Source organism: Lepidochelys kempii, chromosome 25 (genome assembly GCF_965140265.1).
Source record: "Lepidochelys kempii isolate rLepKem1 chromosome 25, rLepKem1.hap2, whole genome shotgun sequence".
NCBI lineage: Eukaryota > Metazoa > Chordata > Testudines > Cheloniidae > Lepidochelys > Lepidochelys kempii.
In genome coordinates this window covers 11,106,305-11,158,705 of record NC_133280.1, presented here as the reverse complement: position 1 = coordinate 11,158,705, position 52,401 = coordinate 11,106,305, and the positions used below count along the sequence as shown (strand labels likewise).

Here is a 52,401-nt window from a genome sequence, read left to right as displayed (position 1 = left end):
TCCGCAAAGCAGGAGAGCTATTGCATAGCCTACAGGTCCGAGCTCGCAGTTCCTATCTTGATCCAAAATCCAGCTTCAGGGACTTTGGGCCAGGTTTTTAGGCGCCTAATGATGGCGTTAGGCATCTTTAAAAACCCCATTAGGGGCCTGTGACACGTTCCTCCTCTGCCTTGGTGGGTCCTGCACTTATTGGCGGATTTTCTCGCCTCAGAGGTTCACGGCAGCCCTCAGTTTGGCCACTTTCGTGGCTCAAACCTGCCGTTCACTCAGCCTCATCACTGTCCAGCATGGGGAAAAGAAGAACAATCCCCGCAGTCTCTGCTGATCCACCTAGTGGATCGGGGAACGGGCCAGAGACCTTCCCGTCTGGTGGAACCCACAGTCCAGTTCAACTATCAAGTATGGAGTTGGGGGGAACCTGGGCCCACCCTCTACTCCAGGTTCTAGCCCACGGCCCTGTGGATTGCAGATGTCTACAGTGGCTTCTGTAACAGCTTTGCGTGACAGCTACAACTCCCTGGCTACTTCCCCATGGCCTCCTCCCAACACCACCTTTATTCTCACCACAGGACCTTCCTCCTGATGTCTGATAATGCTTGGTTTCAGAGTAGCAGCCGTGTTAGTCTGTATTCGCAAAAAGAAAAGTGGCACCTTAGAGACTAACAAATTTATTTGAGCGTAAGCTTCCAGCAGTACACCTTCTCACTCTCAGCTTCTTGCACCTCTTGCTCCCAGCTCCTCGCACGCACACCACAAACTGAAGTGAGCTTCTTTTTAAACCCAGGTGCCCTGATTAGCCTGTCTTAATTGATTCTAGCAGCTTCTTGATTGGCTGCAGGTATTCTAATCAACCTGCTTGCCTTAATTGTTTCCAGAAAGTTCCTAATTGGTTCTGGAACCTTCCCTGTTTCCTCACCTCACTACAAATAAGGCCGACAGGCGTGCCTCTTAAATTACGGGAAGAACAAATCTGCATTCTCCCAGCCAGCTCTGAACCTCTTGCGGCTTGGCGTACACTGAAAGTTATAGCAGCATAGCTCCACCAGTCAGAGGTGTGCAAAACCCACCCCCCAACCAAATTGTGAAGCTGGCAAAAAAGCCCATGTCGACACAGCTCTGTTGATGGAAGATTGCTTACGTCGTTTGGGCTGGTGGTGTTCCTACACCAACCGCCTATGCCCTTCTGTCGGTGTAGGTGGCATCTACACTAGCTATGCCATATAGTCTCAGTAGCGTACACATACCCGGTGAGTTCGAGGGTCTTTCAAATAGCCTCTTCTGTCCATCTGACCCACCCAGTTCAAAGGGATCTCAGCTGGAGCCATTGAGAAGGCTACGGTCTCTGACAGTGTCTCATAAAGCCTCATTCAGTTTCAGTGGCTCGTAATCGCTCCTCTCAGGACTATGGTTTTGTCTTCACTGCCCAAGAAAGGTGTGTTTTTACTGTCTAATGTGTATTAGCTCCTCTGCTGCAAAATCCTAGTGTAGACAAGGCCCTGTCGTGTTTACCACAAAGTAGCAAGCTGAGGGCAACCACGCGCAGGGTGGGCCCCTCATGGCAAAAACCACAGGTGCCTTGTTTCCACTAGGATTTTACTGCTAGAGCGTGAATGCACGTGAGTTATACCGTGTAACCCCTCCCTGCATCCACCTCTTATGCAGTGAAGTCCTTGCCTGTCTCTGCCTGTGGGATCAGGTGTTGCAACTGTCTGCTCCCCTCTGCTAGTCTAACATGCTGTCTTAGAAGTCAAATCCATCAATCACAGGTTGGGGTACAGGTCAGTAATCCTCACTGAGGAAGCCCACAGTTGTCCCACCGTCGCTATAGAAACAGCCGTGTCCCCTGGGAAAATATCCAAGATCTTGTCTACACGCACAAATTGCACCCCTTTAGTAGAGTGATAGAGTTAAAGCACAACTCCCCTGAGTGTGGACACACTACTAGCAGAACTAGTTGGACTGGTGTAAAATCTGAGTGTAGACCAGGCCCAACTCAATTACTCTCCCACCCTCCCTTCCACAGAATATGGGAAGCAGCAAGGCGGTTTAAAGCCACTCCCATCCAGCTCCCCGCCATGCCCTGGAACAGGGGTACTGAGAATCAGGTCCCAAGTGTCTCAAATTACACTGCCTATATCTACCTGGGTCTGAGTGAAATCTCTCCCCAAATCTATCATAATTAATTAGGATAAAAAGTTCAGAAGGGATATTAAACCTCAGGCTTCAGGGCTTAAGCCAGTTTCTAACTATTAGGGGACAGGATAAGATCCAATGAGGGGGCCAGATTATCCCAGATCTGCTACTGTGGGGTTCTTACACCTTCCTCTACAGCAGTGGCTCTCAATCTTTCCAGACTACTATACCCCCTTCAGGAGTCTGATTTGTCTTGCTTACCCCAAGTTTCACCTCACTTAAAATGGCTTGCTGACAAAATCAGACATAAAAATACAAAAGTGTCACAGCCCACTAGTAGTGAAAACTTGCTGACTTCCTCATTTTTACCATATAATTATATGATACATCAATTGGAATATAAATACTGAACTTATATTTCAGCATATAGTGTAGAGAGCTGTATAAACAAGTGATTGTCTGTATGAAATTTTTTAGTTTGTCCTGACTTCACTAGTGCTTTTTATGTAGCCTGTTGTAAAATTAGGCAGATATCTAGATGAGTTGACGTACGCCCTGGAAGACCTCTGCGTATCACCTGGAGGTACGTATCCTCCGGTTGAGAACCATTACTCTATGGCATCTGGGGCTGGTCACTGTCAGAGATGGGATACTGAACCAGATGGACCTTGGGTCTGATCCAGCCTGGCAATTCCTGTGTGCGCACTCTGTCTGGCTCTGTCCCCTTAGGATCTCCAGGATTTGATCTGCTGGGAATTCCTCAGCCAGTAAACCCATGCCAAGCTTATCGATTATTTCCAGAGATAATTCACACCTAGACACTGATCATTTTCATGCATTTGCTAAACGCTGGAGCTGTTTTTCTCAGCCTTCTGTATTTTATGCAGCCAGCCCCCTGAATGATTAGACTTTAGCTGTGAAATACAGCTCTCAGCTCCCCTTGTTACCTAGCAGTTCCATGGTACCAGCTGTACTATTCACCCTGGCTTTATAGGGATGTTCAAAGTCTACTCTGCATCCCACGCAGCCCCCCTACTGATGTGCGGCTGGCGAAGTTCGCTAGTCATGTGTGGTTGGAAATTAGCAGAGTGTCAACTTCCGGGCATGGCAGTTCGTGTGGCTGCCTCTGTCACCTGCCAGCCTTTCTTCTGATAGAAGTTCTAGGTAAAGCGGGGCACCAATACACAACTAATTCTAGAGGCCCAAAGCTCGCGTTGGGAGAGCAGCCGTCTGGACAGAACCATGGGCCACTGTTAAGGCTCAGGAAACTCTGCAAAGTAAAGTCTAGCTGAGCCTTTCCCTTTTGTGGTCCGAGTGCCTACAAAATGTTGGGATCTGTCCATAAACTCTACATCAGGTGGGAAATGCTTAAGAATCTCTTCTCACCTGTCTGTTTTCTCTGCTCTGCCTTTACAGCCCATGCAGAACAGGTCCCACCCCTCTCGGGTTCCAGTCAGAAGTGGTAGATGTGGGACGGGGATTGTTTCTGCAGTGGGTATCTTCATCCCTGCAGAACACAGTGGAGTCCAAGGGAATTAACTGTTGTTGAGTTGCCCATGTGGTGGAAGGAGGGGACACTGGATCGTGGACAACAGACCCTAACTTGAGAGGAATTGCCCTAAAAGTGGGCTGGAGGCCCAGCATGGCTGGGACTTAGGAGAGCCTGAGTTGTTAGCACCAGGCAGTACAACCCAGGAGCCAGGGAGCAATCTGGCGTCAGTCTGTGTCCAGCAGCCTCTGTAAAGAATCCTTTGTCACAGGGCTGGTCCTTTAAGAGGAGATGGGGCTCAACCCCACCTGTGACATTCTAAATCTGCCTCTCTGGATCATGTGACTCAATCAGCCCTCTGGGATAGATAAGGGAGCAGACTGGGGAGTGCAATAGAGACTTTAGCAGAGAGCAGGCAGGCTCCTGCTGTGGGAGACCCTTTGGATAAGTTTACACTGCATTAAACCTGGATCTGTTGGAGCTGGGTTCGTAGAGCTGGTATTTCCAAGCCTGTGCTTGAGCATTCACACTGCATTGTAAACCTGGGCTTACCGCTGCTGGACCCGTCTCTCACAGCCGTGCCAAGGCATCCACTCTGCACTGCATGGCCCTTCTGACTCAGGTCTGTGGCTTGAGCTGTAGCCACACTGCAAAATGACAGGGCTTGGACACAGCAAGACACAGCAAGACTCGGGCTCTGACCCCTGCCCCCAAGCAGGGTCCTAGGACCCAGGTCCTGAGTGCTTGCTGACCCAAGTCAGACTGAGTTGTGTGTGGATGGAAGCGGGGGGGCTTGGGCTCAAATCTGAGTCTAACCCGAGCTTAGTGTGCAGTGTAGACACAGCCAGGCGGACAGGACTCGCTGAATAGTGGGGAAGGACGAAGGGCTGAATGCTGAGGGCTTTGTTTTGAAGGGCTGTGATAACCCAGGGCTTTATTGGCCAAGCGGGTGGCATTTATGGAGGAGCTTTGAGGAGAGGGAACTGCAGGTGGGGCACCAGCTGGGCTGCCCCATACCAGGAGGGAGGTGCTCTGGAAGTGGCTTGGCTACCCCCTGTATAATCACTACAGCTGAGACCCAGGGACCAGGCGCGCTCTGTGGATAGATGGGGCGAAGGCCGTGAGGGTGGAAACAGCTTTGCACACTGCACTGGGACCACTTCCCCCACCTCGGAGGCAGAGGGGGGAACAGCTGTTTAAGGCCCTGAATTGAACACTAGGGGTCGGCCGGTCATCCCCAAACTCTGGGCAAGGTCAGATCCAAATCCAACCTTTGCAGCTGAACCCTCGTCATCCCAGAATGGGCTGACCCAAAGCCTGGGACAAAGACAGCGCTGATCTGCACAGGGGGTTGGATATGGAGCCCAGTGACGTGCTTGTCCCGAACGGCTTAGGCCAGGAAGGGAAGGAAACTCCTGTGTCCAGCTCAGCCCCCTGGGAGCAATTCAGGAGAGGTCGGGGTAATGAGGCCGTTGGGAGTCTGGCCAGGATGCAGCTCTGGTTCCCTGGGAAGTGGGATCAGAGCCTGTAAGAGGGAGCTAACTACCTGCCCTTCTGTGGTGTTCGCAGGACAGACGAGAGGAAAAAGCACCTGGCGGCTGCAGAGCACAACTCCGGAGCGTGGGCGGCTCTCCCCCAACCTGGGCTGTGCCCGGGTTGCGCAAACCCAGGAAGCTGCTCGGTGATGCTCAGCAGAAGAAATTGCTCATCCCTGGTAGTCTCCTCCTCTTTATATTGATTGGTCGGGGCCGAGATTTACTCCCCACCCTCGCACCCAGCCCTGCTGCTTTAAACCTATAGTCTGAGAAGCCCCCTCCTCACTGTCCCCTGTGGGCTGCATGTGGGGGTATTTATAGAGGGAGCCCGGCAGCCCCAGCTCAGGGGCTGCAATCTCCTCTGTTGGGGGGACACTGACAACTCTACCCAGAGAGCAGCAAAGGTAAGTGCTGCCTTTAAACCGACACTGTCCACAGAAGAAAGTGTTGGCAGATCCAGGGTGTGAGGGATGCAGAGCTCGGGGCTAGGAGCTCTGGGCTGCACCTGCCAGGAGAGTGTGCAAATGTCTTGGTGGCTGCTAGAAAACGGAATGAATGTAGCAAAGTCTGTGAATGGGTGAGGAGGAGAAGTGAGGGAGAGAGTGTGTGTGTGTGTGTGAGAGAGAGAATATGGGTCTCTGTTAGGCACAGACATCCATTTCTCTTATTAGAAGTGTGGGTTACACTTAAGTTAAGGCTAAACCTCCATTCCTAAAAGGGTTGTTAAGGGATTCATCGCTCTTATAAATATGTAGCCAACAGAAGTCGGCTGTGGTCTAGCTGCTTATTGCCACATCAATAGAAAGTGTTATAGGCAGTTCTAAGCTGCGGTTATAAACAACAGGCTGGACTCCAGAACAGTTGAATTTATTAACCCTTCATGAACTATTTGTAAATGGCATGTCAATATCCAGTGTGACTGAGAGGGGGGTGTATTTTGGGAGCTGTAGGTGTGTATTAGGTGGAATGTGTGTCTCTAGTAGGAGAAGTATGGGGGGGTGTTAGAAGAGGAGGAAATGATCTGAAACTTAGTGGTTTGGAGTTTAATTAGAAAGAAAGAAAGAAAGAAAGAAAGAAAGAAAGAAAGAAAGAAAGAAAGAAACCCACCGTTGAATCTGGCCGCCTCCCTGCCCCTCCCAAGTGCCCGTGGCCCTTCAATCTCTGATGTTTGCTAAAATGTGACTTTTGCTGGTTTGTTTCTCTGATTTCCTTCTGGCTGCGATCAGGGCTGCTGGGAGGTTTTCCTAGCACCGCATCCCATCCAGGCAAAGAGCACCAGACTCTCCCGAGGAATCTGTGCCCATCAGCCCCCATCTCCTTCCCAAAGAGCTCTGCCTCACTTAGAGACGCATTTGAATCAGCCCCCTCTGAATCTGCCCAATTCACCCACCCTTGTATACGCCCAACTCCAAGCTACGTCTTCCCCAGATTGCCATGCCCCCAGGACCCCCATCCTCTGGATCCCCAAAGCTGATGGCCAGGGTCATTCTGCCATTAAGAATTACATTAGGTGCGGTTTATTGAGTAGGCACAGTAAGTCCCACCCTCTGGGGTAGTTATCTGACCCCCCCCCCACCATAGTACCTGAGCGTCTCACAATATTTATCCTCCCAATATCCCTGTGAGGTAGGGCAGTGATCTCCCCATCATGGTACAGATGGGGAAACTGAAGCACAGAAAGGCTAAGTGGCCTGCCCAAGGTCACACGGAGTGTCTGTGCTGTTGAAGGACAGGGTTGTGGACAGCTGCTGCCCGTCGACTGCTAGGGTGGGTCTAGGTCGGATTTCTCAATGGCTGATCATTGCTGTGAAGTGGGTGATGGTGTTTAAGGCTGCATCCCAAGGTTGAACTGCAGCCCCTGCCACCCCAACGGGGTTACCCAGGTATAACTGTGGGCAGAATTTGGCCCTGGCAATTCACCTATCTTGGGGTCTTACTCTGGCACCCATCACCGTGGTATCTGAGCGCCTTTCATGTAAAATCAATAGGGGGAGTTAGCATAGTGCAGCAGTTTCCTGCCACCTCTGAATCCCAGGGGGGCACCTAATGCTTCTGCTCATCTCAATGGGAATCCCAGGGGCTCAGCTCCTGTACACATTAGTCCTCAGCCGACACAAACTTCTGCGGGAGGAATAACATTAGGACAGAAACATCTCTCCATTCTCCTGCATAATATCCCTGTAATGTGCCTTCCCGGGCTCCGTAACCCCAGTCCCCGCCACCAGCGCTCCACATCTGCCCCCAGCCCACAGAAGTTTTAAACAGGGAGCATCGTTACCAGCCACGATTATCCGTTTGTCACAAAGCTGCGGATCCCAGCAGAGTGACTGAGCCGCCTTGTGCTTCTCATCAAGCTGCTGCCTTTGTAGCTTTATGGCTTCCGCTGAAGACTTAATCTTTGATTGGGGACTAGGTAATATCCTGCCCCAATCCTTGGTGGATGTTTAAAATTCGCTCCTCGCGCCGCCGCGTTTTAATTGACGGGGCTTTGTTATTGCCTGTCGTTCTAATTGTAAGTGATTTGTCTCTCCCCCCCCCCTCCCCGGGCGGGATAGAAATATCAGAGTAGTTATTTCCTGGGGTTTGTATTGTTCTTTGTTGTGTGCTTTTCTTTCCCCCATAAAGAGGGAGGTTTGCTCATAAAAATGTAAGAAGCGAAATAAAGGGCAGAAAAGTAGCTTTAAAATCATCAGCAGTAGAATTGCTTCCACTGGACCTGGGGGCGAGAGCTCAGCTGTGTCACTGGACCAGATTCAGAGGGGATGTGAAGTAGCTCTTGGTGTGCTAACAGGCTGGTCTTGTGGTTAGGGCCCTGGGATGGGCTTCAGCCTGCTGGGGTTCAGTTCCCAGCTGTGCTACTGACGATGTGCCAGACCTTGGGCAAGTCATTTGATCTCTCGGGGGTGGGGGCTCAGTCCTCTATCTGCAAAATGAGGGACACCAATCTGTGCCTTCTGTTTTGACCATAAACTCTTCAGGGCAGGAGCTGTGTCTATACGGTGCCTAGTGCAATGGGGTTCGGCACTTGGCCTGGAACCTTGAGATGCTGGTATAATTCAAATAATGATCAGCTATGAGCTGTCCCTTGCATTAGGACTAGCTTGGCCATACTGACACCTGTCTGCCCATCCCCTCTGAATTCGTCCCTTTGTGTCTCCAGTGTAAGGCTCATCTGTGCAGCGCCTTTCTTTCCAAAGGATCCCAAAGCACTTTACCGAGCTGGTTCTGAGCAGCCTTTGATTGAGGGCTGGTCTCTTTGCACAGGGGCAAGGGCACACCCCTCGCTGGTAATGTCTGGCCGGTGAGGCCGCTCATTTGACATTTAATTTGTCTATGTCTAACTCTGGGGCCCGGCCAAGATGATATGTGCGTGGATTAGCCAGTTCTCATGTTACATGGCGTGTGCATCCCATTTCTTTTAATTTCCAGCAGCAAACCAGAGGGAAAAGTGCATTTGGTACCTGATGCTGTAGGATAATGATGGGAAAGCACCGGTTTTAGGAAGAACCCCTCCTCTCACTGATCCTGACTGTTCCTAGCAGGTAACCCCATTGGAATGGGCTATGGGAGAGATCCCACTTCTCAAAAATCAACCTTCCCCCAGTGGGAGGTCGGTGCAGGGAAAGATGCAAGAGCATTGGCTGGGGGGAGGGGGGGAGGCAGATATTCTGGTGCCATAAGGAGGGGCAGTAAGGAATGGCCTGGGAGTGCTAGCTATGGGGGAGCAACCAGCTGCTCCAACCCCAGCTTTACCCACCAGGTGGTGGTGTAGGAGGTGGGGCAGGATGCTGGCTGTGGGAGCGGTTAGAGCTTTTCCAGGCCCAACCCTAGGGAGGCTCGCTGGCGGGAAGGGAGCGGGAGCAGTGCTGTGGGGGTGAGGTAAGAGCGCTGGCTGCATCGGAGGGTGGGAGAGCACAGGGCGTTGCTGCTCCTCTCGGGACCGGTGAGTGAGCCTGTTGCAGAGCTGAGCGGCTGGGTCACGTCGCCGTGATGCGGAGGGGACGGCAGAGGGGCCTGGTGACCTGCAGTCATCTGGACAAACAGAATGAACCCAGGGCTTCCCCCTCCCTGGGGCTGCTCACTTGGGGCCTGATTCAAAACCCACTGAAGCCAGCTGGGGTCTCGTCTGCACTGGAATTTTCCTCTTTGAACCTCAGACAACGGCAGAAACGTTCCGGTTTGGGTCCCCCAAGGAAAGCCCCTCGCTCTGTGTTTAAATCGTCTCCGTTTTCCCTGGGTTCCTAAATCGCGTTTAGGAGCCTGATGTGGGGCTGAAAAGGCTGGCGAATGTTCTTAAGCATCCTGGAAGGGATACAAGGTGGTCTGGGGCTGTGGAGCGGCTGGGGCTGGGCTCCAGGGGCTTTGGGGTTTTATTCCTACCTCTGCCACTGACTCAACAAGCATCCTTGGACAAGTCACTTCCCCCTACTCTGGGCTTCCGCTTCCTTGTCTAAGAATGGAGTAATAATATTTCCCTAGTTCCCAGGGTGTGCGGGGGTGGGCAGTGAGTCTGTAATTAGTGTCTGAAGTGCTCTCCTTGGCAGAAAGGAGCCATGTGAGTGCAAACTATTATCATGACTACAGCTTCAATAGACGTCTGGGCTTAGTTGCCCATAAAACTCTCCTCTGTAATCACTCTTAAAATCATTGAAGAGCTAGTAACTTGCTGTACTAACTGGAGTTTGCCATTCAGTCAAATCTCCCATCTTCACAGAGCTTCCTTCTAATTAGAATTTAATTCCTGCAAGGAGCAGGAGAGCTCTTGCTTTTGGACTTGGATTTTAATCCCCTTCCCCCCCCCCCAGCTTTAGCACCCAAGGGCCAGTGCATTTCCTCTGCTTCCTGTTGGAGTCTGAAACTGAGTTTTATTACCGGCGGAGGGGAAAGAATCGACCCCAAATACCTCTCTGGGAAGAGACGCGTGAGCAGATCTTGTAGTGCAAAGAGACCAGAAGCCCAACGACGAGGCTCTCATCCCGAGCGTAGATCTGGTTTTCTGACGTCCCAGCTCTTGGTGGGATCTAGTCCCCGTGCAAGCTGCTGGAAGACCAAAGGCACTGAAGCGCCCAGGGGCTTGCTAAGCTAAGGGTGGCTTCAGTCCAGCCTTTGGTCTGTCAGTGCCAGTAGGAGAGACGCAGCCGCAGCATTTCATCTCCTCGGGCAGTGCTTGGAAGAGGCTAAGGGTGTTTCCAGCACTCCAGCCACGTTCTGCAGCTGCCTGCTATTCAGTGAAGGGAGGTTTAAACCCGTTGCTGTCTGAGCTGGGGATGTTAGTGATTCATTTAATTACAATAGGGATCCTGAAGGCATATGCACATCCCGGTGCAGGGTGTCAGGAGACCCGCTCCAGGCTTCGTTAGCCTGAGGGGAGCCGTCCCAGCACCATGGAAATGCCTCCTTGGCTGGCACCCAATTCCACGTGGCTGGTGGATCGAGGCAGCTGTGAAATCACTGTCCCTGCTTCCCCAACCCCCAAGCCCACCCTGCGAGACGGTGAGCAAGGAGCATCCCATGGGCCTGCGCTCCCCACTGCTGAGGAGTTCTGTATACTCCAGGGATCTCAAACTCGAATCACCACAAGGGCCACATGAGGACTAGTACATTGGCCCCAGGGCCACATCACTGAACCCGCCCGCCCCCGCTCTGCCCCCGGCCCTGCCCCCACTTCACCCCTTCCATGAGGCCCTGCCCCTGCCCTGCCTCTTCCCACCCCTTCCCCAAATCCCCGCCCCTTCCCTGCCTCTTCTCCGCCTCCTCCTCTGGGTGCACGGCTCCCTGCTCCTCCCCACTCCCTCCTGGAAAGCACTAAGTGCGTCCAAACAGCTGTTTGGCGGCGGAAAGCGCCTGCAGGTAGGCAGAGGAATGGGGACATGGCATGCTGGTGGGAGGGGGAGCAGGGGGAGGGGAGCCTGGCGGGCCACAGGAAATAACTCTGGGGGCGCGGGGAGCTTGGCAGGCCACAGGAAATAACAGCCGCGTGTTTGAGACCCCTGGTATACTCTAGATGTATTCCGGTAACACCCAGAGGCCCTAGTCAAGATCAGGGCCCCTTTGTACAAACACACAGTGAGAGACAGTCCCTGCCCCTAAGCACTTACAATCGAAACAGCCCAGAGAGACACAGGGTGTGAGAGAGGGAGGATTAGCCCCATTTTACAGGGGAAGAACTGAGGCAGACAGAAAGTGGCTATTGGATTTATTTAGGCTTATACCATGCCCATCATAATGGTATCTGGGTGATCCCTACAGGTTCGTGGCATTAAAGCTGCTTCTGTGTGTAACTTTCTAGCCCAGCTTATCCCAGAGCTGGGAGGCAATTCTTGCTGAAACCTGTTGCCTTGCTGATACGTCTGAAGCTTTCTGAGGGCCAAGGTCTCCTCTTACACTGGTGTGAAAGGGCGATAAGTTAACTGGCTTCCGTGGTGTTACTCCTGATTCACACTGGGCTAAGGGAGATCAGGATCAGACCCCCCAGGTCTCCTTTATCCTCTTTCTCTGCCCGACCCCCATTTATTTTTTTTTAAAGGTTTTCCACCAAAGCTGTAATTCACAAGAATGTGGCTGAATCTGATGCTGTCCTGGATCTTCTCACTTGGCATCTCCAGGTCCGGTAAGAAAGAGAGAAGGGAGGAGGCAAGTGGGGGGGAGGGGAAAATGGGAAGCAGAGTGTAAATTAAAGCAGCCCAGAGGTTGCTCTAACTCACACCGGCGGCCAAGCAACAAGCCCAAGGATACAGTAGGTGCAAAGGTGGCTTAAGGTTGTGTTTCTAGTGCCCTGGCAGTACGCAGAGGTCTTCCGGGGGTCCATCAACTCATCTACACATTTGCCTAGTTTTACAATAGCGTATATAAAAAGCACTAGCAAAGTTAGTACAAACTACAATTTCATACAGACGATCACTTGTTTATACAGCTCTATGTACTATACACTGAAATGTAAGTACAATATTTATATTCCAACTCATTTATTTTACAATTATATGGTAAAGATGAGAAAGTCAGCAATCTTTCAGAGTAACAGTGTGCTGTGTCACTTTTGTATTTCTATGTCTGATTTTTGTAAGCACGTAGTTTTTAAGTGGGGTGAAACTTGGAGTATGCCAGACAAATCAGGCTCCTGAAAGGGGGACAGTCATCTGGAAAAGTTGAGAGCCACTGGCTTAAGGCCACCTTATCTTTTGCATCCCCATCCCTTTCCCAAGTGCAGGAGTGGAGTCACTGAGACTCACATCCAAAGCATGGCTCAGGGAGACTGAGAAATACTCAGAGGAGCGCAAATATCTTGAACACAGGGAGCAATGAAGGAGGCTGAACCGGATGGACCAGGTCACCTCTGGCCCTAACACCTACTGACAGCCCCGTGAAGCTTGTTTTTCCTAGCTCAAGATACTTTAGTAATGTGATGGCTATTCTTCCACAGATCACTGCTATTTCCAGGACCTCCCTTTGCTGCTGATGTGTTGTTTCTCTTGGCCAATTCTGCTGTTTTGTTACATATTTTAAGCCCCCCCCTCCCCCCATGTCTTTCTGAACAAGAAGGTACATTGTGTACGTTACTGGCCTAGGGCCAGCCCTGCTCTATGGCTCTACAGGGATTTGCTTTTGATTAGCGCTGAAAGGTTTCTTCTTTTGTGGAAAAAATATGCTGGGATTATCATGCGGACCGGAGGTGGCATCCCAATGGCACCAGATTGGCCCTGACGGTGGGCAAATGAAGTCTGCCTTACCACAGAAGTCAGTTCTTCCCCATTAGGCCATATTGACATGTTTCCTGGGGGAAGGAATGCCATTCCCACCTACCCAGCAACGCATGGGATTTGTTTAAGCAATCACAATATTTCAGGAGATTTAAGTTCATGGTTCCATGCTCCATTGAAAGGAGGGGGGCAAATCCTGAGAGGGTGGAAATTGGTCTAGTTTGGATGTACCCAGGCTGAGAGTCCATGTGTCACTTGCAGAAGGTGGCCCACACCCTGTGCAGATGGCCATCACCAAGCTTCTGCCCCTCGTAAGTCCCGCAGGAGGGACGTAGATGATGCTGGAGCTTATGCCGGCCCTCTGCACAGGGTGAATATCGCCCCATAGTGCTTTACCTCTTCCAAGGCCAATCTCACAGTGCCCTTGTGAGTTAGACAAGTGGCCCTTGTACCTCACTTGTATAACGAAAAGTGTGCCTCATTCCAAATCCCATGAATGCTGAAGTGTCTGATGCGATCTGTTTTATGACTTCTTCATAATGTTAGGGCAGGTGCTGCTGTTACAGAGTCTTCCAAGTTCTTCACGTGCGAGCAAGGTTTTAGTCTTGGAAGAAATGTTTGTGCTGTTTTGATTACACACAGTGGAAGTGGAAGGAGCTGAGTGGGAGTTTGCTTTCAGCCGTGGGCTCTGGTTAACAGTCAACGCTTGAGGCAGAGTTACTCCCCGGGAACCTGTCCCTGGGGTTGGGCTAAGATGCCTGGAAGAATCTAAGCTGGGCTGGAGATCTCCACAGAAAACATGGGTGGTGCTTTTCTTTGGCGTTGGTACTGAACCCTGGGAGGATGCCATAGGAGGCTCTGTGCAGCCGGAGGGCTCTCTCAGACGAGAGGTAAAAGTACGGCCTGGACCATTTGTGCTCATTACAGATCCTGCAGGTCTTTTTGCAGCAGAGGGCAAATCTTCCCTCGTGTTGTGTCTTGTCCCTGCAGCCTCTTGATGTCAAAGGCAAAGCGCATGTCAGAACCTCCTCCTTCCTGTTCCTGGTCAGTGCTTGGGATGTTCCCACCTGCACTAGGAGTTCCTGGCTTCCTCCACCTCTGCAGGAGGCTGTGGTGAGTCCCTGATCCCGCTCTGGAGTCGTGTGGCGCTTTGGGGAACAGGCTCCTACCCCCATCGCTACCCATCCCTGGCAGCAGGTTGTCTCCAGTCTGTTGCTGTTACCCCTGCTCATTGTTGATGGCTGTTTCCCATTCCAATCCTACCCTCGTAGAGCTCACAGAACATCCTGCACTGCTGTGAAATTCTCTCATCCAGGTGAGATGATGAGCCTTGAATCCAGCCGGCTGTCTGCGCCCAGGCAGGCTCGGCCTACCGAGGAGCAGGGATGTGCGTGGCAGGACCTGGCATCCTCTCTCCATGCTGAGATCAGCCCCACTCCCACACGGCCGGCTAATCCTTTCTCCTACCCGCTTGAGAGGCCGGGCACTCGCTGGGAGCCACAGGCAGCTGCCGTGAAGATGGACGGCAGCCTGGCTGTCATGGACACTGACGCCTGCTCTTGCTGGAGACAGGGTAGGGGAGCTGGCTGTCTCTGCCCCTTTGTGCCGCCAGGTGCAGTGGGGTCCCTTTGCCTTCTCTCCGCGTGACACCGTGGGAGCTGCCACTGTTCTCGATTCCCTACTGAAGGCTGGAGCGGATTGGCTGAAGTGAACAGTGCAGAGAGAGGAAAGAACGCCATTGTTGTTTCAGGGCCAGGGAACGCATCCAAACCACTCGGGCGCCGGGGATGTGTCTGGCTGAGGGTTACATTGCTCTGGCAGGCTGCGGGAATAGTCTATTTGTAGGCTCTGAAGGCCAGAAGGGACCATTATGACCATCTAATCTGAGCTCCTCTTCGAGCTAGATTCTTACACCATCCCCATCACTGCAGAGTCTGAGCGCCTTCCAGTCATGTCGTAAGCGACATCAATAATGGGGTTTGTTGTCTCTCTCATCCGCTCCCCAGGGGTGGATTGTGTGTGGGGGGCAGGGTTTTGTTTTGAGAGGCAGGGAAGCTTTTACACACCATCTATATCCCTTTGTACTATTACACACTCAAAAAAATTACAGTCAGGGAGTGTTATGAAGGTTACAGAGCCAAGCACGCAGAAATCAGGAAACACCAGAATTCAGGCTGCCTTAATTCAGCCCCCCGTGTGTGCGCTTTATTGGCCACACTTGGAAGGCCCGTCCACTCAACTGGATGACGTTGCTGTGTCGGTTTGGACGCGACCCAATAACTTTTCCACAACGCAGCTGATCAATTCCAAAGTTTCAGAGAATGAGCAGAATTCTGTTTATTTTGGGGGAAATGAGAAAAACCAAAAGAGGGAAGTGGGGGGACACTGGGAGCCCCTTGCATCTGGTTAACAGAGCCACAGCGTCAAACACCTCCGTAATTCCCTGTAGGCCAAAGAATGGGGTCGTGGCAGAAATGGACGCATTCCAGAATAACAGTAGCTCGGACCAGGCCACAGTTGAGCCGTTCTCTGGCCTATCCCTCACTGCTGCACACCTTCCAACTTCCTCAACAAATGAGACCGGCTCCTGCAGACAACAGCCTCTTTCACAATCCTGTGCACTGCATCCTGGGGCCTGCTGGGGGGGAAATATGATTGTTTAATTAAAGACTGTATCATATTACACGCAAGGGGGGCAAACTAAGGTTGCATTGGGTTAATGCTCTATTCTTGTATGACCTGCTTGGGATCTTTAATAAGGGCACGTGGTCACCCCCTTGGTTCTCCATGTCATCCAAACACTGGTTGCTTGTGAAACGGATGACTGCGCAAAAGAGAGCTGGGTGACTGTCGGCTGGGGTGAACAGACTAGCTCCATGGACTTCAACAGAGCTGTGCCATTTACAGCCGCTCGGGATCTGGCCCTGCTGACTTGAGTGGAGCCAGGCTATTGACACCAGTTTGCCCCCGGAAACTTTTTTCACGTGGTACACGCATGAGTCGGGGAGATCCCGGGCTTCGCCGCCAAGTGGTCCCATCCCAGCACTTCGCCCTCCACGTCCGCACCTCACTCAGCCCCGGCTGGGTTGGAGAGCGAGCCCACCCCGCGCTGACCCCGCTGTGGTGACTCCTGTCCTGTGGGGCTGAGCCTGGCTCCCCACTCTGGGCTCTGCAACTTGGCGAACTGGGTCACAGCACCACTCAGGTTCAGCTCGTCTGCTCCTCTGGGCAGGCCAAAGCGGAGTGGCGCTGCGACCCCCATGCTCCAGGTTGCAATGCCGCTCCCTTTGGGGGCCCTCTCAAATGGGAAAAAATTGTCCCTCCCCTGCCCCACAGTGCGCCTATTAGACATATGGCTGCAAGTGCCACTGGCTGGGGATCTGGCCCTCAATCTTGTTTCTTTTTCCTCAATTCAATTCACCCCCCTCCTGCCTCTCCCTCTCCCAGACGGCCTTGGTTGGAAAGATGGCACGCGTTAGCGGTTTGATATTGGACTTTGCTGAGCATCCTTTTGTGACGTGCTCCAAGACAGATGTTTTGGTAGCTCCGTGGCAGCACTGTTATTAAAGGCTTGACCGTGTGTCCTCTGTCCAGCCTTCTGCTCTCTGCCTTCCCCAGGCTAGGCGCATGCAAAGCAGGATGCAAATTTGCCTGACTCTTTGCTCTTGTAAATGGGTGGCTGATGCTTGGTGCAGGGGAGCTGGAACAATTTGCATAGCGGGGGTGCTGCTAAGAGCCATTGAACCAAACTGTAAACCCTGCATATGATGGAAACCGCTTCCAGCCAGGGGGGCAGCAGTACCCCTAGTTCCAGCGCCTATAGAATGATCAAAGCAAATATGTAGCATTCTTGAGCAAGGGTGTAGACATGATTTCACCAGCTTTTAGGCCAGTGGTTCTCAACCAGGGATCTGGGGGCCACAAGCAGGTTTCAGGGGGGCTGCCAAACAAGACCAGCGTTAGACTCTCTGGGGCCCAGGGCGGAAAGTTGAAGTCCTGAGCCCTGCCACCTGGGGCTGAAGCAGAAGCCTGAGAAACTTAGCTTCTTGGTGCCCCCTGTGGTTTGGGGCCCCGGGCAATTGCCCTGCTTGCTACCTCTTAACGCCAGCCCTGGCTTTTATATGCAGAAAACAAGATGTGGCACAGGGGAGCTGTGGAGTTTTTATAGCATGTCGGGGCAGGGGGCCCTTCAGAAAGAAGAAGGTTGAGAACCCCTGTTACAGGCCATAAACTGCCTCCATTTGGACAAATGCCCTCTTGAAAGTGAAAAGTTTCAGAGTAACAGCCGTGTTAGTCTGTATTCGCAAAAAGAAAAGGAGGACTTGTGGCACCTTAGAGACTAACCAATTTATTAGAGCATAAGCTTTCGTGAGCTACAGCTCACTTCTTCAGATGCATATCGTGGAAACTGCAGCAGGCTTTATATATACACAGAGAATATGAAACAATACCTATTCCCACCCCACTGTCCTGCTGGTAATAGCTTATCTAAAGTGATTTCCAGCACAAATCCAGGTTTTCTCACCCTCCACCCCCCCACACAAATTCACTCTCCTGCTGGTGATAGCCCATCCAAAGTGATAACTCTTTACACAATGTGCATGACAATTAAGCTGGGCTATTTCCTGCATAAATCCAGGTTCTCAAAGCAGGTCCTTGTACTTTGATTGGAGTAAGCAGCTGCTAGGATTTAATGAGAGCCTCAATGAAGCAAATTCACAAAAAAAGCTTATTGAGGCCTCTCTGGATTCTTCCCCCTGGCCCCACCTAGTGCCCACAAGCGGGTTCTGCATCTAGTAACTTCTGCTCTGTCCACACTGTTTAATAGAGTTGGCCGGATACTTCTCAGTGGAGCAGTTTTCACTCGGAAATGCCATTTTATTGAAATGTTTTGCAATGTGATTTCAAGGAAGTTTTCGAAGAACAAGGTAAAAAATCACTGATTGGAAACAAGCTTTTGACACTTGCAGACCGTCAGCTTCTGAGCAGTGAACAGACTGTTTCAGATCAGCAGGGAGGACGGTTTCAGTGGGCAGTCCTAGAGATGAGTATTTTATAATGTGAACTTTAAAGAGGGGGGAAACTGTGGCACCGATTCCCTATGCTGGAAACCTGTTGCAGGGAGCAGAATATACCCTGTCAGTTTCACCTCCTGTCCCAGTACAGTTTTGGTCCTAGCTTAACTCAACTATGGTAATCGGGGAAACCGACCGGCTTATCTGGTTTTAGGTTTAATAAGGGGTGGTGATTGCATTGGTCAGGGCAAGCACTGAGCATATCCCCACTGTTTTGGAGCTCCAGGCAGCCAGCCACTGCAGGTTCAGCATCCTAGAAACGGGGAGGAGGCTAAACTTAGCCAAGAACAAAGCCCAAGACAGGCACATTCTGGCTCCTCGGGGTCAGAGGACCCCCAGACAAAGTGCGTCTGCATGAGAGAGACCCCAGCTCCCCCCTTTTGAGCTGTTCTGCGTCTCTCCCCAGGAGCGAACAGCCCGAGGCCTGGCCCTGGCAGCAGAGTCCCTACACCGCAGCCCAGCTGTGGCATGCTAAGCCTGCACCCCACAGTGGCCTGTCTTGGCACCCCGTTGAGGGCCTCCTGCACCCTCAACCCCAGCTGCCTGCAGATCGGCCAGGCCCACCCGGGCGATATTGTCTGGAGACTGAATGGAGAGACTAGGCAGCTGCCACTGAACCAGAGCATTGTGGGAAACGGCACGGTCACTGTTGTCACCGTTCTCCAGGCAGAGCGGCCCCATGGGGAGCTGAGCTGTTACCTGTCTCACCGGAGCAATCTGCGCCTGCTGGGTATGGCTGAATACCAGGCTGGAGGTGGGTGCAGTTCCCTTACCTCCCTGGCTAGGGAAGGAGGTGCACTAGGCTTGACATTCACGAGGACTGGGTAGGGGCCCATCCTGGAAAGCCCGGAGGGTGCTCGGCTCCCATTGGGGGCAGTGGGAGGGAGGGGGGCACTGAGCCCCTGCCAAGCCCATTGGATCGTGCTGCAGTTGTGGGCTGGGCTGGTTGGATTTTTTCCATCCAAACGTTTTTTCCGCTGATGGGTCGTCAAAAGCAAAATGTTCCGGGGCAATGTCGGGGGGGGGGGGGGGGAGAGGAATGCTCTGTTCCGGTGCCTTTTCAGGATGTGATGTTTCAATTTGTCATCTCAAAACCACGCTGAGTTTCAAGTTTTCAGTGTTACATTTAAGTTGAAATCCGAGTGAAATGTTTTGATCGACCCAAAACTCGCTTTTTCTGGGATTTCATTAGAGGTGTCAAGTTTTGCTTTGTTTTTATTCTGTTTTGGGATGGGGGTGGGGCGGGAATGGAAGCCACGGAGCTTCCCATGAAACGAAAAATCCAGTTTGCGCCCAGCTCTGAGGGTGCTCTGGGATCAGCACCGTCCCCTCCAGCACTGAACTCTGGTTCTATTGGCTGTTTCTCTTCTCGTTCTGAAGTCCCACCAACAAATCTGCAGGTGAAACATTGCGTCAGCTTCTGGGGCGGGAACATCACCTGCTACTGGGACCCCGGGCCGGAGACCTACCTTCCAACCACCTACACCCTCCACGTCACCGAGTGAGTTCTCCACCTGGCCGTAAGCGTGAGGGGGCAGGGGCGGGAGCGGGAGAGGATTGACTTCCCAACACCTGACAATTAAAAGGGACTGTCCCTATAGATGTAGCAATTGATTTTCTCCCTCCTCCCCCTGATGTCCCCGCTTAGAGCTGTCCAATGCTGGCAGGTGCGAGGGTGGGGTTTGATCTCCGCCACTCGTGTTCCTAGACCCGGCAGCTGCTAACCTGGGCTCTCTCCCTCTCAGAGAAGCAGGCCGCTGCCTCTGGAAGTTCAGAGACGCCGGGACGTGCGTCTCCAGCCGGGAGAGCCGTTCCTGCACCATCCCTGTGGAGAACCTCTTTTCCTCTTTCCAAGTCAGGCTAACGGCCGTGAATCTGCTGGGCCAGGCCAGCGCCACAGACAAGTGCCTGCATGGGATGAGCGTTGGTAAGACCCGCTCGCCAGGGGAGGGGAACAGTGGCACTGACATAAACTGAGCCTGAGCAGGTGTGTCTGCTGGACCAGGACCACAGGTGGGGGGGTTCTCAGGTCCGACTGGGTTCCAAGCTCGTCGGGCCAGCCAAACTGAGCTCGCCCAGCTTTGCCCAGGTGGATTTCCGGGCTGAGCTGGAGGTATCACGAGACTGACCTTCCCTGCGACGTGGCCTGGTGGCTCGCACTGGGCTCTCCTTCAGAAGATCTGGGAGCTAGTTCTGGCTCTTTCCCTGACTCTCCATGTGCCCCTAGGCCTATTGCCTCCTGCTCTGTGCTTCTGAGAGGGGGCTGAGTGAGGCTGCTTGTCTCTGGGCTTTGCAGGAGGGGCATGCAGAAATGCTGCCCACGCTTGTAGCTTTCCTTTCCCAGTGAAGCTGAGCCCGCCCGAGGTCAGTGCCACGGCGGACAGGAGCGACTGCTTCCACATGGCGTGGCGACAGCCCAACGAGGAGCTGCTGCGTGTGACGGACGCGCGGTATGAGATCCGGTACCGTGAGGTGGACGGGGCATCCTGGACGCAGGTGGGTGGCTGTTGGTGGGAGGAGTTAGTAACAGGACTGACACCTGCTTCATAGGTGTATCCCCTCCCGCCCCCCTTCTGGGGATGTGGAGGGTGTTAGGGATGCTGGCTGGCTTTGCCGTCTCTCTCTCCATCCTAACCACGCAGTTATGCAGTTATCTGTTCGTCCATCTAATCTGTGCACCTGGCCCAGAGCTCTTGGGCACGCGTGTGACACTTCCTGAGAACAGATCCATATGCTTGAAGCAGTTGGCCCAATGGCCAAAACGTGACCTCTTTAGTTCTACCCCGTACCCCTAGTGAAGGTCCCCCCCACCCCCCCGCACCTTCTGCTCAGCTCTCCCCACCCAGAAGAAACCTGGCTCATCCTCTGCTCTCCATCAGCAGCGGAGCAAGGCTAACGTACACCAGCAAAGGGGCTGGCCCAGAAGTCTCAGGCTCAGTAAGTCTGGGCTCAGAGAGATCAAGAGAGGGGAGGCAAGTTCCAACGGCAAGGAGACCCTGGCTGAAATACCCCTGTATTTCGCCACCTCCTGCTTAAGCTGGGGGGGCTAGTGTAACTCACTGGTGCTTGTTTCACAAATCCCAGCCCCATGGCTGACCCACAGAGGGATGAGCCTGTTACAGGCCTGCTTAGGGAGGCTTGACTCTTTAGCTCAAGCTATAGCAGCTCCTCCATTTAGCTTTGGAGGTCCCTGGTTCAGTCCCCAATGTGTCAGACAGGATGGCGGCCATCACATTGGCTCAGGTCAGCTTCTCTCAAGTGTCCTGTGAGAACAGAGCTGGTTTCTGCTGAACCCGGTTCCTGTGTCAGGGGGAAGCAGTCTCCTGTCATGCCCCTTGGCTGGGGTTACTGGGGAGGAGAGAGCCCAGCTTGAAGAGCCTCTAGCTGGTTTGAGCTGAGGTGGAGAGCCCCTGAGCCGCCCGCTCGGCTCAGCAAATCGGTGCTTTAAGGCAGAATCGGGGCGAGCTGCCAAGACAAGAGCTAAAAGGGACCCCGTCCCGCCCCCCATGAAGGTGAATGTTACAGCCGCGGAGGACGTGCCCGCGTCGAAGGACATCTGTGGCGTCTCGCCGTTCACCAACTACTCCATCCAGGTGCGAGCGCTATACCAGAGCGACGCCTCCCGCTGGAGCGACGGGGACCCCTCCTGGAGCGCCTGGAGCCACGAGAGATTTGTGAAGACTCTGCCTGCGGGTAGGGAGCCATGCTCACCTGTCCAGCCCCCTCCTGCCTTCACCCCAAGGCTGCTGCCCACCCTGCCATGGCAGGTCCTGTCCTCCTCCTCCCTCCTGTCTCCAGTAGACTGGCCATGAGCTGGGGAAGCATGGACAGGGAGGGAGACAGAACAGGATGGCAGGACCATCCACCACACCCACCTCAGACCCAAATTTCAGGAGCAGCAGCCCCACTCTGCCCTGAGGTCTCTCCCATGGGCCTCCTCCTCGTCCCCTGTGCACGTGCATAAATGTGAGTAACCCTGATTGTGCCATCTGCCTGCTGTCACCCCAATCTCTCCCAGCTTGTATGTTGCCCCTCTTCCCGCCACCCTGTGGGTGCCATCAGCCGTCCGCTCTTCAAGGCAGGGAGTGTGTGTCTCTGTGGGGCTGTGCAGGTCCAAGCTGAGCGCTCCTGTAATACGAATGGTATTCACCACGAAGGGTTAAACAAACTCCTCTGGCGCTGATGGCTGTGAGAGTAGCAGCGGTGGGTCTGGTACGGTCTCCCCCAGGTAGCGGCACAGAGCAATCGACACCCTCTTGTGAGGGGCTGGATCACAGAAACCCCCTGGGAGCTGCCACCTGATGTGCCAAGACTGCTTCTGCTCCTGCTTTCCTGCCCTGCCAGCTTAGGACTCCAGCACCCTGCCTGGCTTGAGCCAGACCCACTAGCCTGCTGCAAACCCAGACCCAGGTCTGAACCACATCCCCTAACAGCCGTAGGCTCAACTGAAAGCAGCTTACAGAAGTGTTCCCATCTTTAACACTCAGATGCCCAACTTCCAATGGGGTCCAAACCCCAAATAAATCTGTTTTACCCTGTATAAAGCTTATACAAGGTAAACTCATAAATTGTTCACCATCTATAACACTGACAGAGAGATATGTACAGCTGTTTGCCCCCCCCCCAAGTATTAATACATACTCTGGGTTAATTAATAAGTAAAAAGTGATTTGTATTAAGTACAGAAAGTAGAATTTAAGTGGTTCCAAGTAGTAACAGACAGAACAAAGTGAATTACCAAGCAAAATAAAACCCACAAATCTATGCTAATACAGTAAAAAGCTGAATACAGATAAAATCTCACCCTCAGAGATGTTTCAATAAATTTCTTTACAGCCTGGACGCCTTCCTAGTCTGGGCACCATCCTTTCTCCTGGTACAGTCCTTGTTCCAGCTCAGGTGGTAGCGAGGGGATTCCTCATGAGGGCTCCCCCCTTGTTCTGTTCCACCCACTGATATCTCTTTTGCATAAGGCAGGAATCCTTTGTCCCTCTGGGTTCCCACCCCTCCTTCTCAGTGGAAAAGCACCAGGTTAAAGATGGGTTCCAGTTCAGGTGACATGATCACAGGTCACTGTGAGACCCCAAGCCTTCATTCCTCCCGGCCTGACGCACAGGAAGGCCTGTCTGCTAACCAAGCCATCCACAGTCAATTGTCCTGGCTGATGGGAGCCAGCAAGATTCCAAACCACCATGAAAGACCCACACTTTGCATAACTACAGTAGGTCCTCAGAGTTATATTTCATATTTCTAGTTTCAGATACAAGAGTGATACATTTATACAAATAGGATGACCACACTCAGTAGATTATAAACTTTGTAATGATACCTTACAAGAGACCTTTTGCATGAAGCATATTTTAGTTACATTATATTCACACTCTATGTATAGGTGTGTCACACTTCTGCTGTCAGCTCCCTCCCTGCAGGACCCTCTCTCAATGACTTCATTTTCTCTCCTTTGCATCTCCCGCATTGCCCTTGCCTGCCCACGGCCACCTCCTAGCCCCATCCAGAGGGCCGGCTCTTTGGAGGCGAATAGCCACGTCCAACTCTGACGAGAGGAATGAGATCATTCTGATGTGGAAGGTAAGGGGCCAAGCAAGGATCCAGCGCAGACACACCACCTGGGAAGGGGTTGCGATAAAGAGTTGGGTTATAGTCCTTCATTGCACGTGTCATGGGTGACTCCAGGCCTGACTCCTTGTGGTTGCCCCTGCAGCAGTTAATGATCAAAAAAAAAAAGAACAAGAAGTACAATTAACAAGAACCATCTGCCGGAGAGTCCCTGACTGAGAATCCCCAGCTTTTAGGGCTCGGTCTAAGGCTTAATTCTGCTGGCAAAGCCATATTGACATCAATGGGCCTGACTTCTCCCCATTACTTGTTTCACTCTGATTTTAAGCAGAGCTGCTCCTGATTCATGCCGGCATGAGCTATTCATGCCAGACATGAGTAGCATCGGAACCAGGGACAAGCCCCAAGGGATAGACAAAGTTCTGCAAATACGATCAGGCCAGCCCCAAGAGAGATTGGATGATGCAGGGCACATTTGGCCTTTTCATTCTCAGATCGTTACTTGTTTGCCTGGGAAGGGTTGGGAAAGGATTTAGGAGCTGGGCTGTATGTGGGTTTGTGTCCCAGCTAGGGCTGGGTGGAAAACAAGATTTCCGGTTTTTGGTAAAACAAAAAAAATTTGAGGGTTTGAAGTTTGTTTTCATTCCACATCAGGAGTAAGCCACGACCTTTTGAAACTTTTCAAGAGAGACCCCCACCCACGATAGCCCCTGCTCTGCCTGAGTTAGGACGTGGGTCACACCTCCCAGCTGAGGGCCCTAATCAATTAGCTATTCTGGAGTGGGCACCCAACAACCCCATTGGTGAGGGGGACCAGGCACTTGTTACCTAGAGACGTCTCATAGGGCAACTCTCCCTGCCCCTAGTGGAAGCCCGAACAACCAGTCCATTGACTAGTCACTCGCATTCTCTCTCTCTCTCTCTGGTTTTGACTGAAGGGTTCATTGAACCATCCCACTGAAAAGTTTCGTTTTCAACAAATTGACATTTTCCGACTGGAGGAAAAAAGTTTCAGCAGCTATTTCTCCACCAGCAGTAGCCCCAGCCTGGACGCGTGGATATCTCCTGTCTCTTCAAGCATTATGCAAACAGGCACATTGGTGACACAGTACTGAAGCAGCATGGTGTGTAACTGCGGGGGTGTCGACACTGCACACTAAGCCTGCATCTCTCTGTCACCCAAGCGTGTGGACTTCAGTGTCCACGCTGCGTTGTAAACCTGGCTTTACGGTTACTGGATCCAGGTCTCACAGCTGTGCTTAACCTGTCCACACTCCACTACGCAGCCCTTCTGACTCAGGTCAGTGGGTTGAGTGGTGTGTCCACACTGCAAAATGACAGGGCTTGAACCTGAGTGACAGCAGGACTTGTGCTCTCACCCAACCTGTCCCCAGCAGGGTTCTAGGACCCAGATCCTGAGTTGCTTGTGGACTCAAGTTAGACTGATTTTGTGTGTGAACAGAGGGGAGCTTGGGCTCAAACCTGAGTCAGACTGTGGGCTTAGTGGGCAGTGTAGACGTACTGAGAGGGGCCATTGCCCTGATGCAGACTGCTCCATAGGAACAGGGACATCAGCATAGCTGATTCTCTCTCTGAGTCACTCGGACTTTCCATCTCCTCCTCAATCACGCTTTCTGTTGGCCTGTCTTGGTCCCTTGTTCTCTCCTGAACTTGCTCACATTCTTTCACTCACACTTTCTGGTTCTCTCTCTTTAACACTCACCTGTTCTTTCTCTCCTGTGTTTTCTGTGTATCCGATGCTTAGATTCCAAGGGCAGCAGGGACCGTTGTGATCACCTAGTCTGACCTCCTGCATGGCCCAGGCCACAGAACTGCCCCCAAATAATTCCTGTTTGAACTAGAGCCCACCTTTTTTTTTAAAAAAAAATCCACCTTTGATTTAAAAATTGTCACTGATGGAGAATGCCCCATGACCCTTGGTAATTGTTCCAGTGCTTAATTAACCTCATTGTTAAAAATTTACACCTTATGTTCAGTCTGAATCTGTCCAGTTTCAACGTGGAGCCATTGGATCTGGTTACACTTGTATCTGCGAGACTGATAATGGGCTCGTCAAATATCTGTTCCGCGTGTAGATATTTATAGCCTGTGGTCAAGTCACCCCTTCACCTTCTCTTTGTTAAGCTAACTAGATAGACTCAAGGAGCTCAGTCGCTATCAGGCGGGTTTTCTAATCCTTTAATCATTTTTGTGGTTCTTTGCTGAACCTGCTTGGATTTATCATTATCCTTCTTCAGTTGTGGACTCCGGAACTGGACACACTGTTCCTGGAGCAGTCACACCAGTGCCAGTAGAGGTAAATCTGACTCTCTGCTCCCTTTCTAGGTTCCCCTGTTTATGCGTCCAAGGGTCTCATTAGCCCTTCTGGGCACAGCATCAACCGGGAGCGCAGGTTCAGTCGGTTATCAGCCATGACCTCTAAATCTCTTTCAGAGTCCCTGCTCCCTGGGATAGAGCCTGTTGTAAGTTGGGCCGACATCCTTTGTTCCTAGGTGTAGACGTTTACATGTAGCCGTATTAAAACGCATATTGTTTGCTTGCGTCCTGCTTACCAACCTATCTAGATTGCTCAATATCAGTGATCTGCTCTCTTCATTATTGACCACTCCCGCAGTCTTATAGTCAGCTGCAAACTTCATCAGTGATGATTTTATGTTCTTGTCCAGGTCATCGACAAAAGTGTTTAAAGAGCATCGGGCCAAGGACCGATCCCTGCAGGACCCCACTAGAAACACACCCACTTGGTGGTGATTTCCTGTTTGCAATGGTGTTGGAACTGCTAGGAAATTAAACATCAGAGTGTTTTGTTTGGGACTGGTTTGTTTGTTCTCTCCAGAAAAAAGGGTTTGTCTTGATAAAATTTCCATTTTTGTCCAAAAAAATAATAATGGCGGCTTTTCATGGAGACTCTGAGAAGCAAGAGGGTTATTTAATGAAAACGTGTTTCATGGGGAAAGTCATTTCTCAGTCAGTTCTACTGCGTCCTTCCTTCAGTCCAGTCCTAGCAGGAGAGCTCAGCCATCCACCTAACTCCTGCACCGCCGTGAGGCTCGGCCTGATGCGGCTTTTTCCTCCCAGCCCCTGCAGCCAAAGGAAGCCAACGGCAGGATCCTGACCTACACCCTCCGCTGGCAGCGAATTGGGCAGCCGGCTGTCGTGGCATGCCTCACCCTCTCCCTGCAGTGCGCACTGGAGCTGCCGGCCTCCGAGGAACACACCTTCTTCCTCACCGCCAGCAACTCAGTGGGCCAGTCCCCCGCGACCAAGCTGTCGATCCCGGCGGGGCAGGCCCCAGCAGGTGACGCCCAGCCTGATCTCCGCGCTCCAGGCCTGGGTCTCGCTCCCGAGGCAGCGTTCAGCAGGGTGGGGTGGTGGCCGGCCCGGCCCTTGGTTGTGCTGTTGAGCTCATCCTGCAGGGGAATGTGGGAGGGGTTCTGTGCCTGGCGGGGTGAGGGGGGGTCAGGCACTTATCACTATGTGGGGGTGGCTCCCACCAGACGGGCCAGGAGCCCTGGGGCGTTGGGCTCCCATGGGGAGGGGAGGTGAAGCCCATAATGGGACCCCAGCTGGGGAAGTCTCAGCTGCACCCCCGGCAGGGGCTGATACAATGGGGAGCCCCACTAGTGCACTGCCCTCTTGGAGCACGTGTGGACAGCGCGGGGCCCTCAGCGCAACGGATGCTTGGGAGCCCCCAGGGACCCTGTCGGCTCCATCTCTCCCCGCCCAGGCAGAGGGACCACCGGGGGGGACATTGCACCACCTGACCTGAGTTCCCCTTCAGCACCGGGTCTGGGGGGAGACAGGCAAATGGTCCTTCCCCCCGCAGAAACGTGAGCACCTGAAGCCCAGCCCTGGGCATGCCTCCCTCTCTGCTATCCATGTGTTCCTTTCAGTGCCGCGGCTGCCCGTCCTAGTCTCTCCGGCGAGCGACTGCAGCCTCCTTCTGCGGTGGGATCCCCCTGGCTTTGCTGCAGTGGCCTATGTCGTCGAGTGGGGCCGGGCGTCGGAGAACCGGGGGCAGAGCAGCAGCTGGCGCTATGAGCCGACGAACATCAGCAGGGTGGTCCTGGCAGGTGACTGGCGGGTGGGGGAGTGATTCCAGAAGTGACAGAGCAGGGGGAGGGAGAGGGGGAAACAGAGGCAGGACCCTCCTCCACATCCTAGCTAGGACTTCACATCAGAGGTAGTGTCATGAATAAGCCCCTGCAGAGCACTGTCAATGCCCGCAGCACCGAGCCAGTGAGAGGCGGGTCTTTGTCCTCCTCTAGTAACAGACGAGGAGAAGAACCCACTCCTGCTCCTAGCTTGCAGAGTTACTCCTCTAGCTCCGGTGTTACGGCCTCAGGCTTTTAGTACTACTGCAGGTCCCAAGTTCAAACCCTGTCGTCAGCCCACGTCCCCCAGGCTGGGTGTGAAGTTGGATAGCCAGGCAAGGCAGGAGTATAGGAATTACCAGCGGGGAACAAGCAAGTCCAACAATAGGTGATGCTGACAGCTTCATGGGGCGGGGGGTGGATTCCTTCCTGATCCAGTATGGTGATCAGTGGATACCCTGAAGCATGTGGGCTGAGTCTTCTTGTCAGATGTGCTCCAGCTTAGAGAAGTGTCCATTCGTTTGTTTGGACCCACTTTGCCCCAAAGCTCTCCTGCAGCCTCCCACCCCATGGGGGACTGAAGCGGGAAGCAGGGAGGCTATGCTCTGGGGTGCACGTCCCCTGGGGCTATGATGTGGAAGAGACGGGAGGTTTCACCATCGCTTGTCGTTGTCATGTCCCCGCAGAGGCAATTGAGCCGGGGTATCTCTACAGCCTGACAATCTTTGCCCTGAGCGATGGAGCCGTCCAGGCTGCAGGCTCTACAAGTGCTTACTCAAAGCAGATGGGTAGGTGCTGAGTGTTCGGGGCAGACGCGGCCAGATCCCTTCCACCCCTAAGAGAAACCCAGCAGCACTCCAGCCAGTGATGTGGGAAAAGGTGCAGGGGCCACTGGGGAAGCATTAGTCTTGTGTCTCCTGCTGAGCTCATATCTTCCCCTCCCTCCCGGCAGCCAGAGGATGGTTTGGGGAGCTCCTAGGAGACATGGAGTTGGTTTCTGTAAGTCTGGAACCCCTCATTCCTGCAAGGAGGAGGGAGCGGTGTCTAGTGGTTAGGGTGGGACTCCTGGGCTCTATTCCCAGTTCTGCTACTGACCTGCTGCATGGCCTTGGACAAGTCACATAGTTGCTCTATGCCTCCATTTCCCCATCTGTAAAATGGGCATTAATGGAGTTGTGGGGAGGGGATGGAAAGAGTTAATATTTGTGGCAGGCTTTGAGATCCTGCTGATGAAAAGCCTGAAATACCACAGCTGGGAATGAAGGGAGAGGGGATCTCGGCTTTGGGTGCCTGGGATGGGGCTGGTTAACCCTTTCCTCGCCACCCCCTATGTGGTTGCAGCTCCATTCCGTGCCCCAACTCTGCATCCCACCCGGGTCTGGCCATCCCAGGTGGAGGTGCAGTGGGAGGAGGTCCCACTGGAGGAGCAAGGTGGCTTCATCCGGAACTACACCATCTCCTACGAGGAGCAGGGGAAAGACGCCCAGGGTAAGGCACCAACCGGCTTTGTGACCCATGCTGGCTGGGCCTGGGCTCACCAGCTGGGACTGAGCAGCGGCATCTCCTGTCTTACAGCCGTGGTGGTGAACGGCTCCGTCCGTCGCTATCTCATCGTGGGCCTGGCTCCCAACTCCGTGGTGAGGGTGGGCATCTCCGCCAGCACCGACGGGGGAAGCACCCAGGGCTCTGTCCTCTCTATCCGTACCAGCAGCTTTGGTGAGGAAAGTGGAGAACCGGGTGCTATGCCCTAGACTGGGGGTGCTGGGAGGGGTCAGCAGGCACTGAAATGAGGTGGCAGAGACCTGCTTGGGCACATGTAGCTTGTCCCTTGGCCAAGGTAGGATGGATTCCTACCAGCATCTGCTCCAACCAAGCTATGGGGCTTCCACCGCTTCCCTGGGGCAGATGATTCCTTCGCTGGATCGCTCTCGATTCTGCACTTCCGCCTACATTTTCCCCTTTGCCCAGCTCCATCCCATTGCTCCTGTTTCCATCCCCGTACTGGTCCTCTCCCCCTTGGGGTGAGCATCTCCCCTGGAGCCCCTCCCCATAAGCTAGAGTTTCCAGGCTTCCTAAGGCTTGAGATTGGTCACTCCATTTTGCATCAGGTACATTCACAAGGCCTTTGTCCCCACTGCCGCCAAGTGTCCCCCAGCCAGAATGTTCACATCTTACACCCACCTTGCATGGGTGCAAAGGATCATGCGGGGCAGCAGAGAATGGGAGACAGTCTCTGTGGACTGCCGTTGGTCTTGGGCTTTGTGCTGTCCCTGGGCAAATCCCTAGCATGTCAGCTCATGCACCGTGGGGGGGGGGGCTGCAATGCAGGCTCCCAAGGGCTCTTGCTCGTTGGTCCCCAGTGGCTTTACACCTAAAGCTTTTCCCTGCTTTCTTTACAGACAATGGGAAGGTTGAACTGTTGCTGTCCTCTTTGTGCATGGGGCTAGTTGTCCTGCTCATCACGGCTGCTCTGGCCTGCGTCCTCAAGCACCCCCTGTACGTATGTTTGTGAGTCCCATCCGGCCACCCGTCTGAGTGTCTGTGGGTGAGGGTGATTTCCCTCCCCCAACCCTCCCGTTGGATCCTGTAAGCTAAGGAGGGTCAGGCCTGGTTAGTGCTTGGTTGGGGGACCACCAAGGAACAGCCAGGTACTATGCTGCAAGGAAGTGGCGTTCGAGAAGTGAGTGCCCTCTACCACGTTGCTGAGTCAGCGTGGGGCTGGGGAGGGTGGTGGGTAACTCAGCGGAGGATGCTCTTCATGCTGAGACGGCACTAAGCCCCGTACCCCAGCATGGTGCTAGGGCAGGGGTCGGCAACCTTTGGCACGTGGCCGCGGGGGCTGCGGGAAGCGGCGCGGGCCAAGGGAGATGCTGGCCGCCACTTCCAGCAGCCCCCAGTGGCCTGGAACGGTGAACCACAGCCAGTGGGAGCTGCGATTGGCCGAACCTGCAGATGCAGCAGGTAAACAAACTGGGCCAGCCCGCCAGGGACTTTCCCTGGCATGCCACGAGCCAAAGGTTGCTGATCCCTGTGCGAGGGAATGCTGTGCTGCCACAGGATCCGTCCTGTAGCTGAGAACTTACACTCCACCCGCAGAGGGCTTTTGGCCATGAACGATCTCGTGGCACTTCCTGCCAAGGAGATTTTAGCCCTGGTGTCCTACGTGCCCTTCCACCTCCTTAATTGTTCCTGAAGTTCTAGGTGGACACAACGTTCCCCTCCACTCCTTGTCCTGAGCGGCAGGATAGGGGTGCCGGGTGCTGTTAAAAAGCCGCCACGTTCCCCTAGCAGGGACTCGCAGAATCCTAGAAGTCAGAGCTGGAAGAGACCTACGAGGTCCCACCCCGTCCATCCCCCAGCCAGGGCAGGATTCGTCCCCTCAGGGCAGGTTGCCAAGCCCCGGGATCTGCAACTCCGTGGTGGGTCCAAGAATCCCTGTGCAGAGTTTGCCGAGCCCTCTGGGATGGGAAGTGCTCCGATAGGAATGTGGGCTCTCATCGTTATTTTCCTATCTACAAAAGGGCCTTCATCTTTCCCTTTAAAACATTTAGTGTTCCTGTGATCTTAGCGTTCCCTTCAGGACTCTTGTCAGAGCTTTGGAGCAGCCAAAGAGAGTCCGTTCCCAGAATCCTTCACCCTGAGCCTGGTGCATCCTGGGACAGGACTTCGGGAGGTTAGTCAATGCCGTAGGCATCCCTAGGCAATGCAGACATAATCAGCAAAGCTCAGAGGGCCTGCTCCAAAGCCCACTCAAGCCTGTCGTTGATTTCAGTGAGTGCTGGACCAGCCCCCTAGTCTGGTACCTCTGGATCCAGTGTCAGGGCCCTAGCTAATGGAGCCTCCAATCCCTGGGGAGACCATGCTAGTCACAAGAATGTAGAGAGGCCTTTCCCTCCTCGACGTGGTCATCTCCCTACCAATGCAGGGTGTTGTCCTCCACAGAATACAGGGCTGCCTGTGGCCGCACGTCCCTGACCCCGCTAAAAGCCACCTGGCCAGCTGGCTGCCACCGAAGCTGTGGCTGGTGAGTACACGTTTTTCTGCAGAGATGTGGTGGGTGCTGTTCGGTTCGCTGCCTCTCTGCTCCTCTCTGCTCTGCAGGAAGTTGCTAATTAACCAAAAGTTGCCAGTAAGAGGAAGGCCCCTGCAGTGTGGGGCAGTCCTGGGGAGTTGCGGTGCCGTACAGCAGCAAGGAGAGGGTTTACCGCTGGACGCCAGGCTTTTCCCCAGGGAGCCGGGGCACGGGGAGGCCATAGGGCTGCATGGTACCTCCCCGTGCTCTCCAGGCTGCACCCTGGTCTGGCACCAGGCTCTGGTGCACATTCCAGTGCTTCCTTCCCTGGCTGCAGCCCCACAAGCCTGCCTGCGGTTGGGGCTTTCCACAAGGAGCTGGGTGCTGGGGGCCTGCAGGGCTGCAACTAACAAAAAATAGTGTCAGGAAGTGGCCAGGCAGGTGCTAATATCCAGATCCCTTGAACTTGAAAGCCAGGGGGTTGGGCTCTGTCCCCAGACAAATGTTGCTAATAACTGAAAATGGTCAATGTGAGGAGTGCTAATAGCTGGCTCCGCCTGCCTGAGGGTTTCCTGCGCCCTATTCTGGGAATTGGTCGCCGTCTCTGGCAAATGTACGAGGAGCAGACTGTGAGCTTCTCCCTCCCCCGGCCCCCCCAGGCTGTTTTCCCAGTGCCGTAAGATCTGGAGGTCATGTCTCCAAGGAGCACAGAGAGAAGGCGGGAGTGGAAGGGAAAGAGGCTACCCAGGCTGGGAGATCTCCGAGTCTCTGCCAGGTCCCCTGTCACACCGAGCCACCCTCCCCACAGGACAAGAAAACACCCTTCCCCAATGACTTGACATCTCTCAGTGCTGAGCTTCCAGGCACGACGCCCATTGTCTGACTGCTCCACCACTGCTCTCTCACTGCGTTAAGTCCCTTAAACGTAGCAATATGTCTCCTGTCCCTGCAAGGTCTTAAAGGCGCGGGTCTCTGTTTTTCTTCAGCCACGGGCACCCGGTGGGTTTTCTCTGCAGGGATGCGCCAAGTTCAGCTGCTTGCCAGCCACCCATTCCCTGGGCCCTTCCTTTGTGCACCATTGGCTGGCACCATCATGTTATGGGGGGGATGGGAGGGACACATGTAATTTGCCCGCTGGCTGTCGCAGTCATAGGTCACCAGCGGCTGTGTGCATTACTCGAGCTAGGGGGCATGTTTTTGGCAGATAGTAAAGTCACGGAAAAAATGCATTTGGGAGGCAGCGAAATGACGAGTGAATTTCAGTTGAATTCGGCAAATAGTTTTGGCCGGAAAAACAAAATGAAGCGGGAGTGCGGGAGGCAGTAGTGGAATTGAAAAAGTCAAAACAGTTTGGCCATTTTGAAATGAAATGTTTTGGCTTCTTGTTTCCAAACGGCATTTTTCTTTTGAAATGTTGGTACCCTTTTTTTTTTTAAAAGGTGGGTGAAAAATACCCCAAAATGACCTGCCCCAAAAAACTTGGGGGGGGGCGAAATTCATCAGAGTCAAACAGAACATTTTAGTTCAACCCAAAATGAATGTGTTTATTTCAGTGAGAAAACCCCCAAATAATTCAGTTTCAATTCAAACCAAACCATTTACTTTCTTTGAAGGGTGGGGGGGGGCATCTGCCCGTAAACCAAAAAAATCAATAATTCGTTCAGCTCTCCATGTAACCTCCTCACCCTTGCAGGACTTGGGGAACTTCCCAGTGGAGCCGAGCAAAAAGCAGAGAGCGGGGTATCCCGACTTTCCGTTCCATGGGGTCTCGGGAGTCATCTGTGGCCAGCGGGAGGAGATGATAATGTGCAAGTCCTTCCTGGAAAGCACCTGGCCAGCAGAGGCCTCCAGCGCCGGGGAAAAATACAGTCAGCCCCTCCAGACCATCCTCCGTGGAGACGTGACCACCCCAGACCAAACTCAGGCAAGACGCCAAAGCAAGGTGGAGTATTCCACAGTGATCGTCTGGGCATATCCCAGTGGCGCACCACCAAGATCTAGTGCTCCCTGGTCCCAACCTACCCCTCAGAGCCCAGAGAGCTCTGGTCCCAGCCATGAGCCTGGCTTGAGGATCTGCTCCCAAAGCCCATCCTGTGAGCCCCTGGATGGGTCATGCTGGCAATGCGGCCAACAGCCAGATGGAGGGCTAGCTTCCTTGGGGGCATTTCCGCTCCTGAGGACCCTGGTTGTGGAGGGATCTGGAGACCTCCAGCCTAATGGAGATCACCCTGCGGGCGCACTCAGCCCAGTGACGCCCTAACGGCCTCTGGAGAGAGACCTCCGCTCCCAGGGCAGGTGTACGAATGAGGGAGGGTGATAAGGCCATCTCGGTGGACTCTTACCCCACCAGGCAGAGGAGTGGGGCATCAAGCAGAGCCCAGCTCCTCCAGGGGTGGGAGTGAGAGCCCTGCTGATCAAAACACGGCCTTAATGATACCAGGGAGGGCTGAAAATGGGGCCGGAAGGAGCTTTATGGGGCTGGATCTCCATGCAATAGTCACGGGCGCAGGGAGGTGTTCCTCTTCCCCCGCCTCTGCCGGCTTTTCCCCATGCTTCGTGCTTAGCCAGTCAGGGCCAATCCTTTCCCACTAACGCAGCCTGCTGATCCGTGTGTGCCGTGTCGCTCTCTTTGCCTGAGCCTTGGACAAGCTGAGCATTTCCCAGACCCTGTCTTCGGAGCCTGGCTCCTGCTCTTGATTCACGCTCAGTCCAGTCCCCCGTGATGTCAAGCAAGACAGCGACCGTCCAGCTAGCAAGTCCTGCCAGTGTGTTTAAAGGCCTCCCCTCCCTCTTGCTACATGCTCCTGGGTCCTGTTAGCAATGATCGTAGGCGTTGGAGCTGTGGGGATTGTTATCCATTCCCTCCGCCTGTCTGGGTTTGTTCCCCGCAGTACGTTGTTGGGTCCCAAATAACTTTGTTTACTAAATGTATCCCTCCCCCCACAAAAAAAAATAGAAAAGCCAGGTCAAGCTCCATATGCTGCTGCTCTGGCAGCTTCTGCAACACAGAACACGGTGAGCGCCCCTGGAGGGCCTACAAACTATTTAAAGGGATACGCCTCTATTTCTATACATTCCGTGTCTTAAATAACCCACAATTAATTGAACTGCCACCGCTTGGCTTGGAAGCCCAGCAAACCTCACTGGCGGGGAGCATTTGCCAAAGTAGCTGACTGACACAGGATTAAACTGGATTCCTTTATGGAGCTTTCTCTCCGAATTTCACATGAGCTTTGCTATTTGTGGGTACTTAAGACTTACTGATTTCCCACCCCACCCTCAACCGGGCGTGCATTCTGCATTTAAAACCGAGTGCGCATCACGCAGATATAAGTGCTGTGGAACAATGAAGCCATGCGTGTTTGCTGATCTGTGTTCTGTCTGGTTTTGATAGGGATTGGGTTGTGTCTTATTGTAACTGTTTGCTCAGCACCAGAGTCTTTGGCAATGGGGGGCATGTGTAATAATTTTACCCCCCAGTTATTAAACATCCAGAGGAAGCCAATCTTTTGCATTTTTCCCCCCTCCTGTTTTCTAGGAGGCCGTGGGTTTCAAATCCCACCTTAGACCTCCCCTCTGCCAGGCCGTGACTGCTACTTATCCCATTGTCCTCTCAGTGCGACCTTGTGTTGTTTATAGACACCTGTTGTCTCATCCTCTCCTGCCCTTGTGAGCGCTGCAGGGCAGGGAGCGTCTCTTGGTTATGTATGTACAGCGCCTAGCGCAAAGGGGCTGGGGCCTCTAGGTCTATGCCAATACAAGGAATTACAATGGGCGGCTGGTCTTAGGTGCAGAGACATCCTCTCTGATTAAGCCTCTGTCTGCGGCATCCTTTGAAACCCAGTAGAGCCTGGAGTTACCCCCTTCCCTTGCAGCTTGTGTCACCGCTCACACCCGTGCAAAGTTGCTGTAAATTGTGAGTGTGGGTGGAGAACGCTGAGCGTGGGGTGTTATGCACCTGCCTTGCCCGGGTGTTGGTGACAACACAAATTGCCGGGCCCAGGACGAGTTTGTTCTCACATGGTGGGTGGGGAAACTGCTCCCGGGGAGATGAGCCATCAGCTTCAACCCTCTGAGTATGTCTACGCTGCAAAGAACACACCCTCCCGCCCCATCCCGGTGTCCAGGTCAACTGCCTCTGGCTCAGACTACAAAGAGCAGCGTAGACATTCCCGCTTGGGCTGCAGCCTGGGCTCTGCAACCTCAGGAGATGGGGTGGAGCCTTGGCACCCAGGCTGTGGCCTGAGCGGGAACGTCTACACTACTGTTAGCCTCGCTGCATGTCAGTCAAGCTGGGCTCTGAGCCTTGGGGGTGGGGGGTTCTTTGCAGTGTAAATATACCCCACATGGCAGAGCTGGGAATAAAATTGGAGTGTCCCAATGTGATGAACCGGGACTGTTCTTAATGTTTCCTCTGAATACTGTGGGGGTGCCTCAGTTTCCCCTAGGCAGTTCTTAAGTCTCTAGGGGGTGGGATGAGGGGGTGTAATTGGTGCAGAGCAAAGGGCCAGGGTACATAAATGGCTGACACTCTGTCTCCTGGCAACGGATGGCCTGGGCCCTTCCCCGCTGCAAGGTGAGAGCTAAAGGGGTTGGAGAACAAAGGAATCCGGTGACCTCCTGGCCAGGGAAAGGGACAAAGCCCAGAGGAGTGGGGGGGGGGCTGGAGAGTGAGTCAGTTTGGGGCTGGCTGGGGACGAGGAGTGAAGTGCAGAACTGGTTGTCTGGCTCACTGCTCCCCAAAATGGACTCGGCTGAGGGGGTCCTGTTCTCTGTACCTACAAGCTCTGTTTTAGACCGTGTTCCTGTCATCTAATAAACCTGTTTTACTGGCTGGCTAAGAGTCGCGTCTGATTGCGAAGTTGGGGGGCAGGACTCTCTGGCTTCCCCAGGACCCTGCATAGGCAGACTCGCTGCGGGAAGCACACGGAGGGGTAGAGGATGCTGAATGCTCCAAGGTCAGACCCAGGAAGGTGGAAGCCGTGTGAGCTTCTTGCCCTGAAGACAGTCTGCTCACAGAGAGGAGACTTCCCCAGAGTCCTGACTGGCTTCGTAGGGAGCAGTTCCCGAGCATCGCCTTAAGACTTAAGAAATGCATAGGGGAAACTGAGGCACCCCTACAGTATTCAGAGGAAACATTAAGAACAGTCCCACTTCGTCACATCCGACTCCCAGGCCTGCGTGTCAGTGACGAAGCAGAACTGCCCCATTGAGAGGAATGTAAATGTGCATCAGTCATTGTAAGGGGCAGGGGGAGGCTGGAAGGCCTGGGGCTAAGCCAACCTTACCCCAGGAGGATCCCGCCTTTGGGGAATCGGGCGATGCCCTCAGACAGAGCTGCACTTAAAGGGGAACCCCAGGAAACTGCAGCTAAGTCTGCAGCTACTGCAGGGAGCAAGAAGGGTCTTGAGGAACTAGCTCTCCAGGCAGTGGGTGGCCTGGCAGAGACCCTGCCCAAGCAGGAGAGAAACGGTAAAGGCCAGCTGGGCTGAAGACTGACCTTTTCGTATAGGTCACTGGCCGCAATGAGGGAGAATGTTTGAACCACCCTTGCGCTGTGGATTTTTAAAAGGCCCTAAGGGGGGGGGGAACAGGAGCAGGGTGCCATAGAGCGGCCCCTGCCCGCAAGGGGGTACATGGGAGGCAGCTGCCCCTGTTACAGTCCCACCAGAAGCAGAGCAGGACCTTCCTTAGATGGAAGGGCTGGTCTTGGGATTACGATAATGGCCCAGGCTGCAGGAACTCTTTCTTCAGGCCCCAGCTCTGACACTGACTCTGTGACCTTGGGCAAGTCACTTCAACAGGAGAGAATAAATAAAAAACGTGCTGGCCCCCTTCACCAGGAGCCATCTGACACATGCCAGTGTTTTTAAGAACACGTTAGCCATTAACCATGGGTCAGGAGTGGTCTAAACATACTTAATCCTGCCTCAGGCTGGCGGATGGACGGCTTGAGCTCCCTTTCAGCCCTCCTCCGTTTGTGTGACTCTATGTGCCAACACACTGGGCCAGCGCTCTCTGCCTCAGTTTCCCCATCTGTAAAACAGGGTCAACCAGCCCTCCTTTCCCCCACCCTTTGTTGGTCTTGTCTATTTTGAGTCTCAGCTCTTTGGGGCAGGGACTGTACCTTGCTCTGTGGCTGTGCTGTCCCGATCTTGGATGGGACCTCGTAACTCTACCATAACACAACTCACGAACCGCAAAGAATTCTGTTAGCTAAATGGAGGAAGGTCAGAGCGGAGTTGATAACAATCTAGAGTCACTTGTTTAAACACAAATCCCGCACTTCCTCCCACCCCATGCAAATGAATTATTTAGAAAAGCCCTAAATATAAACCCCAAAGAAAAGAAAGTTGGGGGGATGCAAACAAAGGGATGACTCACTTCCCCAAAGGCCGGGCGGGAGACACTGCTGTGGAGGGAAAAGGACAGACAATTGCCTCCGGTTACAACAATCCTTGTGGCCCTGCATTGTGCGAGAGCAAAGAATCAAGGCTTTCGAGCCAGGAACCTCAGCTGTGAAGGCCTTTGGCAGGGACAAGGCCGAGCGAACAGGGAAACAATTGAATAGGGGAACAAAACCGCTCTGAAGAGGAAATTAATTAAAAGGCATTGTGGGGAGAGAGAAAGAGCATATAGACTGATGTTTCAATTCAATGGGCTTTATAAGAAGGGTGAAAATTGGTCCCCCACAGCTGTGCTACAGAAACTCTATGGGTCCCGGCGGCCGTGACTTGCACTGCTCGGGTGCTTTTCCCCTGAGGAGCACTAGTACGTAGGAGTTGTTACAGTAGCACTGAAGGGATCAGGGCCCAGTTGTGCTAGGTGCGGTACGTCTGTATTAAGGGTCTGTCTACGCTTGGAGTGGAGCATGTGACTCCCGGCCCACGGAGGCGTAGTCCCACTCACTCTCAGCCAGCTAGCTTGCTAAAAGCCAAGCCTAGCCACCCACTGTCCGTGCTATATGCTGTTTTGATGCATCACTCCTAGAGCTGGGACTCGCACCCCTAGCTTCATGGGTAGACCCCCAGCAAGCCCGTTCCAGCACCAGACACAGGCTTGGAGAAGGGGGTAGGGATCTTCCCTGTTTTACAGATCGGGGACCGAGGCGGCCGTGTAGGGAGAAGGTGGCTGATTGTAGGTGTGGCTGCATCCCCTTTGCTCATGCCAATGGGTACACGAAGTCGCGTGGGTGAAGTTGGTGGATGTGACAAGGAACGGTGCAGGTAGCAGAGCTGCTCAGCAAGGAAGCATTGTAACAAAGCGAGCACTAGCTGGGAACTTGACAGCTGTTAGCATGCAGCATACCACAGCAGCAGTGGGAATAGAACTGACCCTTCTGGTCCAAAAAGCCCAGGTGCTAATCGTTTGAGCTAACAGAGAATCGTCATGAGCTGCTCGCAGTATAGGGCTTATGACACACTCAGTTCAGATTACATACAGCAGAGGGCAGTAGTGTAAATGGACACACCAATGCAGTTATTATAATATTTAATATTATAATATTATAAAGGTCTGTAGGTTTGTAGCCGAAGGTCATTCTTCAGATGAGCGATGTGATATAAACCTGTTGGTCTGGGAATCAAAGCTTTGCAGGTTCCCTGGTAAGGCAGAGCTGCAAACCGGCTAATGGCAGGAAATGCAAGAAGCGCGCTCTCGGATTTTCCATCCTCGCTTCGCTCCAGCGTTCGTTTTCACCCACCTGCCCTTTGTGGAGTTAATTTTCGAACCGCATTGGTGCTACAAAGCCCTTTCTGTCCAGATTTCCCCGTGGGACAGACTCCTGTTTCTTTTGTCAAGAGCGAGTGCATTAGCGCAGCTATAAAAGGAGGTGGGTATTTTCCAGGAGCTCAGCGCAATCTGGAAGCTGCTTTTCCATTCTCTCTCCACGCCGGGCGTTGGAATGGGTGCTGGCTCACTCCGGGGTGTTTACCAAAGAGCTGGGACTGGCTTTCACTGTCACTGTCTGTTTAGAACGGGCCAATGCACATGCCCACAGGCCTACGTTTTCAAAAGGCACTAGAGACACTTGAATGGGCTTGGTCTGTCGGAGGAGCGGGTGCTTGGCCCTTTCTGAAAATGAGGCCCCTTGCAGGTGGCTCACGGTGGGAACTCAAAATCACTAGTCTGGTTTGAAAATCGTGGCCCTGCTTTTCTACCTAACTTTTAGCACCGGCATAATCCCGTTTAAACGCCATCCTGTGCTTAAGCCCCTTGTTGAGTCAGGTCCATAGGAACGTTGTGGGAAGAGCGGCTTTGCCAGCAGGCGCTTTGTGAAGGATGGCTCGAGCTGTAGGGGCAGCGGAGGACCCGGTCTGTGTTACTTGCCCCTTGATGTCGGTGACACTCACCGTTTGGCGAGGCTCCTAGTCACCTGGCCGCACAAAGCACACCAAGAGCTACCTTTTCCAAGGGCCTCTTGCAAATATTTGAGGGTTTGCAGGCAAAAAAGGGGGGTGTGCGTGCCAACCAGAGACCTGCTTTGTGCCCACAGTTCTCCAGTGGGTGCAGGGCTAAGGCCATTTTGCATGTCTTTAAAAAAACCCATCCGTGCTTAGCAAGAGTACACTGCATTTCCTGACAGGATGTTCTTGGATATCGGCCTTGTGTATTATTTTGAATCCGGCAACCGGAGGGTTAATCACATCTGCGCCTGGAGCACGAGGGACAGTTTGCTTCACGGGCGCCTGCTGCCTTTCTCGTCGCAGTCCCGAGGAAACAGACAAAACGCGACACTTCGTTCCAGTGAAACAAAGTACGACACATTGTTCCAGCAAATGTTCTAGCCTGGACTTGTGGCTAATTATTCTAGAGAACAGCTTGCGACCCGCTGCTAACGGGAAGGGTAGGGATGCGTCAGGACGCAGCAGCTGTCATGGTGGCTGCGAGGAGAATGTGTAGGAGAAATTCTCAGCCTAGGAAATCAGAGATGTTTTCTGCAGAAAGAAATTGCCTGCAGTTTTTGGTTCTTAACCTTCCCCAAGGCCCGGGGGCCCTGTCTGGGCCTGGCTTATGGCTCTGTATCTGTAAGGGCCTCCGGCATGGTAGCCTGCAGGAAAGGGTTCTAACATTCACTGTGTATTTTGACAGTAAGCTCTTTGGGGGCAGGGGCTGTCTCTCATGATGCGTGTCTGCAGCACCTAGCCGTGTGGGGCCCTGAGATTGGTTTGGTCCTATAGAGCAGTGGTTCTCAACTAGGGGTAAGCGTCCTCCTGGGGGTATGCAGAGGTCTCCAGGGGGGTACATCAACTCATCTAGATCAGTGTTTCTCAACCGGGCATGGGGGGTGGAACAGGTTTAGGGGGGTCACAAGTGCAAGGCCGGCCTTAGGGGGTTGCAAGCAGGGCAATTGCTCAGGGCCCCACTCACAGAGGCCCCCTGAAGCGAAGTTACATGCTTCAGTCCCGGTCGGCTCAGGCTTCAGACGAGGCTCACAAGTATCACACTGAAGTGCAAGCACAATATGTGTATTCCAGTCGATTTATTTTATAATGATATGGTGAACCTGGGAAAGTCAGCCATTGTTCAGGGCTAATGTAGTTGTGACACTTTTTATTCTTAAGTCCGATTTTGTCAGCAAGTCGTTCTGAAGTGAGGTGGAAGTTGGGGTACGCGAGACAAATCAGACTCCTGAAATGGGGACAGTCATCTGGAAAGATTGAGAACCCCTGCTCTAGAAGCTACTCCACTACACATAATAAGGATGAAACTGACCTAGATTACTTTACACACACAAATTGTTCCCAGCCCTGCATCGGCCATATGCCAGCCTGGCATAGATTTCGTGCACGGCTGGAGAGGTTTGTAACCGAAATGCAACCGCAGCAGCAATAACTCACTATGCTCCAGTCACCAGGTCAGGTTTTTTATCCTGTTTCATTCAGTGCCCCAATGAAACCCAGCATTACGCAGCCATTCAGTGCCAGAGGGTAGCCTTTCCAAAGTTCCTAAGTCTCACGGAAATGGGATGTAGACGTCAGAGAGCCACAGGGTACATCTAACACTGCAAAACCAGCACCCGTGGCAGCAAGTCTCAGAGCTCGGGTCAACTGATTTGAGCTCACGGGGCTTGCGCTCTGGGAGTGAAAACAGCAGTGTACACATTCAGGCTTGGGCTGGATTCTGGGCGCTGAGACCCTCCACTCTCACTGGGTTTCAGAACCCAGGCTCCAGCGGGAGCCCAAACGGCTACCCCACTATTTTTACCCTCCATGGTGTGAGCTTGAGTCAGCTGACCTGGGCTCTGAGACTCACGGCTGTGAGTGTGCTGTGGGTCCCCGAATGGGACTTAGCCTCCCAAGTCATTGAAGGGCTTTTTCAAATTTTCCCCATAGTGCCTTTCATTTGTAGATGCCAAACTGCTTGGCTAACTCGCAGATGGCAAAGTGTTTATGCAATGCAAGAATCCCCTGTGCCTGTCAAATCCAGGCCCCGCTGGGGCAAAACAGGGCACATAGCCACAACACAAGACAGAAAGTGAAGAACGCAAAGGCTATCACGTCCATTTGAAACTGCGGGCCAGTCGTACAGCCCAGTTAGCCTTGGCTACAGCCATCACGCACCCGGTAGCCAAAACACACACCCTCCCCTACTATGATCATAAGTCAGCAATGCAGCAGAGCGCATCCTGCAATGCTGGTAGCCGGGAGACAGGTGAGCAGAGGTGACTGGGGGCGGGCCTCATGCTTTCTTTCATAGGGTCTTGCCTTACCATTCATGAAAATGGAATGGCCAGTGGTTTGATTCCAGTCCTGGACTGGTTTCTCCCGCTGCCGTTCTGCTGTTCTGACACCGGAGGGCAACAGAGCTTCAGCTTCTCATTGCTCTCAACTCAAAACCCCAAAGTGAACCTACCTCGTCCTGCTAGTTCTGATCCTTTCCTGGGCCTTTGTGCCTAGACCTGCCCTGCTCCATTCGAACAATTAAAGCCCTGCCTGGGTTCCACAGTGCCATCCCCTTTTGGCCAGTCTCGTTCTAGGGCCTGTCTCAAAAAAGCCCGAGTTTTCCACTGCGAATGGGATTTCTCGTCATTAACCCATACGGATTGTTTAACATTCTCGCTCCCTGGACACCTGCCCCTCCGCCCCTCCTTTTGCCAACCCCCCCAGCCATTAGCTGCACTAACCCTTTTAGATTGAAGTATTAAGGTCAGACGTGACCTTTTTTACCTACTATTACAAGAAACACTGAAGACGACGCTAATGGGGAAGAAATTCGTTTCAAACATAATGATTTCTCGCCCTTTGCTTTGTGCGTCTGAGAGCCCTATGTGTAGCATCAGTTTCACTGAATCTCCAGTATCCATGCTTAGTTTCTGGGGTTCCCCTCTCCCCTGGGAGGGGCCGGGGGGGAGGGGGAGGTTCACAGAGCAACCGAAGGAGCAAAAGCTTGATTGAAAATTGGAGACTGTGCCTGTCGAATCACCAGAAGTGGCAGGTGGTCTCCGGGGCAGAATGGGGGCATTCCACACAGGTGGAAGTGCAAACCACTGGACCTCGTGCGTTAGGGGTCCCGCACCCACAGCAGGTGTAAGCCTATTCCAGCTGCAGCCAGAGGCTGGATCTTTAGCTTAGCCAGGAGAGACTCATGCTTTCAACAGACCCAGCTTTGAAATGGACTTCCCCCAGGGCAGACCCCTGGGCCACACAGCCCTGTCTGCTTAATTATTAATTAAAATGGACAAGGCCGGAAAGAAAACATCTTGGGGCAAAACCCTCCCTGGTGTAAGTCAAAGGCATAACTGGCTCCACAGCAGGGATGAATTTGGCTTATTAAGTGCGGCATTTCTGAGCAGCTGCTTCCGCCTTCGACTGGCTGTTGTATCCAGCTGCCAGGCAATAAGATGTGGCCACTCAGAATGACTAGGCTGATGAGTTCTGTTTCAGGATCTGTTACGGATCCCAGCTCATGGCCCCTCTGTCTGCATCAACAAACAATGGCCAGTACCTGCGGGGCTCCTTTGGATTGTAAATGCTCTGATAGGGCAAATATTTAAGACCTCGCTCCTGCAGTGAGCTCTCTGCAAATGGGCGCCAGGTGGGTGCAGTGGGCTGCCAGTGCAGAGTTCATTGCAGGCCTGGGGCTGGGGGTGCCAGGCCTCTGGTTTTCGACTGGAAAGCCTGGTCGAAAAGGGACCCTGGCGGCTCTGGTCGTCAGCGCAGTGGAGGCCCGGGGCTAAGGCAGTCTCCATGCCTGCCCTAGCTCCACGCAGCTCCCGGAAGTGGCCACTATGTCCCTGCAGCCCCTAGGCACATGGGCAGCCACGGAGGTTCCGCACGCTGCCCTTGCTCCAAGTGCCGGCTCCGCAGCTGCCATTGGCTGGGAACCACAACCAATGGGAGCTGCGGGGGTGGCGCCTGCAAGCGCGAGGGCAGCGCACAGTGACCTGGCGGCCGCTTCCCAGGAGCCACAGTAAGTGCTGCTGGGACCCCAACCCACTGCCCCAAGCCGGAGCCCTTTCCCGTACTCAAACTCCTTCCCGGAGCCCGCACCCCCAGTCAGAGCCTTCACCCCCCTCCTGCACCGCAACCCACTGTCCCAGCTTGGAGTCCCTTCCTGGAGCCTGCACCCCCAGCCAGAGCCCTCACCCCCCTTCTGCACTCCTACCCCATCCCGGAGCCCCCTCGTTCACCCCAAACCCCTCATCCCCAGCCCCACCCCAGAACCCACACTGCCAGCTGGAGCCCTCACCCCCCTGCACACACCCCAACCCCCCTGCCCCAGCCCAGTGAAAGTGAGTGAGGGTGGGGGATGGAACAAGCGGGGGCGGGCTGTCAGAGGAGAGGCAGGGCGGGGCGGGACAGGGGTGTTCGGTTTTGTGTGATTAGAAAGGTGGCAACCCTACCTGGGGCCTGAGTCACTAGAATGGAAACACCCCTTCGAAATAAGGCTGGGGTTCTCCAAGGACCCGCGAGACTCACCCGCAACATCCTGACTGGAGGGACAGATTTACAGGCAGGGCCTCTCGTGGCTAGGTCCACCCTTTGCAGCTCTCCGCCCACCCCTCCACCGGCATTGGTTGCAACCTGTGAGCACCCCGTTCTGGGCAGGTTCTCGGACGCACCACCTCCCTCTAGGCAAATCAGCTCATTGCTGGGAAGAAAAGCTGCACTATTTTGGTTGTTTAACTGCAGCCAGGCTAAGCAAACAAGCCAGGGCCCTGGCAGGATCCACTTCATTTCCAGTAGAAAACAGGGCTGCTAGCTAGAGAATTTAGCAGGAGCACGTCAGGTTTCAGTATGTTACAGCCCCGATTCTGCTCCCGGCAAGGGCCTGTTAGCAATTCCGATGCCAATTAGGGCTGCTAGGTGGCTTAGTAGTAATTGACGTGTACACGGTGCCTTTTCTGCCAAAGGACCCTTCCCCGCAAGCCCCTTCGCGGGCAGAGCTCCTGCTGGAGCTCCGCTCATCATGCCCTGCAAAGAGACCATGCCGCTCCGCCGTAGCACCTCCGGGACAGAGGCCACCAGCTTGCACATTGTACCACACGTGGGTGTGGGGAAAGGTTTGGGCTGAGGAGAGCAGGGGAACCCCCCCGTCCTCATGAAAGTGATGTTGGATCTTCACTATCTGCACAGAGCCGGCAGAGAGCTCGGTGGCTTCTTAGAATAAGGGGCGTGATGCTCACTTTACCAGCCTTGGAAGGATCAGCTGGGTGAGTCTGGTGGGGTTTGATCCTGTCTTTCCAGGGAGTCTAGAGATTTCAGGGCTGCTCAGATCACGGAACCACGGTCCAGTCATTTCAAATGTCGCAGGGCACTGGAGGAGCTGGGGGAACCAGTACTAGGGGAGGGGATTACAGGGTTAGTACCAGAGCCCGATGGGGACCTAAGGCCTAGCAGAGCCGCAAGAGCGATCTCGGGGAGCTTAGTGTCAGATGAGTGGGAGAGAAAGGGTTAGTTTAAATACACAGGAAACATTCCCCCACCTCCCAAAATGCCTCCCTGTTGAAAACGTCTCCTTTTCACCTCCCCCCCACCCCTCCTCCTAGGCCATACATGGCATCCTGCTAGCTGGAGATGCTGCCCCAGCCGGAGCTGGATCAGGGGCTGGAGAAAGCACTGACCACGGGGACACCAGGCCAGCTCAGAAACTGCCCTTTAAAGAAGCGGCGAGGAGAGCAGCCATGTTGGAATCACTGCCCCTCTGGGGGGGTGGGGGGGGGAGACTTGGCTGCCCACTGGAGGCACCCAGGGTGTGTCTACACTGCAGCTGGCAGCGAGCCCCAGCCACCCTGCCACCTGCTCCTAGATGCAGCGTAGACATCCCCACAGGCATCTGGGTAACCACCCCGCCCTGTCCTGTGTGCTGACTTCCGAGGCATTCAGAGGGAGGCACGGCTGTTACATGCTTGGGAGCACATGTTACACCCCACCAAGGAAAGAAACACGGCATGGTTACCTAACGAACGCCCTGGGCCGGCTGCCAGCTAAGTGGCCCTGCCTCTCCCAGGGGCTCTATGGATCAGCTCCTCCCACAGAAAGACCTCAAGCGAGAAAAGCAAATAGGCAAGAATCTAAACTCTTAGCAGCTGGCAGGGGGTAATTAAACACCTAGAGAGATGGAAAGGCTTTGTAGCTGGGGGTCCATGCCCCTGGGAAGGGCAGCAGGGAGTCTCCAACGAAAGGGGGCACTGCTATCGACTTGGTACTAGCCAGGGTTGTGGCACTAGAGAACCAACAGCTGGAAGTGCAAAGTCCTCCGTGACACTCCTGCTTTGTGCCACCCCCGCCAGTGGGGACGCAGAGCACGCAGCCGGATACGCTGCTGACCTGCTGGCTGGGGAAGGCTACGAGGAGTCCGGCGACACCTTAAAGACTAACAGATTTGTTTGGGCACAAGCTTTCGTGGGTAAAAAACCCCACTTCTTCAGATGCATCTCGTGCAGCTGAAGAAGCGGATTGCAGGATCCCTTGACTCGGGTTGCAGGCTTGAGGCCTAAAGGTAGTGGGCCTGATTCTGCAGTGCACTGAATCTTGTGCAGCCATTCCCACTAGTGCAACATGGGTGCAAAACACAACGGGCACGTCTTACACCTGCTGTGCACCCACTTTGCCCGGTGGGAATGACTGCGCAGAGTGCAGGGCTCTGCAGAATCAGGCCCACTACCTTTCGGTCTCAAGCCTGCAACCCGAGTCAATGGTCCCTGCAACCAGCCCCTTGCGCCCCCATGGGTTTGCACTATAATCAACGGGGTTCCTTCTGCCCAGGTGGATCACATTGTGCGTGTTGAGTGAATGGGACCTTCCAGGATGGCCGTGAGGAGTGATACTTCTCTCCTTAAACCCTGGGGCATCCTGCAAGAGTTTCCAGGCCTGCTGGCTTCCCACAGTGACCCTGAGCATCTTTTACAAGCCAGCCATGAAGTATGTAAACAAACTGGATTGGTAGCTATCATCTGGGTGGTTTCTACATTATTATTACATTTCCTTCAGTTTCTAACCAAGGATCAGTCCTGGGGTCTGGGACTCTCCTGCAAGGCTGAAGCAAACAAAATGCAACTGATGAGAGAAATGCAATATAGACAACCATCACCATAAGAATCAAATGTTTTATGGAGCCCCGGCATGCTAGCCTTTTACCTTCACTGTTTTAACCTTTGCATTGTTTGAGTTTTCCATTGCAGACTTTGTCCCCATCTCTAGGCTAACTTCTGTGCTCTGCTACCTAGATTCAAAGAATTTAGATTCATAGATTTTAAGGCCTGAAGAGACTTTAGATCATCTAATCTTGTACAACACAGGCCATAGATTTTCTCCCAGTTATCCCCGCACTGACCCCTAACATCTCTTCCTGGCATCCAGTCTTGATTTGAAGACATCAAGAGGCGGCAAATCCATCATTTCCCTTGGAAGTTTGTTCCAGTGGTTAGTCACCCGCACTGTTCAAAATTCATGCCTCAGTTCCGATTTGAATTTGTCTGGCTTTAACTTCCAGCCCTCGCTTCTTGTTATGCCTTTCTCTGCTAGGTGAAAGATCTCTTTAGTACCCAGTAATTTACTTCCCTGACGGTCCTTAGACACGGTAATCAAGTCACTTCTCAGTCATCTTTGTGGTAAGCTAAACAGATGGAGGTCCGTCAATCTCTCTGCATCAGGCGTTTGCTCCAGCCCTTGGATAATTTTTGTGGCTCTTCTCTGCCCCCTCTCCAATTTTTCAACCTCTGTTTCGAACTGAGGAGACCAGAACTGAATACGGCATTCCTGCCTCGGTTTCACCAGCGCTGTGTACAAAGGGCAAATCATCTCCCACCTCACTATTCCCATCTGTATCCCGCCAAGGATGGCAGGAGCTCTTTTAGCCACAGCAGTTTAGAGCTGGGAAAGACCCATTATAAGAACATAAGAATGGCCACAATGAGTCAGACCAAAGGTCCATCTAGCCCAGTGTCTTGTCTTCTGTCAGTGGCCAATGTCAGGTGCCCCAGAGGGAATGAACAGAACAGGGAATCACCGAGTGATCCATCCTCTGTCACCCATTCCCAGCTCCTGGCAAACAGAGTTTAGGAACACCAGCCAAGTGGATGTCACCAGGAGTCATGGGATGAAATTGAGCACAGGGAAAGATGAGACACAGGAAAAAAATGTCCTAATGCTGAAATCTATCAGGCAGCAGAATCATCTCCCAAGGGAAGCGTCAAGACTCCCATCGCTGGAGTCATTTAACATTTCTCTGGACAGAGCGCTCTGGAATACAGTACTCCGGAGGGAATGGTCCTGCACAGGCCCAGGGGTCAGGCATGATGGGATTTGCCCTCCCAGATCAAGCGGATGGCCCATCAAGTCTACGATCTTGCATATTCGCGATGCTTCTTTTCCATCTCCAGTTTCTGTGAGGTCATCTCATCCTCCCTTTCGCAGCCCCTGGCAGGGACACAGGAAAGTTTAAACAAACAGTTCCCTTTCTTTGGCCCGGATTTACAGCTGGCGCAATGGAGGTTGTGTCTCTCCCAGCCTCGGGTTGAAGGCCCCACTGCCTGCCTGGCTGGTTTGGTTTCTCCGTGCAGGGGTCAAGCCTTGCACAACTGGCTGGGGACAGGAGAGTTTGCTTTGCCGCAGGTACAGGGCACTCTAGGAGGCAGGATACCAGAGTGAGGGGCCAGTAGCGTGTCCCGCACAGCACAGCAGGGGAAGTGGAAATGGGAGCCATCCTAGAGCAGGAGAGGAGGGATTTCAAACCACTGTGATGGGCAGCCAGGGAAAGCATGAGTGCTAAGCAGAGCTGGGATTACGACTCAGGAGTACTAGGTAACCGGTCTGAAGCTTTCCCCTTCCCCATGTGACCAGAAACATTCTCGCCTACCCCTGCCCCCATCTTCTGCCCCATAACCCCCCCTGCCTCCCATCTCCCATCCTAAAAGCCCTTACCCCTCATCTCCTGCCCCATCATTCCCTGCGCCCCATCTCCAGCCTCATAACACGCCTGTGCCCTGTCTTCGGTCCCATCAACAGTCCGTCAGCCCCTGCCCCCAACCTCTACCCCACAATCCCCCAGTCTCATCTCCTGCCCTATCTTCTACATCATAACCCCCACCTCTTATCCCTGCCCCATAACCCCCCTCCCCTCTCCTGCCCCACCGCTCCCTGCCCCATCTCCTACCCTATTACCCCCACCTCTTGTTCCTGCCCCATAAACCCCCTCCCCATTGCCTCCTGATCCCATCACCTATCCTATAACCCCCCTCTCATCGCTGCCACCTTCTCCTGCCCCTCTATTCTCCTGCCCCATCACTCCCTGCTCCCATTTTCTACCCTATAACCCCCCACCTCTTATCCCTGTCCCATAACCCCCTTCCCCTGCTACTCCATCACCCCCTGCCCCATCTCCTATCCTAAAACCCCCTCCCTTCTCCTGCCCCATCGTTCCCTTCCCCCATCTCCTGTCCTATAACCCCCCCCCCATCGCTGCCCCATAACCCCCCTCCCTTCTCCTGCCCCAGCGCTCCCTGCCCCCATCTCCTACCCCATAACCCCCACCTCTTATCCCTGCCCCATAACCCCCCTCCCTTCTCCTGCCCCAGCGCTCCCTGCCCCCATCTCCTACCCCATAACCCCCACCTCTTATCCCTGCCCCATAACCCCCCTCCCTTCTCCTGCCCCAGCGCTCCCTGCCCCCATCTCCTACCCCATAACCCCCACCTCTTATCCCTGCCCCATAACCCCCCTCCCTTCTCCTGCCCCAGCGCTCCCTGCCTCCATCTCTCCCGTGCTCCCCGGGGGGCGGCGCTGCCCCCTGGCGGCTGCAGGCGGCAGGGGAGGGCGGTCCGCTCCCAGCCCGGCCCGGCCCAGCCCAGCGCGGCTCCGCCCCCGCTCCCGCAAGCCCCGGACTTTAACTCCTCGCCAGTCGCTCGCCCTTCTCGTGCGGTGCCCGCTGCCGGGGGCCATGTGAGCCGGCTGGGGCCGAGCGGCGGGCGCACGGGGGCCGGGGCAGACGGTGCCGCAGCCAGCATGGAGCGCAGGAAAGTCTTCGTGGTGCTCGATGTGCTCTGCGTGGTGGTCGGTGAGGGACCCCCCCCCCCCGTCCGGTCCGGTCCTGGAGCCAGCTGCCCGGTTCGGAGCCAGCTGGGAAACTTCCCCCCGCCCCCCGGTCCTGGACTGGTACCAGCTGGGCAGCCCCCCCCTTCCACCAGCGCCAGCTGGGCAGCATGTCGTCCCCCCCCCCGGCTCCAGCTGAGCATTGCTCGCCGCTTTCCGAGCCAGGGCCGGGCCCGGCTCCTCTCCGTCCCCGGCCCCAGCCGAGAGAGGAAGAAACTTCTCCTCCGCCCGGCCCAGCTCCAGCTGGCTTCGTTTCTGTCCGTGCAGGGCTGGGCGCGGGGCGGGCCTGGAAGGGGGTTGGAATTGGGAATGGGGAGCAGTGGGGCTGGCGTGGGACGCTAGGAAGGGGGGCTGGTGTGGATGGGGGGGCAGGTTAAGAGAGTCTCTCATAACCCCTACTTGTGTCTCGTCTCATTTCCGACCTCCTCCTATGGCGGGAGTTGTCCCTACTTCCCCAGAGCAGACCCCACCCCTTATGATCCCCCTTTACTCCCTGGGGCTTCAGGGGGAGCTGGGGCTAGTGGGCTGCACCGTGCCCAGTGCGGGAACCTGCATTGCAGGAGGGAGTCCTGCTGCCCTCCTCACCTGGGGGCACGACCCCCATGGAAGCAGCTCCCCTGCAGGTGGGCTGGGGGTGGAAGCCAGCTGCGTGGGAGGTTGTGAGCAGGTTCTTTGCTGGGTGAGTGCACCTGACCTGCCACCCAGTTAGCCTTTGTTCCCAAAGGCCATTAGCCAGCTCGTAAGGGTACAGGACGAGTTTATGGCTCAATAAGGAAGTGGTTTCCCTCAGCTCCACCAGCCTGGAGCCACTGTGCAGGGAAGGGGTGATAAGAATGAAGGTCTGTGGCCTTTGCATCCGTGAGGACCATTTGCACAGGTGGGCACCCTGCCACCCCGAGAGCTTTTTTGGTGCCAGATGCTGGGAAAAGCAGGCAGCGTCTGTATGGATCACAGCTCTGTGCACTTGCATGGGGGTGGGGAGAGATGGCTGTGGATCCTGCTCCAAAGAATTGGACAGCTGGGCCTTTAAAGAAATCCACGTGGAGGGGAAGGTCCAAAGGTAGACCAAAGGCACGGGCCTTGATTTAGGCAGTTGCCAGACACTAATTCTGTTCTTAAATGGGCATTTTTTGGGGTTGTTAGCCAGGGAAGTGGTTTGCTAGGGCAAGGTGCTGACCTGCCAGCAAATACAGGGTTAAATTAGAGCAAAGCTGGGAGCCGTTTTTGTCCGTAAACAACAAAGTCAGGCCCATCCAAACTTCTCTGGACACAGCGGCACCAAGGGGCAGCTAGGCCAATGCAGCACTGGCGTGCTGTCTCGCGGCGCTGGCAGGGCTGGGGAGTTTACAACATGCCTCTGAGGAGAGGTGCGGGGCATGGAATTGGTGGGCTGCAAAGTAACTGACTTTCCCCTTCGCCCTCACTCTTTCCCAGCAGAAAGCTGGCACTGCCAGCCAGTGCACGGGTGAGGGATGCTCTCCCCTTTGAGTGTAGGCTGCTGCCGGGGGCTGGATTGCCCTGGCTGAACCAACCGCCTCGCTCTGTGTCCCTGTCCCATTGTGGCTCAGAATGGTGGGCCGCTGGCTAGCATCCTTCTTGCTGTGATTTGCACGCCGGCAGATGCAAGAGCCAGGTCTGGACGAGGCTGGCATCGCGCTGGATTTTGAGGCGTGTGTGCGTCTCCCCCCAGCGCACGCGTCTCCCCCCAGATCTCTCATGAGGATCCAGTGCTGGTGGAAGGTGCTGGATCATAGACACCTTATCCTCAGACCAGCTACAGCATTGGGACGCTGCCCAGCCAATGCACCTCAACCGTGCCCCAGAGGGAGAGGGACCAAGATCTCCTCTGGTGACCCGGACACTGTGAAGAACTAGATAGAGACCCACCAATCTCCTGTCGCCCAATGGCCATTGGACGGTGGTAACTTCCCTTTGCTACCAGTCTGGTCTTTGACCCAGGGTCTTGGTGCTGTCTTCCCCGTGGGGGAATGGGTTAACCGATGGGTTAAAAATATTGAACATGCCCAAGCCGGTTTTAGCTCCCTCCCGTGCCCTTTTCACTCCCTGAGCAGACAAATGCTGCCTCTAAAATAGCCATCTACAAGTCCATAATTAAAATACCCTTAAAGTAAAGGAACAGGTCTTAATTTCAGCTTGGACCTCCTCTGGGATCCGTGTAAACCACAGGTGGAAGGGACCGAGGTTCCGGGGTTTGTTTAGGTCTCTCTCTTGCGT

At 54.0% G+C, this 52,401-nt stretch overlaps 2 protein-coding genes across 13 annotated transcripts in view; both read left to right on the top strand.

The window, feature by feature from the left end:
• Nucleotides 1-5,342: 5,342 nt before the first annotated feature.
• LOC140903277 (interleukin-6 receptor subunit beta-like) lies at nucleotides 5,343-41,105 on the top strand. 12 transcript variants are annotated; one of them, XM_073324291.1, is made up of 17 exons: nucleotides 5,343-5,561; nucleotides 8,590-8,699; nucleotides 11,684-11,767; nucleotides 18,336-18,683; nucleotides 19,310-19,430; nucleotides 19,675-19,856; nucleotides 20,274-20,425; nucleotides 21,442-21,622; nucleotides 23,436-23,518; nucleotides 26,606-26,825; nucleotides 27,421-27,600; nucleotides 28,308-28,409; nucleotides 28,963-29,109; nucleotides 29,197-29,337; nucleotides 30,021-30,117; nucleotides 31,564-31,645; nucleotides 33,327-34,318. In XM_073324291.1, exons 3-17 carry the CDS (start codon nucleotides 11,713-11,715, stop codon nucleotides 33,891-33,893), a joined length of 2,658 nt encoding a protein of 885 aa, XP_073180392.1. In that variant the 5' UTR covers nucleotides 5,343-5,561; nucleotides 8,590-8,699; nucleotides 11,684-11,712; the 3' UTR covers nucleotides 33,894-34,318. The 12 variants fall into 12 exon arrangements, with proteins under 12 accessions (XP_073180392.1, XP_073180391.1, XP_073180393.1 ...); XM_073324290.1 differs by having other exon boundaries at nucleotides 8,587-8,699; XM_073324292.1 differs by lacking the exon at nucleotides 8,590-8,699.
• An 8,829-nt stretch (nucleotides 41,106-49,934) lies between these two features.
• The window catches only part of PLPP2 (phospholipid phosphatase 2), a 13,001-nt gene continuing 10,534 nt past the window's right edge, over nucleotides 49,935-52,401 (top strand). The window contains exon 1 of the mRNA XM_073324304.1: nucleotides 49,935-50,131. Within this exon, the coding sequence (XP_073180405.1) occupies nucleotides 50,080-50,131 (52 nt within the window). The 5' untranslated portion in view covers nucleotides 49,935-50,079. The remainder of the gene's footprint in view (nucleotides 50,132-52,401) is intronic.

What these genes read in the sequence shown, in the direction of transcription:
- LOC140903277 (XM_073324288.1), top strand. Translation starts at nt 14,175, where the DNA reads ATGATGAGCCTTGAATCCAGCCGGCTGTCTGCGCCCAGGCAGGCTCGG. An exon ending in AGATCATTCTGATGTGGAAG is followed by an intron (nt 23,519 to 26,605) that starts GTAAGGGGCCAA and finishes TTTTCCTCCCAG; the next exon opens with CCCCTGCAGCCAAAGGAAGC. An exon ending in TGCGTCCTCAAGCACCCCCT is followed by an intron (nt 30,118 to 31,563) that starts GTACGTATGTTT and finishes TGTCCTCCACAG; the next exon opens with AATACAGGGCTGCCTGTGGC.